Below are 72,089 nucleotides of genomic sequence, written 5' to 3' on the forward strand. Positions count from 1 at the left end.
TAAATCATACAGCTAAAACACATATCCAAATAAAAATGAAAACATGGTTCAACACAAAGTTATACAATAGAAATATGATTCGAAATGAAGGTGTAGAAAAATAGACCAGAAAACCAACTACAAAACAAGTTAACATCAATCAACTAAGCCTAGCTCCCTTTCTAATCACTGAGCTTTAGTGAAATAGCCTTTGACATATGAAGGGCAAGATGGCGGGGCCATCCCAACTGCATACTTAAACACTAGACTGTAGCAATCTATTCCTACATGGAACAGCCATTGTCACATATGTTGTAAGTTGAAGTCATTGGGATTGTTTGTCTAGTTTGAATAAGAAGGTCATGGTTTGTATCATCATTGGATCATCGACCACCTGAATAATGGAATCTACCCATCGCTTTCTCAGGGCACTGCACCTAGTACAAAACAAGCCTTGGCAATGCTAATAGTTTTGGTGCTTACTGTTCTTTGCATTTTACATTATAGGCACCAGGGTTCAAGGAGGTGAGTGCAAAGTTTTAAAAGAGGATGTGATAAGAGGTGCAGGTGTGCAATGAAATGAGAAAGGGAATAGAGCAACGGAGGAAGCCATTGATAGAGGGTGCTGATGATGAGCAAGAGCAAATATGAGAGAGAAAGGGGGGAGAGAGTAAGAATAAAAGTGAGTGTGAGAGGAAGGATGAGAGAAAAAGTAAGGGCTGAGAGTAAAGCTAAGATTTTGATAAGAGGGAATAAGGGGATATCTCCAAGAGTGCCAAAGAGTCAGCGACAGCGTGTGCAAGGAGAGACAAAGTGACAGCATGCGCAGAGAGAGTGACAGCGTGCGCAAAGAGAGAGAGAGGGACAGCTCATGCAGAAAGAGAGAGAGAACGACAGTGCACACAGGGAGAGAGAGCGACAGCGCGCAGAGAGAGAGAGACTGACAGCATGCGTCCCGCTACACCAGGGCTAACATCATCCTACTGAGATATGAGCCCATATCACACAGAAAGGCCTGGTTTAGGTTGTGTTGGGACCCATTTCAACATGATGGTTGGGTGCCATCCTTGCTTAGGGAGGAAATCAATCTGAGCCGCATACATTATATAATGGAGACAGAGAAACACAGCGGGAAGTTGAAAGCTGCAGGAAGCTGAAACACTAAACGACCAATGGAAAGCAATACATCCTTCTTTGGCAGCTTCTTTGTCAGGGTTAAAAGGCAACAAGGTGATAACACTTCTCTATACCCGAAGGGAAGTCACAGCTAAGAGGGAACCAGAAAACATAGCTTGTAAGCAGAGTGCTGCAGAGAGCACATTTTAAGCCCCAGAATGAAAGGAATATATTGCTGTATTTTAAGACTTTTGACTGGCAAATGGGGGCAGCTGCCCGGGCCCACCTGAGGCCCATTTCATCGGAAAGTGTTGAAAGGCCCTGATGCCATCCCTGCACACAGATAACTACAGCAACCACATTAACATACTCAGCTTTTAATGAAACAAACTTCTGATTCCACAGATTTCTGTAGCAGGAACATTGACCTTCTACACTACCGTTCACATTCACTTCAGTTTTCTCTGTATAGATTTTTGATGTGCTAAGTTGCACAGCTGTGGCAGATGGGTGGCTGTGAAATGGAAACAGGACACACATGGTGAGAGAAACAGTTGCTTGCCCTGCATGGCCAGAGGAGGAGCTGCCACACCCCTGATCGTCAGAAGACTTTCCACCCTCCTTATTGTTGTATGCTGCTATAGGGCTTCACCAGGCCCCTAGGATGTGCCGTGAGCCCCCCCCCAAGTCCACAGTGCTCACACGGGACAATGTTACATGTCAAGCCTCCACAGGTGCTCTGGCACACACTTGGCATACCCTTTTTATTAAGCACATGCGGCAGAGTTACGTCACTCCGCTGTGTGTGTCTTTCTTAAAGACACAAACACTTCACCCCTCCTTTATCATAACAACAAAACACAGCACACAATATAATGCTCCAATTTGAGGTGCTTTTTGGTGATACCCTTAGATTTGTACTCTCGCGACCAATACTTTTGCTCCTAATCTATTTGGAAATTGGAATTTTTGAATTGGAGATTCTGTTTTGTTAACCTTCAGTTTGTCGCACAGGTGTCTGCAAGCACGGAGACCATGAGCTCCTCAACTCCGTTAGTAAACATAGAAAACTTTTTTGGTTTTGCTTGCACCTTTCTTTGCGCCAGTATTTCCTGTCTATGCCTTATACTATTCCCAACGAATAAATGAAAGCATTCAAGTATGTCTGCGTGTAGATTTTTATTTTTATTTTTATATTTTTGTGATAATTCTAGGCCCTTTTGGATGACACATGTTTCGGCATTACACTTTGCCATCTCAAATCCGGGCATTTCTGTGATAAAAAATATTGAAATAATACAAATAAATAAAAAATGTGAAATCATGTCATAGAACTTAAAGATATTTGCAAATTCATTTCCCTGTTCAAAAACGTGTGAGAGAGTGAATACATGAAGTAAAAAACACAACAAATGTAACCTTATACCAATTTGTGCAGCATAAACCTACAGAGAAAGCATGCATTAGAATGGGGTCTAAAATGCCCCTTCATGCTGTTATAGTAACCCGTGGGATTACTTGGTGATGAGAAAGTGAAAAGAAAATTGACATATACATACAATGACTTTTGAGCAATTTCAGCCCCATTTATCATTCTAATGTCTGTTTCATCTTGTCCCCTACTTCATCCTGGTAAGTATTTTCCTAAAGTTTCCTCCCACTCATTCCCTTTTACAGAAAAGAAAACCTAACTGTTGTCATTGTTTGTTGTTTTGTTTAAGAAATGCATATGTGTGAAACATGTGGTTGCAATTAATGGGCTTTCTTACCCTAAAGTCTGCTTTATTGCAGTCCAGTTAGTAATTGGGGTCAAATCCCATCCGCTAGAAAGAGTAAACAAATTTAGGATGACCCTGGTTTAAGGCTTAGATCCTAGTTTCATGCAGTGCAGTGTGAGTTTGTTAATTTGCAATTTCCTTCTTATAGTGTGTTACAAATTCCAGAGTAGAGAAAAATAAAATCATTTCAGTCTCTCTAAAAAGACGGTTTGACTATGAGACATCCGCATGGTAGTGTTCATTACACTTTGATAACTTTTAGCTTTGTTGCGTCGTGCTATGGTTCTAAAAAGCATGTTGACCAAGCTCATTTAAAAACAGCATGTTCCCAAATGAGTGGCACTTGCTTTGATTGGTCCCAGTTTAGGGTGGGCTTGTGAGAGGACCCTAGGGCTTACCTGAAAAAAGTCCTATTCGTGCTCCAAGCGTCGAGTCAGTTAGACTGCCTCTTGGATGATAGAAGAAGGACTAGTTATGACACTGCCTGGGAGGAAGAGTAGTCCTACCTTCATTTCCATCGGATTTCTGATGGCAGCCATGTTTTGGGCTAAGTTAGTCATGTGCATATTGCTGTAGGGTGTTTGAACCCAAATTCGTTTTAAATCCAAGTATGTTGTTAGTGTTAATTCGGTAAGAGATATCTAATGTTTTTTTGTTTTTTCAGAGGCTGATGTAATTAGATGCTTTTGTATTTTTTGACCTTGTTGTTGGCCACACTTTTCAATGCGCTACCACATATTTTGCTCGGATTTCCAATGTACGGTACGTCGGGCATTCTGGTCATTTGAGTCCAAATTCTAAAATCTTGGTTTGCACTCTATTTTGACTTATAATTTAAAGCGTGAAGAAAGTTTTTCAAATAGCATTTTTTGTTCCTGAAATAGTAATCTGTCTAATTAAAGCACGTGAATATCTTGATTTTAAATGGTTTTGATTTCCACCATTTCTACCGCTAAGCATTCTGGTAGTGGTATTTCTTCTCTGCCTTTAAATATTCATGTATTGATAGATTAAAAATCTAGATTGACAAGCTCAATACTAACATAGGTGGAATTCTTGATTAGAGGTGGTTAAAAATTGCCAAATTAAAACCGCTAGGCATTCTGGTAGTTGTGGTTTATATCTAATCTTGCCATTTTCTATTTAGATACATGAGAGGCTAGGTTAGTAATTTTGATGCTGAAAATGGATGTTATTAGATTTATGAGAAAATGTAGGTTGTAAAACTTTTCTGGTCCTATAGAGTCCAAATTCTAAATTCTGGGTTTGCACTCTACTTAGACTTTAAGTTAAAGAATAGAGAACGTTTTTCATACAGCATTTTTTGTTGTTACTGGAAATAGGAATCTGTCTGTGAATATCTTAATTCTAATTGGTTTTGGGTTTCGCAATTACTACCGCTGTGCATTCTGGAAGTGGTATTTCTTCCCTGCCTTTAAATATTCATGTGTTGATAGATTAAATCCTAGATTGTCATTCTCAATACTAACATGGGTGGAATGCTGATTAGAAATATTTTCAAATTGCAAAAAAACTAAATAATAATTTTTTAACCGCTAGGCATTCTGGTAGTCAGATTATAAGAAAATAGGGTGGAAACCGTTTCCACTAAGTGATTTTGGTGGTTGTAGTTCTCGTCCTACTTTTCATATTTCGATTTGTATTGGTGTTTCTTACAACAAATGGTCTACCTTTACATATCCATGGCCTGTATCATGAAAACAACACCATTTCATTGTCGAAGTTTTAGCCCTGTTCTACAGCTTTGAAGTGACAGATAAGTCTTGCTTCTTCCTGGCGAAGTCGTAGTACCTGGTTTCCTCCTCGTCTACCCAGCTGAATCTTTTTAAGCCCAACAAATTTAATTTCTCTTTTGTCCTGTAGTTGATGGCGGGTTTGCCAATGTTCTGATAGTGGCAAGTTCTTGTCTTGTCTTCTGATTGCTGATATATGTTCTCTGATTTGTGTTCTTAGTTCACGGATTGTGCTCCCAATGTACATCAGTTTACAAACACATATGATGGCATGAATGACAAATTTAGAGCAACGGTTTATTTGTTCACTGATAAATGTTTGTGTTCCATATTTTTCCTTGAAAAGGTTTGTGTTTGGTATTGAATGTGCACACATTGAACAAAAACCACATTTCCTAAATCCAAAAGTTGGTTGTTTTAACCAAGTTGATGATCTTATATCCTCTTTCTCCGGAAGTAGTGAGGGGCTTAGGCTGTTTTCAATGTTTTTGCTCTTCTGTAGTTTAGGGTCGGTTGATCTTTTATGTATTTTCCGATATGGGGATCAGGTTTTAGTAAGTATCAGTTCTTTTTTAGTATTTTCTTGATTTCACGATTGTTTGCACAATAGGTGGTAATGAATTGAACTTTGTTGTCCTGTGTTGTTTCTTTAATGGTTTGGGTTAGTGTTTCTGATCTTTTAGTTTTGTGCGCTTTGTTCCATGCTGTTGTGATTGATTTTTGAGGGTACCCTCTAGCAGAGAATCTTGTGGTTAATAATGTGCATTCTTTATTGAAAGTATCTTTGTCCACACAGTTTCGTCTTGCTCGTATGAATTCCCCTTTGGGTATGTTTCTGAAGACAGGTGGGTAATGACAACTCGTGGCAAAGTCTTGAAGGAGGAGAATTGTACCTCACGCAGTCAGACTACCAGGCACAACCGCTCAATATTAAAAGTGATGATACAGAATGCAGTGAGAAGGGGCTCTTGACACCTTCAGTCTAAGGCACACAGAACCATATCTGGTATATGCACCAAACAGTGAAAACAGTGGCAAGAAGGCACAAACATCTTATGAACACTAAAATGGCCCAACACATCCTACTGCCAGATAAGCCATTGGTTTTCTGAGACAACGCAAGCCTCAAACTATCTGGTTTCTCTCCTCAGCACCCAGGCTAACCAGGACAGCAGGAAAAACTCCAGCCCATGATCCATAAGATGGGGCAATTTAATTTAGAAAACTCTAGGTAAGACCACACCAATACTATGCCCGACATATATAGACAACTGCTGGCAACGCCAACCCTAGACTACAAAGGAACTAATGCCCTGACCTTTTCTTTTCCTTCCCTTCCCTTCTCTCCTTGCCTCTTTTCCCCCAATGGGACTGTTTAAACTTAAACACACTCCCCTGACCCCAACTGATGAATGAATATGACCATCATGTGAATATACTCTGCACCATACATGACCTGTAACATGTCACATATGTAACAGAAATTACTATGCAGCAAATGTATCGCTCTGAAATCCACTCATGTCACAATCACCTTTTGTCACAACTATCACTCTCAAACATGTATGTAAATGTAACAGCCTTGAAAAGGACCCTTGAGGTCGAAACACGTGTCGGCTGACCACTTATGACCCCTTGTCTAAACACTAACAAAACCACATTTGGTTTTTAAAAAAAACCTTTGTGTAGATATATGTCTATCTAAACAACTAGCACAAGGTACCCGGGCTCAAACTAACTTCAGATACATATGTAGGCTTGGGGTTGTCAGCAAAACAGAGAAACATTTACGAAGATTTGTTTGCGCTGGCCAAAATGTTATGCTTTAGCAGTGAGATTAGAGGGGGCCTGGTGGAGTATTTACACATCGTTGTGAAATTCCCACCTGCTTTTGCACACTATTATTTGCTAATGTGGTGGCTGACACATGTATCACAAAATGTATCAACTCTGATATATTCTGTTGTCTTTTACTTTAACATAAAACAAGCTGCACTCTTCACTTTGCTAACATGGTATTCCAACCTCTGTAAAATACAGACGCATATACAAATTGCAACAATTTTCATACACTGAAAACTGCCAATTGATTTCTGTAACTCACTGAATGTTATATTGTTTTGTGAATGCAACTTATGTTCACATCATGCATCACAACAAGGTGCATAAATCTACCAAGCAATGACTAAGAGCAGGTGATTATATCGCACAAATGTAACCTAGTAGTACACATAACAAGCCTTTGCCAGGTCGATAGGTTTAGCCCGTCCTGGCTTTTAGGCACCAATCACAATGTATTGTGGTACTTGTAGGCTACATTTGAAAAATAATCAGCATGACTTTATAGCCTCGCCCTGCATATTTTTCATTAATGATTTCAACATGCAGCACTTCCCCTGGGTTAGACCTTGGTTTCTCTTAGTGTTTCCTCTGTCAGGCAATTCATATATTTAGAAATGACAAGCTGGAGGACCAGAGAGCATGTTTTATGTACTGTCTAAAAAGAAACCAATCACATCACAAATCAAAATGCTTAACAACAATAACAATCCATGTGTGAGCCATGATTCTTTCCTGATAGAAGCTTGAAATAAATAATATATTACTCTATTTGGTGGGTGAGAAGGCTTCCCTGGGACATGATCCTTGACTGTCTAAGAAGGTGATCTTCAAAGTTCTTTATGCTGGGTCTGCAAGTAGAACATGTTTGGGGGCATCAGGCCTCATCTTCCTCTGATCACCACAATACAAAAAGTATATATTTTAAATATTAAGTAGGGGGTATTACTATTACCCAATGTAATGTAACACTCATGTATTGAACTCAGCAGTATAAAAGGATGAGTCGGGCCTCGCTCTGGAAAAATTGATGCTTAGACCTGTGATCTACAGAAATAATGCAGATTTCAGAATAGCTCGGGATGGGGCGTGTAACTCACTGGGCTATCTAACAGGTAGCCTGTACATGAGCAATCGTGTGGTGGTGGCCATTGCACCTATTGGCCACCCTACACATTTTTCCAGCTTCATTCTATTTGCTCTTCCTCATTATTATTATTATTATTGTTGTTTAATTCTTATTACACGCCAGCATGCCCATGCTATGCCCTTCCATTTGGTATCTCTTCTATCGTGCCCCCTTCACCTCCTTCTACCTTATGTGGTGTTTTTCTCTTCCGCTCACCCTTCCTGTATCGCCTCTTTCTCCCTCGCATTTGAGCTCTTCCTTCTCTCTCAGCTGTTCTTTCCTTTCCTTCCTTCATATTTAATCTGTCCTCTCTTTTACATCCTCTCTCTTTTAAGCTATCCCTTTTCTCTTCCTCCCATTTGGTCTCTTACCTCCATCACTTTCTCACTGTTTTATTTTCTCCCCTTCGTTTGTGTACCTTTTTCTATAATTCTTTCTCGCCCCCCTTTGCCTCCAATGAGTTATCCCATTCTCCATCATTCTGCCCAGGTTTCAACTGTTTCAACTACATCCATGCCAGATGGTGTAGCCGATCCAGTCCTGTTTTTTTTCTCATTTACATTCCGGAAATATGTTTTTTATAAATGTATTTTCTCCAGCATGGGGTCTGGCATGGATTCACATGCTCATGAATATTCCCCGTCGTCAGGCTGGGAATCCTCGGTAAAGAAAAAACCAGTATCAGTTTCGTTTCTGATCTGTCTTTCGTGGCCCGCTACGACAGGGAGCTATGGTACAAACTGGCTCCCCTGCTGGACTTCCTACCGGACGACAAGAGGGCGGATGCCCTGGAGATCCTACAGGAAGGTGAGGTGGCGTCGGACCACGCCATCACTATTGCGACGGACATCGCCGACACTGGGTTTCGCCAGTTGGGCAACGGCGTGTGCCTTAGGCGGCGTGGATGGCTCAAGGCTACGGACTTCCGTCAAGACGTACAGACCAGAGTCCTGGACATGCCGTTCGATGGGAACAACCTGTTTGGGAAAACAGTGGACGATTCCCTTCAGGCCATTAAAGCGGACACTGCGACGGCCCGGGCCCTTGGGGTTCTGCAGCAACGACGGACGCCCTTTCGGAGCAGCGGAGGCAAGGGCGCCTCCAAAGGTTCCGGCGGCGGTTTCTCCACCTACCGTCAAGCGGCCCGCTCGTCGTCTCAGGAGGCCTACAGAGGACGAGGCAAGTCTGGCGGACCCCGCCGTCGTCGCCAAGGAGGTCAAGGCGGCAAAGCCTCGTCGAAACAGGATTGAACCGGCCGTGGGGTCGGGCCCCCACCGAAGCACCCCGGTGGGAGGCCGGCTGGCGAGCTTCGTCAGCGTGTGGGAGTCCATCTCCACCGACCGTTGGGTGCTGGACGCCTTAGCCCGGGGCCACACGCTCGAGTTTCAAAGAAGGTGCCCGCGCATCCCCCCCGTGGCCAGGAAAGAGCTTCACGTCCCTCAGCTTCTCCTGGAGGTAAAGGCGATGCTCAGGAAGGGCGCCATCGAACTCGTCCCAAAGAGGCTTCGGGGCTCCGGAGTTTACTCGAGATACTTCCTCGTGAAGAAGAAGACGGGAGGATGGCGCCCCATCCTAGACCTGCGACGTCTGAACAAGTTCATCAAGGCGCAGAAGTTCCGGATGGTCACCCTCCAGCACGTCCTGGGTCAGCTGGAGGAAGGAGACTTCCTGTCGTCGTTGGATTTGGAGGATGCCTACTTCCATATTCCCATCCTAAAGGGGCACCGAAAATTCCTCAGGTTTGTGGTCCAAGGGCGTCACTACCAGTTCAAAGCCCTCCCCTTCGGACTACGGTTGGCACCCAGGGTATTCACCAAGTGCCTTGCACCGGTGGCGGCGCAGCTGCGCCGCGAGGGGATCCACGTCTACCCCTACCTGGACGACTGGCTCATCCGAGCCAAGACGAGGGAGCTCGCCGTGGAGCACACGGCAAGGACCGTCCAACTTCTCACGGACCTGGGATTCTCCGTGAACTACGCCAAGTCCCACCTGGTACCCGCGCAAAACGCACTGTTTCTGGGAGCGAAGCTCGACACAGTGTCCCTTCTGGCCTCCCCGTCGGAGGAAATGACCAGGTCCATCCTGGGCAAGGTACAGCGGATGTTGGTTTCCGACGCGGCCAAGGTGAGGTCCATCAAGTCCCTCCTCGGAATGATGTCTTCTTGCATCTACCTCATTCCCATGTGCAGGCTCCGGATGCGCCCGTTGCAGGAGTTCCTGGACGCGCGCTGGATCCAAACGACGGGCGGCTTCGAGGAGTGGATCACACTCGACGAGAGTTTCCGCCGAGCGGTCCGGTGGTGGGGCACCCGCGCGCATCTGACGGCGGGCATGGACTTCCAGACCCCAGACCACCAGGAGACAGTGACCACGGATGCCTCCCTGGAAGGGTGGGGAGCGCACACCGAAAATCTGCACGCGAGAGGCCTTTGGCTCCCGACGGAGAAGTCCCTCCATATCAACGTCCTGGAGCTCCGTGCAGTGTTCTGGGCCCTCAGGTCCTTCCTTCCGTCCCTCAAGGGCAAGGTGGTGAGGATCTTCACCGACAACACCACCACCATGTTTTACATCAGGAAACAGGGCGGAACCAGGTCCCCAGCACTGTCCAAGGAGGCGCAGGACCTGTGGCATTGGGCCGTCGCCCAAAGGATGTTTCTGGTGCCGTTTCATCTGGCAGGGATAAAAAACACCATCGCCGACTCACTCAGCAGGGAGCTGCGCTCATGCCACGAGTGGGAACTACGGCAGGATCTAGTGGATCGCCTCTTCCGACGGTGGGGCACACCCCAGATCGACCTGTTCGCGACGGCGACGAACTCCAAGTGCCGGAGGTTCGCCAGCAGGTTTCCCCAGCCAAGGAGCATGGGCGATGCTTTCTCGTTCCCCTGGGCGGGCCTGTTCCTATACGCGTTCCCTCCATTGCCACTACTGATCCGGCTCATCAACCAGCTCAAGAGGTCACGGTGCAGGATGATCCTCGTCGCACCTGCGTGGCCGAGGCAGATATGGTTCCCGGACCTTCTGGACTTGTCAGCGTCCCCGTCAATCAAGCTGCCAGTGGAGGCGGATCTGCTCTCCAGGGAAGGAGGCGCCATCCTCCACCACGACCCGAAGTCGCTGAACTTGCAGGCCTGGCTCCTGCAGCGCTAGAGTTTGGAGGATACGACATACCGGCCGACTGCAGAGAGGTTCTTGCAAAGGCCAGGGCGTCCTCGACTCTTAAATGCTACGGACACAAATGGAAGAGGTTCTCTGTCTGGTGCCACGCACAGAAGATTAACCCTCTAAGGATTACGGCTCCCCAAGTACTGCCGTACCTGTTGACGCTGGCCAAAGCTGGACTGGCACACGCGTCCATCAAGATTCATCTTGCTGCGATCTCCCGATACACTAGAACCACGGGGCGGACGTCCTTGTGGTCTCATCGTCTGGTGAAAGAGTTCATGAAGGGACTGTTCAGATCGTTCCCGCCGGTGAAGGCTCCGGCCCCGGCGTGGGAGCTCAACGTGGTGCTGACCAAGCTCATGGGACCTCCGTTCGAGCCTCTGCACTCGGCCCCGTTGAAGTTCCTGTCGTGGAAAACAGCGTTTCTTGTGGCCATCACCTCCGCATGACGGGTGGGAGAGATCCAGGCCCTTTCCTGCAAGGCCCCGTACTTGACTTTTCACGACACGAGGGTGGTGCTCAGGACGCACCCCTCCTTCATGCCCAAGGTGCCGTCGGACTTCCATCTCAACGAACCCTTGGTGTTGCCTGTGTTTTTCCCGTCGCCTTCGTCGCCGGCTGAGAGGACTTTGCACTCGCTGGATGTGGCTAGAGCGCTGAAGTTCTACGTGGATCGCACGAAGTGTTTTCGGAAGACGTCACAACTCTTTGTGAACTTTGGACCTGTCAATCAGGGGAAGGCTCTCTCGAAGGCTTCCATTTCCAGGTGGCTCTCCGGCTGTATCATGTACTGTCACCGGTTGGCAAACCGACCGCTGCCTGGCCGTCCGAGAGCACATTCCACCAGAGCGATCGCAGCTACCACGGCGTTCCTATCTGGTGTGCCCCTGCTGGACATTTGCAGGGCTGCTACGTGGAGGTCGACGCACACCTTCACGAAATTCTACTGCGTCGATCGGGATTCCAGGGAGGAGTCCAGGGTCGGCCAAGCAGTGCTGCGCAACCTGTTCGCCTGAGGTGAGCCTGGTGAGGAGGTAAGATTGCTTAATGTTGAGTTTGATGTGATGCTTAATGTTGAGCCTTTGCCACCTCCCGTGGTTGTGCATGTGGGTACTGCTATGTATTCTTTATTCATGAGCATGTGAATCCATGCCAGACCCCATGCTGGAGAAGGAACAAGTTACTTACCTGTAACTGTTGTTCTCCAGCATGGGTCTGGCATGGATTCACATGCGAACCCTCCCGCCTACCCCTCTGCGGCTCTTCACTTGGTCATACTGCCACTTCACGTGCTTCCAAATCTGAAGATGGCTGCCAGAGGCGGTGCTTAGGTAGAGGGGAGTCATTGGCTGTGGTCAGTATGACGCAGAGACCAGTGATTGGTTATTACTACGAAAGACAGATCAGAAACGAAACTGATACTGGTTTTTTCTTTACCGAGGATTCCCAGCCTGACGACGGGGAATATTCATGCGCATGTGAATCCATGCCAGACCCATGCTGGAGAACAACAGTTACAGGTAAGTAACTTGTTCCATATGAAAGGTAATGTAAATGTTTCAGGAGAACAGAATTTTGTATTGAGAGATTTACAGCAAGAGAGCAATAGTTTATTGTTCATGCATATGTTTAAAAATTAAAAGATTAATAAATCAGTCAAAACTAGAAATATGTGAGTGATCTGATGTGACCTTATGCTGGGAAAAAACTTCACAATTTGGAGAAAGGACCCTAATCCCTAAAAATAGAAGTTCATTGGTTAACCTTCTTAACTAAAATCGCAGATCTCCCAAAGAGTAAGCAGTGAGCCTTCTATCCCATCATCCAGAGCAGAAGCCGAGGGTACACGTGGGTGTACAGCGCCCAACCACTTTTTTTAGAGGGCTGATACCTTTGCGCCCTGTGTGTTTTTAGGGCTGGGAGTGAAAAGAAGTCATATTTCTGTAGTTCGTTGAATTTCAACAATGTACTCGGAACGGGAACATAGGAATCAAGCTGCAGTCGCCAGGCTCACAGGCCCGACACGTCTACTTTAGACCATATGTCCAGACAGTGCTTAAAGTGACACTGTAAATTGAGCCAGGGCTCCTAGGGGGCATGACCTTACGGATACCCCCGGCAGGCAGCCCTCTGCTGAGATCATCACCCTTTGCCCTAGGAAATGCCTTGTCTTCTAGCAGTCCTGCCTTTTCTTCCATAATTGTGGAGCTGGCCCCCTGCAAGTGCAGGGGCTGGCACCAGAGCCATGAAAGAAAAGGCATTGTTTTTCTAAAGCCAGAAGCTCTCGCATGTGAGTGAGAGCCTCAGGGTGTAGAAAATAAGGCCTTGGCCTATAGCGGCCTAATCGACTGGGGCTACTGGGGACTTTAGGAGGTCCCAGCAGCACCCCACATCTAAGACATTTTTAGGAACTGCCAGGGCTCTGCACCTGCTAGCCCTAGCCCACTTAAAGCCATGTGCCCAGACGAACAATTAGGCATGACTGTAGGCCTGATGCTCCAAAAAACAGTGCTTTCCGGAAAATGTTTTGCCAGTGATTCTCGGATTTACAAGATTTGCTCCTTTAATAACTTCCCAGCTCAACTGTAAAAAAACTAAATCCTTCTCAATGTATTTTTCCTTTGTTGATCTAAGGAAAGGCAAACACCCATTCATCCTGTGAACTTTCTACAATTATACAAAGCCTACAGAAGAAAATGTGCATATTTTGCTTTCATATGTTCGTTTCGATGATGTCACTTCCCACTGAGTATGGTAATTAATCCACTGCTTTTTTTTAGTGCTTGTTCCCTGCCATCATCTCGTGGCCTAAGTGCACCACTGCACGTGGGGATCAATCGTACGTAAATCAGTGTTGGACTGAGCATCAAGAGACCAGTCCAGATAGTTAAGCAAGGTGCCCTCTGATTGGAAACACATCCGGTTATGTTTTTGCCTTTTAGTCGAGCTGTTTGGTCCAAACTGCTCACCTCGGTGACAGGGTCAAGTCTGTTTTGCCTAGGATGGGATGGAAAGCTGTTCAGACAAATTCCAGTGGTTATGATGCATTCAAAGCCTTTATTTCAAAAAAAGAAAGAATTCTTCCGAAAGCACACGAGTCATTTGTTCGCTTTTTCACTTTCTGTTTTTAGCTTGCCTCCCTAAGTGAGAGAGTGTATGCTCAGACGTAGGTCCTGAAAATCACATTCTAGTCCACTGATTATGTCCATCAAGGGTGAAACATGTAGGGTAAAAATACAGCCCCAGGGTGACAGAGATTGAGAGGCCATGCAAGGCCCTATTATAAGAATGAAGCTGGGAGATGTTGATACCTAGTGAAATATGCAGGCCAGTCCAAAACACTTCTTTTCCAACATGAGGCCTAGTGAGGGAACGAAAATGGTCCTCCCTCAAATTTGTCAGAATGGAAAGGCACTCAGCTGAAGGAGAGTGTGCCTCGGAACTGTAATATTGCTAACTGTGTCCAATGGATTCCAAAAAAAAGACATGTGGTGCTGCAGATGCTGACTTCGTGTAAACTGGGAAAAGACACATTTTGACAGATTCAAAACTGCAGCAGTACACATGGGAAAAGATACATTGAAATTCTGTGCATTTGAAAAATAAAAAGGAGGAATTGTGCCTTAAATTTTCAAAAGTGAAGCCAAATGAAATATTTCTGAGAAAGACACTTACTTTCCACAAATAAGATGACATGTAAATGAAAAGGCCTACTTGTTGTAGAAGTGAACAATAGTTTCCTATGTTAGCTGTGGCCTAAGGGTGCATAATACCAAAAAGTGAACTTATATTGGCTTAAATATTGTATTGTAGTTATAAAAAACAGGACCAGATGTGATACAAAATGTCATGTTCACCACATATTTTCCATTTAAAATGTTATTTTGTTAGAATGATGTAGTTTGTTTTCCCCACTGAACTGAAGGGTATGTGCCTCTTAAACTTTGAACTCAAGACCTTTGGGTTGGGCCCAACAGGAAAAGCAGGCCTGGTTTTCAGTTTAAAATACAAAGAAATATGAAGAGTAGATCAGAATTGTGGATGGTATAGATAAGATGGCCAACCGAAATGACCTTTATGGTCAGGCCTCCCCATTAACTGTGCATTAGCTTTGAACAGAGACCTTTGAAGACACTTAATGGCAGGGTGGAATAACATGAGCCAAGCAGATGTTCAGGTCACATGTTTCTGAGGAAAACAGGACTGTGTGGATGTGTTGGGACTATGAAACTACGACCTTCCATATGTATGCATTGCTATTGTTTAACATAGGACTCCTTTTTACTTAATGACAGGAGAACCTTGTGTTGCAGTGAGCTCATCCAGGGCTCATTTTAAAGATCACAGAATGCCTGTGTAATATATAGAATGTGAGTTAGGAAGAGAGCCATGATCCTGACCTTCTCATAATTCAGAGGAATTAGAAAGTTTGTGAACTGCTAGAATGCATATAACAATGTTGAATAGCAAAGTGGCATATTTTTCACTATCTCGGCTCAGGAGTCAATCACAAAAAACCATACCTCCTCCCGAAGTGAAATTTATTTCCCGATATGCCATAAAATGTAGAATTTAAAAATGTATACGTTTATGCAGTTATCTGAAAAGAGAAGGTAGTTGCCATGTTGTGAGATTTGTAGGAAAAAACAGAATGTAAAAACTTGTCATTCTGAATTAATGCAGCTTCTTCTTCCCCCATTATCCATAATACACACCTCTAAACTCCTTGCCCTATCAGCTGGCAGTAGACGGATTAGAGGGAGGGGGAAAAAGAGAGATGTCCAATCCGTAGCGTGGGAATATTCATAATATGTAAGGTTCATCAGCGCTATATAATATCAGTTTTCAATGTAAAGGGGACAGAGAAGCAGAAGGAAAAAAAAGAGAGGAAAGCAGACTGACAACAACAGAGAGGAGAGAGAAGGAAGGCTGACACCCAGGAGACCCTGGGACACTTGCTGGTGACTTTTGCCTGGAAGCTGGCAGCCCTATCTGAGAGAGAGGCCTAAACTATGGCTGTAGGGACATTGCTCTGAATAGAGACCAGAGGTGTGAGCTGCCTACATATTCCTGAGACAGGGTCTGAAACCCAGCTGGTCTCTTGGGCTAATAACAGAGATCTCCCATTTAAGTAGATATCCCAAAGCTATCAATTGTGTGGGGAGCTATCTGCCTTAATCCCTTTCCATTAGTGGGGTCAGGGGGCAACACTGGATAGACCCTGACCATATTTGACTAAAAAGATAACTCAATTAATTTTTCATTGAAAAAACCCAATCCATTTAAATGTAATTGTATTGGGAACTACCTGCCTTAATCCTGTCCATTTAATTGTGTGGGGGGTGTGGGGCAAAACCGTATAAACCCTTAGCAAATTTAATTAAATTTAACTAAAATAATTCCTGTATAGAGAAAATGACGGAATGAGTTTTGTTAGAATTCAAAACTAACACATTTCTTACCCAGTGTGTGATAGCAATCAAAGTCATGAAAGTACTTGGGTAACTCTACCAATCTGAAACCTATGACTTAATTATAGAAGGGGGGGGGTATACATTATCCCAAAATAAGTAACCCTAAAACTCTGCCATTCAAGTGTGTAAAACAGAATTTACCATTTATTCACCTGCCTCCCAAATCAGAATCCCAAAGCCATGCATGTTATTCAAATAAAAAGCCCAAACCTTTTTCCCCCATTGAGTTCCTTACCCAAACCATGCCTTTCTACTAAAAACTCAAAACGATGTTCCTACTGTATTCCCACTCCCTGTACCTTGCTTTGCAACTAAGGGGTCATATATCATATATAACTGATGACTGATGCATGCGGCTGGGGTTTGCTGGGAGAGAAGAGCATTGTGATAACCCAAGCAATCACTGGGTGTTGTTTTAATTTCCTATGTGTTGATGTGCAAAGAAATCGTATATGTGTTTTGATTTCAAGTCTTCAAATTCAACCTGTGTCTGTTGCGGTAACTGAAAGTCTATTAAGAAATACATGTCAGTCAATTGATGCCAGCAATTTGCTTTTGTGATTAGTGTCTTGTGCAACAGAGTTGGTGGCTGCTGTTCTGGTGCTTTGTTTCTGATTCTTTGTAGACGTTTAAATACATATACACTGTTATTCCTACAAACCAGCCTGGTTTCCACCTTATTGGTGATACAGAGGGTATCTGCTGAATGGTGTTACACAGGTTGGAGGCCTAACCAAATTTGAATCTGCTAAGCGCTTTGTTGTGCAGCGCTTTCATCGGGGGAGAAGGAACTCCCTGGTTTGAGAGTGACTGTCCAGTAAACCGTGACAAACATGCCTGGGGTTGCTTGGGTTCCTATGTAGAGTGGTCATGCCCCAGTCGATTGCATTGGTTGGATTAATTTAAAACCTTCCGCCCACCACGATTTAGTTTTGAAAGAAAGCAAAGTGACATAAACAAGGCCCAGTATGCGTGCCACTCAAATTCACATGACTGTGATGTCAGTTCCTGTGAAGTCACGCCCATGATGCCACTTCCCATGACATCTGATCTGCATAAAATGGGATTAATGGCTGCCCAGAGAAATGCCAGTGGTCAGATCCTCACATGAATCACATTTTGGTTTGGGTCCCTAGGTAAGAGAGTGTTGCTCAGACATAGGTATCATCGAAGTAAGTCCAACCAGGACCGGAACATATCTGTGGCTGCCGGGGTCCCATGGGTCAAAGGTTGGGACCTGGGGCTTGCTACCCCCACTCACCCAACGGCCCCCTCCACCCAGTTATTTAAAAAAATAGGGACACCTGACATTACTATCAAACGCTGCATAAAGTCATAGTTATACAATACAATAATGGCCATTTTCTGGGCCTAGCCTAGCGCTCTGGTGTGTTTAGGCGGGTTTAAGAACACCACCGTCTGCAACAGCCTTGGCAACAGCAGTGTGTAACTGATGTACGTCTGTTGGCAGACAGGATGCTCCCAAAACGTCTTCCCATGTTGGAAAAAATGTATTTATTGTGATAAGTATTGAAATTATTAAATATATCTGACTTGTGTGAAGATTTCACGGGTTTATGTTGTAGTTTGTGGAATAAATGAAACCTTTTATTAAAAAAAAGATTGAAAAGGATTTGTCCTCCTAGATGGTTGGTCTTCTGCACAGCAGCGAATTCTTGGTTGTATTCTCTCGAACGCCCCCCTTAAGCTACACACATGGCCAGGCGCAGGGATGTGAAACGGGGAAGCCGTGCTCGCCGCTGGCACAGGTCGGAGTCCGTCTCGAAGCAGCCCGGAGGTTGACAAAAACAAAATACTTTCCCATGTTGCAGACGGCCCTTGTTGAAAGAGTGCGTCCTTGTTCAGTGTTCCGCGCGCGCATTCCTGCCCGCCTCCTGTCAGCAGCGCCTGGCACGGGGCCTGAAGACCACACCGGCCTGGCACTGGCAAGCAGGTATGGCCCTGGCCGCGCTCCAGGGCACATGGCTGGGAGAGGGGTGGGGTAGACGGGGTGTGCGCTGTTGCGGGCCTCGAGGCCAACCCCCCTGTCTATCCCACCCCCGTCTCCCGGCTGCAGCCAGTCAGGAGGTCGTTGTGGTCTTGTGGGTGCCCATAAAATGCCCCGCAGCGGGCCTGGGCGAGACAGACCCTCAAAGCGTGAAGCCGAGCAGCCGCCCCTCCTGCCTCAACTCCTCGAAGACGCAGCATGGCTCGCGTGGCGATGAAGCACTGCCTTGCCCTGCTCCTGCTCTCCCTGCTCACAGAGGTAAGTGCAACCCGCAATCAGACCCAAACATGGCCTGGGTGCGTGCAGTGGTCATGTATGCTGTGGGCTGAGCAGATCCAGCCCATGACCCATGTGTGTGTATTAACTGCGAGAAGCCTGGTCCCGCTCTAGTGCAATGCATGGCGTGCCCTGTAGACATTACCAGGCTTCTCCACATATGGGGACATGTGTCTATCGTGTGTGATGTGGACGTATGTCATGTCGTCAGCCCCGCTCACCCACAGGAGCACGCGCGTGTCTATAATGTGCAATGGCATGTACTATACACTCTAGAAGCTCTTATAGGGGCACGTGTAACGTATACGGGTGATCTTGCGTCTTTTTTGGATTCCTGCAACACCCACCCCCTCCACAGACATAGGAGCATACATACATACATGTGTATGGTTTGTAATTATGTGATTTACAGATCCCACCAGCAATCGTCACCTTTAGAACCATGTACAAGCACATACATACATACATCAAGAGCAAAGCTAACGTGTGTATAATGGGCTCGTGTGTGTGTTATGTAAAGTCCGGCTGCCCCACAGAGCCCACACATAGGAGCATGTGTGACCTATGTGTGTGTAATCTGCAACTGTATGTTCAGTAGATTTCCGTGACACCCCCCCCACACACACACACGTGTACATCTGATGCACGCGTTGCACAGACTTCCGCAGCCATCTTCACCTGTAGGATCACACACACATATGATCACGCCTAGCGTGTGTGTATAGTGTACAGTGGCATGTTCTCACCCGGGACAGCGTGCATGTGTGTGTGTGGTGCAGACTCCAGCAGCCACCTGCACCTAAATGAGCATACACGAACGTAGGCGCATGTGTATGTGGGTGACGTGTGTGTAATGTGCAGTGGTAACGTGCGTAGATTTCGTGCAGGCCCCACCCCCTCAACACCCCCCTTTGGAGCACACATATGTGTATTCAATATGCAATTGTGTTTTCTGGAGACTCCATAATTCCATATCCCCTCGAGCGCGCGCGTGCGTGCGCGCGCGTGCGTGTGAGAGAGAGAGAGAAAGAGAGAGAGAGCGAGAGAGAGATCCCCCTACACCAGGGAATATGTATAACATGAGTGTATGATGTGAAGTGATGTGTTCTATTGACTTCAGCAGCACCCTGTCGCGCCACCACACACATGATGCATGCATGTATAATGCGCAATGGTATGTTGGTATGTTCTGTAGACTCCAGCAACCCCTCCTAGACACAATCTTAAGGATGCATGTTTAAACACGTGTAGCGCTGTTTTCTGCTGACTCCCTCCACCAAACACACTAAAGCGCGCTCATGCGCCCCCACCCCGCCACAAACAAACACTGTCTTCCATGGACTTCAATGGGGTTAACTACCGTTCATTACCCCCCACTCTGTGCCCCATTAGCTCATTCTAAGCACGGAAGAATGAATGGGTGCGTGCACCCCATGTTTTGAAACACCTGATTCACGTCTGCCCTCCCCCCTCCTTCCGGCAGGTGAGTGGTGAACGCTGTCCTGCACAATGTGGGCCCTGCCCCGCAGAGGATGAGGAGAGCTTGGGCTGTGCGCCCGGCGTGCCCGCTGTGCTGGACGGCTGCGCCTGCTGCCCGGTGTGTGCCCGCCAGGCCGGCGAGAGCTGCTCCGAAGTGCACCCCTGCCAGGAAGATCTCGGGCTCTACTGTGACCACAGCGCCCAGCCCGCGGCTGGCCATGGCACCTGCATGGGTAAGAAAGCCTCTACACCTACAATAATGACCGCTCTGTGCAGTGCTTCAAAGTGGGACACGAAATCGAGAGTGCATTTACAAGGGTGTGTGTGAAGGACATGCCCTAAAAGGGGGGGGGGGGTTATGGCGAGGGGGAGCCTGCCCCGACCAATACACCAGCATGAAACTTTGCAAATATGTATTTTGGGTGACCTAGCCAGGCCTCTGTTGGCTTTGTTTGCATCCAGGCTGGATACTGTAAACACTCTTCCTAATCTCTGTAAATAAATTGCTATCCATACAGAAAATGCCCTCTCCCAGTACATAAGCAACAATCCAGTTAGTGAATAAATCAACCTCATTCTGTAAACGAATCACCACATTTGAAAAGGTGAGGGCGACCCAACCGATTTGCATAAAATCAAAGAGCATTTTGGGAGCATTAGAATGACCATAGAGGTTTATATTTGGCCAATATTTCTGGGATACTGATTTAAGAATGAAATCCTTTTTCAGGGCTTGGTGCTGATTTCTTTTGTCAGTCACACACACGCGCCCTAACAGTAAAATGTCTGCTGACCTGAGCCATATGTACTCTTCCTTCTAGGGTGTGTGGCCAAGGCTCAGGGGCGGGCTTCGGAGACGGCTCGCCCCAGCCCACCTGAAAGCCCAGGCTCTGTGCATCTGTACTTACTGCAGTCAATGCCAGTCCCCAGTCATACAGAAATCTGCGCCTCCATCAGGAATCATTTCCTGGCTCCTTCTGGAGAGATGTTCCACAGGCAGTCCTCCCCAGACGCGTGTCCATGGGGACTGGCCCCTCATTCATGGATTTCTTGAGGCAGCCTCACATCAGTCCTTTTCCCTCATCACCCTCATGATGAGGGTGTTCACATGAACCTGAACATGAACATGAACCTCATGTGTTCAGGAGAACTAGACACCATCAACCCCTTATGCGCAAAGGCCTCCATGAAGACATGCCTTTAGGTGGGTTGGGACTCAGCCATAACTAGCCTCCAAAAATAGCTCCCGAGCAGGGGACCTCCCGGAACTGAATCCCTGACAAGGTCTCCTTGCCCCGAAAAGACAACAGTACTGCTCAACCCCAGTAGGTGCTGCCATTAGCCCTATTTGGAATCCTATCACCGGTTACAGACATTTGGAGTTATTTGTTTTCTACCATTAAAGGGAAGGGGAAGTATTGTCATTGGCATGAATATGAAAATTGATACATAAGAATAATGGAGTTCTTTCAAAGAAAGTGAAGGATTGGAACGCATGTTGATGTAGTTTGATTTATTATCAATTTCATATTTAAAATCTTTATTTTAGTTGATATTTGATTTTACTGTGCATTAATTATAGTTATCAGACCTTTTAAAATGCATTTACTTATTTTCCTCTATTAAGCCACTCTTTTAATTACATGGACCTCCACATGTTTTAAAGGGTCCCAAGCTAGTTGGGATTCTGAGGCCGCGTGAGACACTTCGTAGACCCTGCACCTAAATATTGATTTGCGACGAGTAGAGCCTCCCTATTTTTCTTAGCCCTATTCAAGAACTGTCTGCAGGCTGCTCCTTCCTCTCTCGTGCTCCCAGCCTGGAGATCTCCAAGCCAATCAGTCAATATTCATTGATGTAATCACTCATCTTTCATGCACTCATCCATAAGTTTGCGCACACTGACCTCTTGCAGGCCCTCATGCAGGAAATCTGCACGTCAGTCAGTAATCAACCAGCTGTCCCTGGAACATACCAACGCACCGACCACTAAATACTGCTGTTGCCTGCACTCATCACCGTGGGTGGATCGCTAAGGACTAAGTCGCTGGCAGCCGCCATGAGGGCAGCCTGCACTCAGCAAGTTAGAATCCCATGCAAGCCCCAGAAGATGCACGAAGCTCTAGTTCAGAAACTCTAATTATACAGGTGATTTTCACACTGTTCACTGTTCATGTGTGCGCTCCCCCTTAAGATTTCATAAAAAAAAGCCCTGCTGCTTTGATTCAACCAAACTATACACACAATCGAAGTCTTCACAATTCATCATTGCTGTTCGGCGTGTCCTTATTCCGTTTGTCTTAAAAAAAAAGGCCTCAGCCAAACCCTGCAAAGATAAAACGAGGACAAGTTAACCTAACATGTGTGCGCTCTTCTTGCCCCATGTGGCATTTGAACTTGGTGACCAAATTTTTCCATCTTGTGCTTTTGTTTGGTGGCAGTAAATGTTATTTTACAACCAACAGCCACCTTCTAGAGGTGGGGGAGCGGCGGTGGGGGAAGGGGGGCACGCCTGGGAATGTCTCTTTGCCTGTGCACCAGTTATTGTACATATAATGTGAGAGAGGAAAGATGATTCATTTTTGATCTTTCTAATTTCCTTCCCCACTCATCCGCTTTCATCTTTATTTCTTTTCTCAAACTGTTTTGATAAGGAAAGCGGTTTATCTCATATCTGTGGAATAACGGTTGCAGGCTCTCTGATTGGTTGAATGTTGGGCTTGATTCTCCGCTGTGGTCAGGCATGCCGCTATCTAAGTCACCGTTTGGCAAAAGACTTTGGCCATATGATTGGCAGTAAATATTTTGTGACCGCGCCACAGTTTTGTTAGGGCCATGTTCTCCTGTAGTTGATGGGAAAAGCATGCCAGTGCCTGACCCTAAAATGGCCACTGTGGTCACCAGGGAGCAATATGGGGGCATAATTTGTATGTGACTTGCATTCTACTGTCTATTGGTATTAATTAGACAGAAAATCAGATCAAAAACCCTATCACATTGTGATGTAACCATTTGTTTTATTGCTCATGACTCAGTTCTTGATGAAGACCACTGTGTGTTTGATGGGGTGATTTACCAAAGTGGCGAAACCTTCCAGCCCACCTGCAAATACCAGTGCACTTGCCAGGACGGGCAGATCGGCTGCGTACCCCGCTGCAACCAGGACCTGCTGCTGCCAGGCCCTGACTGCCCTTTCCCCAGAAAGGTGCAGGTCCCGGGCGAATGCTGCGACAAATGGGTGTGTGAGGACAAGGCGGAAGTGGCTCTGGGAGGCTTTGCGATGGCCGGTAAGTTCATAACTGTACTGTAGGCATCTCATGTGGCAGAAGTATCAGAGAGGGTGAAGCTTACATTTATTCATTGTGTTGTGTGTTATCCCTTGGCTGGAAATAGTTGATGCTTGTAGCTGAAATTTGGGCATTTGTTAAAACTCTACAGTAGCGTTGCCAGAGGACTCCATGACAAGAAGAACCCCATGCTCCAGTACAGAGCTTTCACTTCTCTACCAATTGCCTGCTGGGAGTTGCAGTGTTTGGCCACTTCAGTTGAATACTATGGACTGAAATGAAACTAAGGTAAAAGCAAAGCCCAGGAGAGGAGTAGGGTGCCCTTTATTTCATGGAGTCATCTAGCAACCCTACTCTACGAGCATTGATCTAGTAATATATTTTTGCTCTTCTAATTTAGGAACGTCTCCTTGTATTGTACACTTTGAAAAAGTAATTGGCAAAAAAGTCTCAATTTCGCACGTTTCCCCTACTTGTCCTAACCCGAGCCCATTATACTTTGGCCGGTGCAGATACAAACTTCTTGGCAACAATATAAGGGGCATAGGCAGGTATAATTGTGTCATGTATATTCATCACTTTGTATAATGCAATGTCATGAAAGCAAACCCTGTCAGAGCTGTATATGCAGAATACTTTGGTTCTACCGTGGTTCTACTCGACCTCTCGGCCGCTTTTCACACAGTAGACCACCAGGGGCTTACGGACACCCTACATCGGTGCATGGGGATCAGCAACTTTGCCCTGTGCTGGTTCTAGTCCTACCTCGCCACCCGCAAGCACTTTGTTCAGATGGACTCCTCTTGATCGCCAATGCTACCCATCACCAGTGGAGTCCCGCAGGGTTCCATCCTCTACCCAGTGATCTTCAACTTATACATGGAGCCACTGGGAGCCCTCCTAGCCACACACAACATCCACCAATACACCGACAACACACCACTATGCCTCATGATCGACTCCATCCAGGACATTCATAGGCTCAAAACCTGCCTCTCGCTAATACAGGTTTGGATGTCTAGTTCATGCTTGAAGCCCAACCCCTCCAGACCGAATTCCTACTCCTCACCAACAAAACCGAACACCCAGACATACAGATCTGGCTATCAACCATGAACTCTGAGGGCTTCACACCCGAGCTCACCTCCTGCATCAAGTCCCTTGGGATCCACATCATCAAACACCTCTTCTTCAAGACACACTTAGCTAAGAAAACTCTGACAGCGGTAACAGCTCTCCCGCCTGTGAAAATTCAAGCCTTTCCTCCCTCTGGACAGCTTTAGATATACCGTTCAAGCATTGTCCTATGCCACCTGGATGGGGGCAAGGCACTCCTTGAATGCCCCCGTCATCCTCCCTTGTGTCCCTGAGAAGTGTCCTACACATGGCTGCACGGGCCATCAATGGTCTACGCGGATGTGACAAAATCACCCCGGCCTCCATTGACCTTCACTGGCTCCCATTGCACGCACAAATCGCCTTCAAGTCTTGCTGCATTATATATAAGGCAGTCGCCCTCAAGTCACCCAGCTACCTCACGGAGAAACTCTGCATCTCCGGCGGACAGTGCACCACCAGAAGCCAGGACATGTGCAGAGTGGAAATCTGCCACTGGAAAAAGGACTGATGCCCCATCGGTATCACACTTGCCCCAATGCTCCTAAAATTCAGAAAAGAACTCAAGACCCATCTCTTCAAGGAGTCTCTCCTCCTCAAAACCTAGGCCATCACGCCGCCCCTCTCGCCACCAGACTTGCTAAATGCCTCCCACCTCTCTACTCCCTGCCACCTGTTACAGCTGTACCCGTCCTCTGTCCCCCTCTGTATCCTGCCCTCCACTGTATACTTCTTCTGTTGTTACCACTGCAAAGAGGTCCGTTATGCATCAGTAATGTTGTATACCTCTGTAAAGCGCTCCGTTGCTTCTCGAAGCTAGGTCCACGCTCAATAAATATCATAATAATAATACTTTAACGTGTCCAATTGGTGTTTTTGTGACATGGTCTCCAATTCAGTGGAAATTGTCCAGGTATCTCCAGGTCACATATCCCACCCATCTGGACAAACTTTGCGCCAATGACCTCCAGACCAAAAGCTCTTGTACCCTGGTGCAGAAAAAATGGTGAGTCCTCCACACTTAGGATCTTTAGATGTTTTGGACAACAACTCCTATGAGCCCTACCCAGCATAGTCAATAGAGAGAGACCATGGGACTTGTAGTTCAAAATAAGTGGTGTGCTGCAGGTTGTAGATCCCTATATTAATGGATACCACCACTCAATAAAGGCACATACTGAGAAGCTGTGGGTATGCCACATCTCACTGTGACTCACCCACTTTTAATCTTCAGTTTTTTGGCTTTGGGCTCAATTCTCCTTTCAAATGTAGAAACCTGCGCTTGTTCACGGATGTACCATGACGCACTCAATTGTCCATTCGGCTGCTGTCCATGTTTCTGTGCCACAGACTTATGGATGTTTTGATCTTGCAGCTTACAGGCAAGAGGACACACTGGGAATCGATGCCTCTGAGGCGGGTCTCAACTGTATCGAACAGACAACAGAGTGGAGTGCTTGTTCCAAAAGCTGTGGAATGGGCATGTCCACCAGGGTGACCAACAGGAATGCTCGGTGCGACATGGTGAAGCAGCATCGCCTCTGCATTGTGCGGCCATGCCAGAAAGAAAACGCAAAGCACACTGACAAGGTAAGTGATGCAGTTACGTGTCGTGGGCCTGCAGCCATCAGGTCTGTTCACGCTAATGCCTGTTGATAAATATTCTCAGTAGTGGGTCTTATTCAAGGGGTCTGCAAACCTGGGATGGCCAGATATTTTGGAATAAATCTCTCATCAGCCTCAACAAGCATAGTAAATGGTGAGGGATCATGGGAGTCGTAGTCCAAATCATCTGGAGAGCCGTAGGCTCCATACGCCTGTCTTATGTCCAGGCGATACATAGTGTGTTTTTAAAGAAGTACTTATTCTTTATGTGTTCACTTTTGGATTTTCCATAGTGAGGTTAGACAGAGGTTAACTGCGCACTTTACAAAATATAACATTTGGGGACAGACACCAGAGTCCAAACAGTCACATAATATGTGTGTGCTATGCTACAGACTAAGGTTCTGGCATTTGCAGGTCAAATGCACACTCACATCAATTTCCTTCAGAAATCCAGGATGTGACCTCCATTTCCCAGAGTATTCCAGGGAAATACTATAGGCAAGAGGAGATAAACGACACACCACGAGTCCTGGCAAACTATGAAATCAACACCTACAAAGGAAGCGACTCATTGCAATTCATAACCTGCTACAACCCAAAGCCAAGAAAATTAGTTTCGATGCTCATGTGTCACTTCTCTGTGTTTCAAATGGTCACACCCATTATGGGGCAAAGACGGCCCATACCGGCACAGCAGATGTAAGAAAAGGGGTTATGCTAATATGGCGGGGCACGCAAGTATACCTCAAGACACATAACTGTGGCGGCAATGGAAATCCATTAGCTCAGGGTCAAAATAGAATTACTCCAGGCAGCCTCCTGGAAGGAACTACTCCAGACCAGGTGGAATAAGTACAGGAAAGCATTCCAATGTTTCATTTGATTAACAAATGGTAGCAATGTTATGCATCAAAATATAAAAATACATATTAATGCCCTAAACCTGCTATACAAATGGCAGGGACGGTGTATTTAGGCGTGGACTATGGTGCTCTTTGATGCATGTAATTTCATTGGACGAGGCACAGACATCAGTCCTGGTCGCACAGCTCCAACACTGCACAAGATTTACACAACTGGACAAGACAACTAAAAAGAGGGGAATCAATATATTCCAGTGATGGGCGGGTTCCTGCCTCAATGTATTTTCCCGGCAACGCTGGAGCCCGTCCTATCACAGAATCATTGCTTTTTTCACCCAGGTCTCAACCTGATTAGAGAAAGATCTATTTGAGCCGTCCACCCACACGTCTCATGAAGATGGACACTGGTGTGTGTCCCAGAATGGTCATGGGGGCTCTGTGCTTGGGTCCATGAGAATCAGTAGATTGGTGTAGTTCAGGAGGGAAGCATCTCAACCATGTGGCAGCTATTTGAGCACACTTTACTATAGAGTATGAGAATTGGTGTAAATCTTCGCTATGTCTTGTACTGGAGCATTTGCAAACCATTTTGATGAACACTGCACTCCGTTTATCAGCCTTGATTGATTGCAGGTATTGTTCCGGCATTAAGACCCAACCTCTGCTCCATTCAAATTTAGGATATGGAGGGGTCATTGTTGCCAGCTTTCTGGTAAACCCATGTATCCACTAAACCTTTGCCCAATTCAAATTTAGAATGAAGAGGGGTCATTGTTGCCAGCTTTCTGGTAAACCCAAGTATCACCTGAACCTCTGCTCAATTCACATTTAGGATGAGGAGGGATATTTATAGACCCCTTTCTGGTAAACTCGTTTATCACATTGGGTTGCTTATTAAAAGCCACCTCATCAAACATCTTTATTTATTACTTAAATAATATTCATAATCTTTTATGGATGTATGTCTAATGCTTGATGTTTTAGTTAATTGTATTTTGGTTGAATTCTTTCAGAAAGAAAGCGATGGTGGATATCCCTCGCACCCACCCCACTACCGTTACCCACCGCCAACCCCACCCTACAAATATTTCCTAACCCCAACACACTATCTACTTTTTTGGGTACAATTTGACCCACAACATGCAAGCAGCATACAGATCTCAGCAGAAAGCACTTCACCTGCTGTGCTATCTCACTGGCAATAGCCAACATAAAGAGTTAACTTATTTCTTGGCCTGTGATCAAATGCAGCTAGAAATACAAGGGGAGGACCCACATTTCTTAACCACGGGCAGGAAGCACCCTTCTCCTGTCAAATGGCACGTAGACAATTCTGGTATCGTGATCCTGGGTGGCCTGTCATCACCTCAGATGTTCACAGCAATTAAAATACTAAGTACTAATACATCATCTAGCCGTAATGTAGCTCAGTGGGTTGAGTGCTACCAACAGCAATCTGTGTGTGATCTGCAGGTTGCAGGTTTGAATTCCGGCAAGGCCAAATCAGCCTTTAATCCTTCCAGGGTCCGTAAATAAGTACCAACTTTGGGTGGGTGATATCGTATGTTAATGTATTCTCTGTAAAGTGCTTTGGCGAAAGTGCTATATAAATAACATATCATTACCTAATTAAAAAATGGCAAGTGCATGGTCAATTTCCCAGGAGAAGATGTAAAAAAAATAAACTATGCTGATGTTGAAAGTATGTTAGAGCAGATATTACCATTTGTAATTTGGAGCTGAAGCTGTCAGTAAAAAAGGACAGAAGTCCTTAAAAACCCAGAAGAAGCCTAACTAGTAACGTGGCGAGTCAAGGACAAGCTACATCTTTCTACACATGTGTATTGTACATGTGCTAATTAAAGGTTTCTGAGGGTAAACCAAGGCCTTGTCACATTTGATGTTGAGATCTGGGGTCACAGAAACCTACAGCTCCTTAAAATAGTAATTAATCATTTCTGGGGATAGAACTTCCAGAACAATTTCTAAATTCAGGATGGATTTAGCAGGTTTATAGTCATAGTTTCGACACTAATAGTTTCGAATGCCATAGTTCCGACACAAAAGTGCCGGAAAAAAAGTTTAGATTTTTTGGGTCTTTTGTTGGGGGGAGGGGTCGCCCGCAAGGGGTCCCCCCCAAAACCCTGTTTATTAAAAAAAATCACTTCTTTTACAATACGAAATAAAAAAAAAAAATAATACAAAAAAAAATAATTCTTTTTTTTCAGGCACTTTAGTTTCGAAACTTTTGGCATTCGCAACTATTGTTTCTAAACTTTGACTGGACACCATTTAGCATTGACTACATCTGTTCTGTTTGTTGCGCTCTTCTCAGGTGACGCAGCTGCTTTTACGTTGGCCTTTTCATCGACATGTCAGTATGGCGCTGTGTGACATATTAAAAACGGAGTGTTTCTTTCTGCTGGCCGTGGACATTTTCTAGACAGATATGATTCCTCAAGAGATTTCTGCAGTTGTATAAATGCGTAAGCAAGTAAGGGGTACTATGAGAGTAGACCTTTACGCGCACATACCCAGGTTACACTAATTGAAGTAGTCTACATCTGGGATGTGCAGGCTACATATGAAGGCATTGAGGCGCCACGTTGAATGATATGATAAGGCATTTATAACGCGCCTATAAACAAGTGTTTCAAGGCACAATGAGGCAAGGGAGGGGAACAGAGGGAAGACAGAGACAATGATCTTACTAGGCCAGGTGACATTGAGATTGCCCAAGGGCAGGGGGGAGCAGTGTGCAAGGAAAGGGGGCAGGGGAAGTGTGGTACATAGGATAAACAGTGAATAAATAAAAAACAATAAATACGAAATATAAATAAGAAGTGCAGACATCAGGTGTCAAGTGCTTGTAGGAGGCTGTAGGGATACAGAAACAGCCCCAGAGTGCATGGGTTGCCAGGGGCCAATGCAGTTGTGCAACTGGCGGGGAGGGGACCTGGGCCCAAGATGAGAGGGTAGCCAGGTAACCAGTGCAGTTGCAGTTTCAGCCAGGAGTTCAGCAGGGGACAGGAGGAGAGAAAGCAGAAGCAAAGAGGAGGTCCTTAAGGTGCTTCCGGAACCGGAAATGGTTCTGCTCAAGTTTTAGAGAGGCAGGGAGGCTGTTCCAGAGGGAGGCCCCAGCCGAAGAAAGAGATCTACCACCAACTCACTGCTTGGAGAAGCGACTGACCCTGAGGGAGTTGGAGGCGGATGAGCGAAGAGAGAAGAGCTCGAGAAGGAAGATATTTAGGAAGAGAGAGTTGAAGGTATTGAGGCCCCAGGCCCCAGAAGGCCTTGTGGACATTGCAGAGGGTCTTGAACTTAATCCTCGCAGCTACTGGGAGCCAGTGCAGAGATTTCAGTCCTGGAGAGGAATGAGTGGAAGGAGAGCGCAACCGCACATTGATAAACTATTTGGACCGATCCATGCATGCAAACGGATCTATGTGATAACCTCGGAATAAAATACAAAAAATGGTGAGGACTAAAATTCTGATTTTTTTTTTTTATTATTCATTTCACTGCATATATATGAGGAAGAGACCCCTGCAACCCCACTCATATCCCTCACATGTATTATTACCCTTGCCCAGGCCACACGTATATATGCAGTGAAAAGCAGCTTTTTAAATTCTGCATTTTCATGTTCTGTATATTGATATGATACCCATTTAAACCGGTCTAATCGCCCTACATAGTAATTAGAAGCCAATCATTAATCTCCAACTGCTAACATAATATGATATTTCGCCTACTGTATACACTGTTTCACATCTACTGGTATCTATTCCTAACTACACTAATCTTTCCCCAAATCTTATTATGACTAAGCATTAAGTGGTATTAAGGTAGCTTATATATTTTTGGCTGGACAGGATTTTACAGAAAACTGGGAACTTACTTGACTTAGCATTGTCTTTGGGAAGGGTGACCATGGTCGAACACAGAACAAAATAATGAAGCCCGAAAATATCAGTCCAGTTATGTGGAAATAGTGGTAAACGAATGGTCATTAACACTAAGGGAGCCATTTTGAGCTGTGGAAAGTGTATGCGCGATGCACTAAAGCCTTTTGCAAAACGAGTTCTTCATGCTTTTGTGTACAGTGATTTGTGAGAGGGAGCAGGGACCTTGTCCCACTGCCCACATCCGCTCAGGGTAACAAATCTGACGGCATTTGATTTCCCCACCCACAGAGATGCTTTGGATTCCAATTCCTTCAAAAAGCATGCAGATTCCATAGGAATCCATATAAGTGGCCTGTGCCATGCACGGGCACAGCGGGTGGCATGGACATCAGACGGATCTTGAGCCCTCGACAGTTTTGGCAGAAATTAAAGATATTCCGTTTACCACAGAGAGCCAGTTTCCAGCTGCCCAATCACTCCCTATTACTGATATGTCCCCAATTGCCAGTCACTCCAGCGCGGCAATGCCTCTAACGAGGCGAAGGAATACTTAAAGCACTTAACCACACCACGCCACTCACGAGTGTTTGCATGTTGAGGTGTAAACATGCACAGAACCCCATAACCACCTAAATGTTAATGCATTATTTACACCTGAACAAGCCAGCAATCAATATTGCCCCAGGTGGACTGCTTAAAAATAAGACAAGACTATGGCAAGCAGACCTCGGCGCAATACGCCGGATCCTCCCGAATGAGCCCTTATATGTGATCAATAAAACAAAGATGGGACATTGCGTGAGGTTTATACCACAAATATAACTAAAGAAGTGTTAGGTTGTTGAGGACTGAAAGTAAAGGAAGAGATAAGCAATGCCCTGTTCACCATTGTGATTATGAGGCGGGGGAGGTGGCCATTTTGTTTCAGTTCAGTGAGAGGATGGTTAATGAAGTAAGACGCTCAAGGCAATACACCTCTACTCGGCCTCTGAATCCCCTTCCCTAGCAGATCATATCCATATGCAGAGCTATAGCCAACCCCGAGCATCAGGTACTTTCTGATTATCTGCTGTACTAGAGCTCAATACAGTAGACTCCAGATTACTTTCTACTGCAACAGGGATGTGCAACTTTTGGCTTTCCAGGTGATTTGGACTACTACTCCCATCACCATCAGCAAGAATTGTCAAGGGTGAGGGATCGTGGGAGTTGTAGTTCTAAACATCTGGAGAGACATGGAGCTCTGTATCGATTGACATAACCAGACTCAGCATCAACCTGACATGCAAGAACGTACAAAGGCCTGGAAAAACGTGAACATCTCCTTATTACAGATTTCATAGAAGATATGCACCTGAATGTTCCACAGCCTCCATTGATTGTCATTGGCCGTTTTCAAATAATGGCAACGAAAGAAAAGGTAGCGTCTCTTCTCCAAAGTACTCCTGTAGCACAGCACAGTACCATGTAAGCATCCCCTGTGTTTATTGACAATCACATTAGTCCGCGTGAGCCATGAATCGAGGGGTCTTCTCCGTAGTCAAGGCACATGCAGAAGGCGAGTGCAGCGCGCAGGCTGCCTGTCCCAGCGCAATCACTCTCAGCCCCTCCAGTGATTTCCATAGTATAGAAGCACCTCTGCTGGGGGACTAGAAGCCTGTCATCTTTTAATGGAATGCAATATGCCATACTTACAGAGCGTGGGCCCAAATATAAAAAAAGGACAACCCTGGTGTGCTACAACGTAATGAATAAGAGTGAAAAACATGACTCTTCAGTGCTTTTCAAAACTGGAGGGAGTCTCAAATCTCGCGCCTAGGAGGAGGTAGCATACTGCATAAGTTAGGGACAAGGACCGGAAAGGACCGGCACCCTATCTGAGCTCTCTGATATCGTTTGTAGTAACACTTGCAAGGATGAACGGAGACACCTGGTAGGCTGATATCGCTGCAGTTTAGTCTACAGGTAGACTGCCCCAGTGTTGTGAAGAGCCCAGCGAGTAATGCGTAAGAGGCTTTCACAGGCAGCCAGTGAAGCTGCCGCAGCCGGCCCGCCGAGGGAGTAAGTCTTGGTGCATCTAAAGAACTTGCAGCCGCTGGAACTGATACATCAGCTGTCCCAGGTAGACCCCATTACAATAGTCCAGTGATCCGTGGCTTTCACAGGCAGCCAGTGAAGCTGCCGCAGCAGGCCCACCGAGGGAGTAAGTCTTGGTGCATCTAAAGAACTTGCAGCCGCTGCAACTGATACATCAGCCGTCCCAGGGAGACCACCCCATTACAATGGTCCAGTGATCCGTGGCTTTCACAGGCAGCCAGTGAAGCTGCCGCAGCAGGCCCACCGAGGGAGTAAGTCTTGGTGCATCTAAAGAACTTGCAGCCGCTGCAACTGATACATCAGCCGTCCCAGGGAGACCACCCCATTACAATAGTCCAGTGATCCGTGGCTTTCACAGGCAGCCAGTGAAGCTGCCGCAGCCGGCCCGCAGAGGGAGTAAGTCTTGGTGCATCTAAAGAATTTGCAGCCGCTGCAACTGATACATCAGCCGTCCCAGGGAGACCACCCCATTACAATGGTCCAGTGATCCGTGGCTTTCACAGGCAGCCAGTGAAGCTGCCGCAGCAGGCCCACCGAGGGAGTAAGTCTTGGTGCATCTAAAGAACTTGCAGCCGCTGCAACTGATACATCAGCCGTCCCAGGGAGACCACCCCATTACAATGGTCCAGTGATCCGTGGCTTTCACAGGCAGCCAGTGAAGCTGCCGCAGCAGGCCCACCGAGGGAGTAAGTCTTGGTGCATCTAAAGAACTTGCAGCCGCTGCAACTGATACATCAGCCGTCCCAAGGAGACCACCCCATTACAATAGTCCAGTGATCCGTGGCTTTCACAGGCAGCCAGTGAAGCTGCCGCAGCCGGCCCGCAGAGGGAGTAAGTCTTGGTGCATCTAAAGAACTTGCAGCCGCTGCAACTGATACATCAGCCGTCCCAGGGAGACCACCCCATTACAATAGTCCAGTGATCCGTGGCTTTCACAGGCAGCCAGTGAAGCTGCCGCAGCCGGCCCGCAGAGGGAGTAAGTCTTGGGGCATCTAAAGAACTTGCAGCCGCTGCAACTGATACATCAGCCGTCCCAGGGAGACCACCCCATTACAATAGTCCAGTGATCCGTGGCTTTCACAGGCAGCCAGTGAAGCTGCCGCAGCCGGCCCGCAGAGGGAGTAAGTCTTGGTGCATCTAAAGAACTTGCAGCCGCTGCAACTGATACATCAGCCGTCCCAGGGAGACCACCCCATTACAATAGTCCAGTGATCCGTGAGCGCTGAGGTAACTACCTTCATACGACAGTCGGCAGGTTGAAAAGAAAGAATCTTTCTCAACACTTTTAGTTTTTCTTTCTCAGACACTTTAAGCCAGGATAGATCACCATCGTTATTGGACTGTCTCCTTGTGTATTGTATCGTGACTGGTTCCCGTCATCTTGGGGAGATGGTTTGGCTTCTCCCACTACATCAACTACTGATTTGCTGCTTCGCTTTTGTGCCAGGCATTGTTGTCAGCATATAGGGATACCGCCCATTAGCTGTTCAGGTCAAAGGACAAGGCAGACCTAGACAACTGCATTGGGTGTAATGAGGGGGGGGAGAGTCCAGGTGGGCCATGCAAGCAGCTAGTGAAGTGCATGCATAACAAGGTGTCACTTCGGCCTGTGTGGCAAAAACCTTGCATTTGCCTTGCGCAAATGAATTTCCTCTTTTTACTGGACACGTCGGCTGCTATGCACCTGCTATCTAGCTACTCCTCATGGTTGAACCCCATTAAGTCTTCAACTGGACCAGAAGAGATAATATGATTTTCACAAAAACTCTGCCAGTGACAACCTGTTGGAATGGTGTTTCTTCTCTCCAAATACTGTGTTAATTTGCCAATCAGATTCATTATGCAAATGAAGTGTTGCACACTGTTATATGAGGGACATGTTCAATTAAGTATTCACCATTGTGTATTTGTTTTCTGTTAGAAAGGGAAAAAATGCCAGCGAACCAAGAAGTCTGCAAATCCCATCCACTTCGAATACAAGAACTGCACCAGTGTCCATGCTTTCAAGCCCCGGTTCTGCGGGATCTGCAGCGACGGGCGGTGCTGCACGCCCCACACCACCAAGACGGCCCAGATTGAGTTCCAGTGTCCACGTGGCAAGGTCATCAAGCGACCCATGATGATGATCAGCACCTGTGCCTGCCACAATAACTGCCCCCAGGAAAACACATTCACGCACAGGCACCAGCCAATGTTTAGCGGACTGCAGAAATGAGCCTGTGGCGTAGGGTACAGACACGACTGCGGAATATGTGGAAGTGCGTGGAGACCAGATGACTTTCTTCATCTCATCAGATGAGGCCCCTCCACGGTGACCGATGATTTATTCGGAGGTCCACATGCCACCATGGAGGTTCACATGCCACCACGGAGGTCCACATGCCACCAGAGTACAGCTTAGACCAAGCTCCTGTGGTCAGAAGAATTGCTTCATCTTAGGTGAAGTCTTCATACCTCCTTATTTGGACTGTAGAGTTCACTTTACAAAGGGATGTAAACAAAATTGCAATGTCTTGTATGTATCACTCTTGGGTTAGCCTTTTGTTGAACCCTTGTAGAATGACATGGTTTCTATTTTTGTATGTTACAAATATTTTTTAACTTGGAGCTGAATCAGTATCCTTTTACGGGAACGAACTGCAGCACACATGACGGTCTGACAAGCAGTGAGACTTGTGTGACTTATTTGAGACCTTGCAACGTACTCTACACTGTGGTCTCGCATAGTGCACCTTCCACTATGTTTGCGGCATCTCCCACTTGTGATCAGTCTGGCTGCATGCCCCACGTGGGATGGCAAGATGTTCACACCGCATGCCTTTCCCTGAGTGGGAGGGTAAAATATTGACCGTTTCCGATTCGCATCTATGCCTTCCCTTTAGAATGTATGTTTTGGTTCATTGTGCACAATTCCAGCCATTCCACGCAACCCATTGCCCATGAGCCAGATGCCATCAGCGTGCCCACATTTTCGGTTTGAAGTTCGGAGAGAAATGTAAAAAGGAAAGTGCAATGTCTATGTTGTGGTATAACTGCATGCGTTTTGTCATTAACCATTTAGAGCAGGATTGTCCAACTCCAGGCCTCAAGTGCCGGATCCATGGCGGATTTTCACGATGCCCTGCATTAATATTCATGAAATTAATTTTCAAACAATCATTCTAAATGTATGCACATTTTGCCTAATGTATATTAATGTGGGATATCCAGAAAAACAATCAGGATTCGGGCCCTCAAGGCCCGGAGTTGGACAACCCTGATTTACAGCTAAATAGGGCTAGAATTCATGATTCTTGGGCGAAAGTAGCACTTCCTTGTACGCATCCACTGGGGGCGCTCTGGACAACCCCCTAGATTTTCCTTCCTGTGGTGCCAGGTGTGATCATTTCAATTTGCATTGAAAGAAGTGTACATTGCACTGAAACCCAATACCCCGAATCCAAACATGCAGCCCCACTGCTGTTGACAATATATACCTTTTTTTCCAGTAGTCTAGAAGGCAATGCAGGAAGAATGGTACATCCTGTGGTGCCTTCTGAGGATGACCAAGCACAACTAGCATCCTCTACACATTAAAATCATAATTCTGCATGCCCAAAGCAAACAAAGAGAAACTGTTTTCATGTTAGCCTACATGCCTGCATCATCCATTGCATTGGGGAGATGCTAGTCAAGTCCTAGTTTTAACTTTGCATTCTGGGAATTGTAGTCCTGGACTTCCCAATTATGAATCCGGGTCTACCAGATGAAGCTGGACTGAGTGGAATGGAACATGTTGGTATGTATGTGTTAGCAGTTGGCATTCCTACAGAGAATGCCTATCCCTTTGGGCCTGCACTTAATAATCTAATACTAAGGATACAAGTGTGCACTGTCAGTCTGGGTGGCCTAGGTGCTCTGCCGTAGGGAAACATATCCCTCTTCTGTTTTTCCTCTTTTGTAGTATCATATCGGTAAGGAATGAGTATTGCAATGCATTCCTAACCAATTTGACATCAGAATAGTGGATAGGAGCCTTCATTGCCAATCGGCTTTAGGCCTAGACATATTAAACCCTAGGCCGTAATGTCGAGCTCAATCGCTCCTTGCACCCCATCCTGCACTTAGGCAGAGCTGAGTGTCTGGTCAGAACCATGGTAAAATCCGGAAAAACACACAAGCTTGACATGTATCATTGCCCCCTCTCCCACAGGGCACTGGTAAACCACTGGCTCTTTTCCAAAACCTAAGATGTCTGCACTCAAAATCTATTGCTGCTCAGTTGCAGCTTGTGGCATGTGGCTGGCCTGTTGTGTATCATGTCTTTTGGGGGGGGGGGTTCTAACTTTCCCTGTCTGTAGTTGCTAATGTACAGTGTTTATTATTTTATATTATTTTTGGCAAAAGGTGGATTTCATGCATAATATATAAATTACAGTTCAGCATTCTCAGTGCCAACAGCGATGCCACTTATTGGTTCCCTGGTACAGCTGACACTACTCCACTGTAACAACCAGTAACAACACAGACAACCCCTACCCAAGCAGAGTCCAATTCTTGTGGTTCTCAGTCACAACCAGAAACAACTCCCCGAAAACGTCACTGGCAGCAGAGACAAGTTCTCAGTTGCCATCATGCACAACAGATTTGAATCCTTCGGTTTCCCATTCACAACAGATTCAACACCTCAGGGTTCTCGAGCACAATCAATTCAACTCTTTGGCTTTCCCAGGTACAACAAATTGAAACACTCAGAATTCCCAGGCGCAACGGCTACAAATCCACAGAGTGCCCAGTCACAAGTGATTCAACTCCAGGTACAACCGATTCAACTCCTCAGTGTTCCAAGTCACAACAGTTTCAAGTCCTTCTGGTTCCCAGTCACAACAGATTCGATACCTCAGATTTCCCCAAGCAAAACTAATTCAACTCCTCAGTTTTCCCAGGCACAACAGATTAAGTCCTAAGCGTTCACAGTCACAACAGATTCAACTCCTCACTTTTCTCAGGCACAACAGATTCAACTCCTCAGGGTTTCCAGGCACAACAAATTCAACTCCTCACTTTTCACAGGTACATTGGATCCAAGTCCTAAGCGTTCACAGTCACAACAGATTCAACTCCTCAGGGTTCCCTAGCACAACACATTAAAACAATCAGGGTTTAACTCATCGTTTCTTAGTTACCACTGTTTCATCTCCACGGTGATCTCAGGCACAACCTATAAAAGTACTCAGAGTTCCCAATCACAACAGCCCTATCTCCTCAGGACACCAATGCAGAACAGATTCAACTCCTCAGGATTACATGTGACAACAAATGAATCTCCTCAGGGATTCCCCGGCACAACAGATCCATGACTTTGTGGCGCACAGGCTCAACAAAGTCTATCCGTTACAAGAGAAACAGAGACTTCATCTCTGTGGAACGTGGGTCTGTTTTCAATAGTTTCCATGCAAAGTTTGCTATGCCATTGTTAATGCCGGATGAGGCTGCACACTGGGGTTGTCATTAAGACAATATCAGAGGATCTACAACCATTTGAATGGGATGTCTCCAGACCATTGTATAATTTGGCAGTCATGCCAGTCGGAGGTGAACAACCACTCTCCACGAGTGTGAGAAGCAGGCACTTGAATACCTGACGTTGGGTGTGTGCAGTCATTCAAATGAAGAAATATTACCACTTAAAAAATCGATACGACCCCAATCATAAAATCCATACATGATATACAGCAAGAGAGAAATGCAAACGCTAAGTTACTATTACTCGGCTAATTTAGCGATACCCTTGTATATATTATTTTGTAAATGTATCTAACATAAGCTTTACATGAACAGAATGGACTATGTAAATAGTAAATGTACATATTGTAATATACCTTTTATTTTCATGTTGCATTCTGGAATTACAGAGAAATTATCTTATGTACGAAATATATACTTTTTTAAAAGTTATTTGAGTAAGCTCTTTTTCTGGACTTCCTTGAAGGATGTGTCAATTTTGTTATAATTATTCTGCAGGAATTGTTTCATTATAATCCAAAAAGTACCACTATGTGACTGTGATGGTGTGTTCTTGCTCTTAAAGCGTATCAGTATAGCCCTGTGAGTGTTAGATATTTTGAGTAGCACACACAGACAGCATTGAAAAGAAATACCTTTAGGCTGTGTTTAAAAAAATATCAAAGAACACAAACAGTATGAGAGATGTAAAAAGTGCTTGAATTAATGGAGTGTCATGACATATTTAAACATGGTGAAAAATGTTATTGTTAAGGCTAGCTGTACACCGGTGTCATTTGGGAACATGTATTGCAGCGCTTTGCAGCAAACTCAGCACATTTGGTTGCTGGACTACAGACTATTTTCTGGTACATGAAACCCGGTGTTGTTGGCCATTAGAGTAAAGGCATTAGGAGTGGTGTTAATTGGGAACCCCGGCTTTTAATGAAGAAACTGAGTCTCTGATACACATTGCAAGAGCTACAGGGTTTAAAGCCCTGGTCCACTTTCTGTTAGACACCAGGTGCCACCTAGACTGTTATCCCACCCTGAAAGGAAAACAAGCAGGGCCTATTTCATTTTATATTAAAGCTCGTCGGGAAATGCCATGTGCCATGTTTGCTTCTTTTGCCTTAAAGCAAATACATTTGACAATGTAAAATGATCTATCAAGGTTTCAGCGATTCGGCGAGACTTAAAAGACAAGGAAAATGGTTAAATATAAAGGCTCATATTCTAAGAACCATGCTCTATCAGTGGCTGGATGGCTCCTTTGCAGTCCAGCACTCGTCCAGGTGACGGGAGTCAGTTACCGGTCCATACTGTTCCCCACGATACCATTGCGCCCCAACACCTCAGGCACTCGGACACAAATAATACACAGGAGACCAAAAGTAGAGAGAAATGGGCTATAATTCAAAACACACCAGTGCATGGGAGGGCTGCTTACTGTGCTCTAGCCCGCAGGCCTGACTCATCCTTATATACAAACAGAGTGGCTAAATCCATTCTCCACCCATCAAACAGCATGTATAATAACATTATGGAGAAAAGGAGGAAGGCGTATAGTGAGCAGTTGCGAAATGTACTGTCATATCTGCGAGGCAGTCTCTGGTTTTGGGGATTTGATCCAGCAGTGTCATCAGCTGTGTACTCCTCAGGAGGGGCTAATGAACTAGCCCCAGGCGGCCCGAGGCATCACGCATTCCACAGTTCAGCCGAGCTCCGCAACCTCACTTGGCACAGGTATTAAGCTGTAAGCCAGTCTCATCGAAGATACGCCTCAAAGAAACCAAAAGAAAATGCAATATCAGAGTTGGTGACAGACTCCCACCACACAGATCCCTACCTCACAAGTAGATTTGGAGGGTCACTTTGTGAACCAGATGGGTGCTGCAACTCCTCTCTTGGTGGCTAGGGGGCCGATGCTTCCCTTGTCCAGTTCTTTCTTAAAGCATGGATTAAACTTCCTCGAAATGAACACCGAATAACATTGAGAAAGTGGAGGAATACAGCCCATTCATAGATAGCCATTCCAGAAGTGGAAGAATACTCCCCTTTATTGATGCACATTGTGATGCATTCCGGAAGTGGACAAATACTTTCTATTAGCTTACATCCCAAGACATTCCAGAAGTGAGACACTACCCCTCTTCTTAGATAAGCATTCCAAGAAATTCTGGAAGTGGAAGCATACTCCATATTATATTACTATTCCAAGGCATTCCGAAAGTAGAAAAATATGCCCTTTTATAGAAATCATTCCAAGGCATTCTGGAAGTGGAAGTGGAAACATACTTCCATATCAGATTATTATTCCTCTTAGATAAACATTCCAAGGAATTCCAAAAGTGGAAGCATACTTCCCTTTTAAAAAAATATGTTTGTGACACTATCAAATCCAAAGATTGTGAGTGACCGACTGAACTGCCTGGGGAGCGTACTTCACCCAAGGGACAAGGGAAGGACTGTGGACTAGTCTTCTAGAGAAAGTTAAGAAACGCGTTGGTGGCCATGATGCTTGTCATTCTGTTTCCATTCCCACCTGTGATGCTTTGTTCAATCCTAATCCCCTTTGTGCTAAATATAAACCTGCCATAGAACTTCAAGTTTATTCAAGTTGGTTTTTAGTTGTCTCTTGATTGCTCGGCCAACACAGAACATAGAAAGTGTAGACTATATCTTAAGTGGATGCAAGCCACGTCGTGATCACCAATAAAAGCAAGAAAGAAATCCGTGGGGAAACAGAGTCAGTGTGCACTCAAAAGAGGAGTCATCAAAAATTAGGAAACATCTGTAGGTGATTACAAGATACAGGATCTAAATTACTTGGATTGTCATCTCTGTTTCCTGGTTCAAGTAGAAGGAGGTTAAAATAACATTATGGAATCCTATAAATAATGAAAGTTAACATAACTAAGTTGCTTAAGCAGTTTTGTATTAAATAGCACCACAGACGTAGTCTGGCCCCTCAAGGCCCAGTGTGTCTCAAGCCTTCATGCAATTAACTATTTGCTCACTGCTAAGTGCACATGAACATATTTTAGCAGGAAATGAAGAAGACTGGATCTATTCTATGGATGAATATGATGACATCAATAAGGAGGGCTGACTTCAGATGTTGGAAGCATAAGGACAATTCAGTGAAAGGAATGTGTTTTCAGCAACTTTCTCTAGCGGTCAATAGTGTGTGTGAAACCTCCCAATGAGATGCCAAGCTCAATGGGCCACTTCACACAACAAATAGCTCCAGCATCCACTACAAACAAGCTATCATACCAGCCAGTTAGAGCTCAGAAGAATTATTTTCCCTCTCAAAGAATTCCTAGCAAACATCACCAACAAAGTGATCAGAATATAGACACTAGAACTGAGGTTCTACATCACCTTGCTTCTTCTTCCCACCTTACTCCAAGCCTGCCTCACCTCACACACTGCAGAACAATGCCTCGTAGTATCTCTCACAGTAACTTCAGTGGAGTCGTAAAGAGCATACTTTTCATAATTTCACACAGGTTCTACCTTCCCACCACACACAGTCCTGGAATTATCCATGCCCTCCTGTCAGACCTTTGCTGGTATCAAGAGGAGCAAGTTGCGAACACCTAGAGCTCCATCTGGATATACACACAGCAAAGTGCACATACTAGGAACCACATAGACACACACCAGCAAACAGAGAATGGGTTCTTCCAATCTACACTCCTCAATATTTCAGGATTTGCATATAGTCCCACTAGCATGCTCTTCCCTTCACCTTTTCCTCCCAGGGCTGTGCGCCAAGAGGCCACCAAAATGACAGAATCTGTGCTAAATAAGACCACTTTAGGTTACAGTACGTGAGATTACCTTGGCAACCATAGGCACCAAATCTGGTTTCTGCCAAACAATCTTCATGTGGAGGTGAAAATGATAGCAGAAGATCTAGATGTCAGTCAAAAAATCTGTTGGTACCAAAATTCTTGTTGTTTTTGGTGCATTCCAGTGTGGGCATCACTCATGTTATATTTCCTCTACGTGTGTGGGTGCACTGATGTTCTTCATGTTTGCATGACATGAGTGATGCCCATGCTGAAATGCAACAAAAAGAACAAACGCTTGTAGTTTGCTAACATATAAATGCAACAATACCGAGCAGCAATCTTATTGAAAATGGATGCCACAGAAGGGCCCTGAACCAGCCAGCACGTCCAGGTCCCAGGAAAACGTAACAAGACTGAATTCCTGAAGACACAATTGCATTAGAAAGGTTTGCTTAGCACATAAGGTAATTTAATACTGAACCTCGAGGGTAGGGTACCAGGAAAAGTATCTCCCCATGGGAAGGAGAATTCCGCTCAGAAAGGAAGATACTGATTCTGACATTAACAAATAATAGTAAGTAGAACCAAATAGTAGGAATTAGAGATTTCTAGCAGTGTCTTCACAAAAAGGTTTTGTAACTAAAACTTGGCACACAGCAGGGAGCAGATAAATCAAACCGAACAAGCCAATCTTAAGGGAGAAGAGACAAAGGGTTGCTTTTAAAGAACCTGGGCACTCTACACGGTCTCGTTTTGATTCTCCAGGCAAACAGCATCTGCTGGGAACAAGTGATTTCCCTAAGCTAATTCTTGCAGGTCAGCCATTCTCACCACCCCTATTGTGCTCATGTGCTGGTAATCTTCCCAGGGTGCCAAGGCTGAGAAAGCCACCAAAGACAAATCATTACCCTCCATCCACGTTGCCCTCAACAGTGTTGCAGCCACCACTCACAGAGTGCCCCAATGACATGTTCCCCATGTGTCTCTGTGTTGGTGGTCTCAGGCAGAGCTACTAGATATGGCCTGACCATTCTGTACACAAACCCCCTATAAGATCTATACTTAATTCAGTCACTCACCCAATTCCATCCCACCTTAGATTTTTTAAATGTATCTTTTAATGTGAAGTCATATTCACTTCAAAACTGTAGACAACCCTGATACGAGTTGAGAGAAATTGGGAAATGCTGTGATATCCATTTGTGTCCCTGTTTTATGTGGGTATTGTCAAATTAAACCATCGTTTGGCATGTTTTTGATATCTTCCATTTTTTGGGTAAGGAGTTCCCCTGGTTTGCCCTTTGCTTATTCACAGGGTTCTTTTTTCCCTACTACAACATAAGGTAGCAGAGGACGATTAGCCAATGACATTGTTGCTTTAGCGCTTTTTCCCCACTGCAAGCGTGAAAGACTTTGGGAGGCCGTTTCACCAAAATGCCACGGGTAGTGGAAGTGACAACACCCACCCCTTCACCTCTGATGACATTACTGGAAGTTATGTAATTTGACCCCACCCCCAAATGATATTACAGGAAGTGATGGCAGAAGACCTTTCACCCCTTGACAAAATCGGAAATTAAATCACATAGCACTGCTCCTCAGAACACTAAGAAAAATATGTTTACACTATCACTCTAATGTGATATACATTTCATACAAGAATGGATCACCATACACAGTAACAATGAGTACCTAAACTCAAATGATCAACACCTTTATATATGTCCCAGGAGGATAGCTCAGGGGCAACGTGTTTGTATTGGAAGCAAGACAACGAAGAGCAACTCAGGTATGAATCCCGGTCCCACGCTTAGTGACTGGCCCCCCATGATAAGCGTGTAATAAAATATCTATGAATTAATCTAGCAGGAGGCACACCAAGCTAACGTGGATATTTCACCATTCTAATACTTTGTATTCGTCATGTTGTATGCAAAACAGTTTTAAGCATGAGAGGCACTGAGATAACATTAGACATTGCACTATTTATAATTTGGGATAGTTTTATAATCCCATGCTACCAGGAACTGTGAGGAGCAGAGCAGCAGGAGTTCCCTTTCCCAATAATCTAAAGTTTTCTATCGAGCAGGACGAGGCAACTGGAAGGGTTACGTTCTTGGCATGGTCATCCATCAGTAAAGAGAAACTGGGTCACCGAAAATAAAGAGTGCGGCTTTACCCAGCGTAGATACTTCACTGTCTCCAGTTCCAGATCCTACGACTGCAGAAAGCTGAAAGCAGCCCAGAGATAGTCCGGAGCAGGGCTCAGAGATGGTGCAAGGTCTGCTCCAGACACTTCATGAGAGAGATGGAAGAACTCAAGTGTGCGTGAAAGGCAAGAAGTAACCCAAGAGGCGGGAGACGATCGAGGCTGCAGAGGTATAAATGTAGTGGACGTGGAGGGGATGTGTGGTTTTTAAACAGGGGGCCATAAGGCTTGTTTGGAGTTCCCAGAGGAAACATAAGAGATTGGCAACTGTAATAGTGTAATTGCCAGACAGTGCGCTACATCTACGCTATCATTTGGATTTAAAAGTATGCACTTTTTATTCTGCTCATATCCCTGCTGTTTGGAATGTCCCTCCTCTGAAGACAGCCTTCCAGATGTTTTGGATGTCTTTGTGGTTACAGTGCTGGCCTACCAAAGAGCATGTGACATATCAAAACTATTGGTGGTAGTCCTGTAGTGAGAGCTCAGCCTTTAATCTTTCCGAGGTACTCGAAAGAAGCGTCTAATCTGACAAGTATTATTATGTGAAAGTGTGGTAAAAGAACATTAAAAGGACAGCCTGTTTTTAACATTACTCCCCGACTTATAATGAGGGCCTCATCTCACACATCTCACACATGCTATCCGTGTACAGACACTTCTGAACGTTACAGACAAATAACAGCTTGTGAACAGAAGGCTAGGATAAAATGTGGTTTAGTGTCTAAACTGTTGATTACATAATCTAGAGACATGGGTTCTGATCATGGCCTCTCAACTAAGCGAAACCAAAGTGTGTGATTCTGAGCATATCATTGCATCTGAAAGAGCGTTCGTTTTGTGAAACAAATGTGTCCAAGGTTGCTGAGCACAGAAAACCTATTTTAACATCTCTACTAATTTGTATTATTTTCCTTTTAAAACCGAGGTGGTAAACCGTGAATGGTTTCACATCTTCCAAAAAACAAAGCTATGTCTGTTTCGTTTTGTGACTGGTGCTTCAGGGTACCCTGGTCTAGTAAATAGAAATGCTAGAAGTGGATTTCAAATCTAGCCATACACGCTGGACCAATTGGTGTGATCTTGGGCAATCACATTTCCTTGCTTATTTTTTGTGCCACGAACTAGGAAAGCTTATAAAACAGCCTAGTCACAGGTATCAAGGACAATAAAATAAGTAGACATGTATGTGAATATTACGGGACAGAGTGAGGAGGCGTGCAAACAAATACTTCTGAAAATGATGGTTTCCCTATTTATATTTTTCAGAAATATGTATTCATAATGATGGCGTCCCCAGACCAGCTTAAACCATTTTGTGAAAGGGGGTTAGCCAGGGTGCGGAGAACTACCACCTGCAGATACAAATATCAGGCGCATATTGGCAGTGTCAAAGTGAGCCAACAGTAAGCTGATCAGATAATGGGCACTCAGCGTATGGGAATAACACAGCGCGATTGAAAAATGAATGCAGCGTTTAAATTACTCATGATACGACCTTAATCCGAACACCAAGTAAGGCTACAAACATTCACATAGCGCACACCATCAAATATGTGGCATAATGTGCACTGGCGTACAATGCGGCTAGAGCTCAATGATGGGAACACCGTGGCCATGTTAAAGTATTTATGGCCCTGTAGAGGACAGCGGGCTGGTCCTGTCTCTGGGAGTGGCATAGCAAAATGTTTTTATGTTTTCATTTATGGGTTCCAAGAGAGACCACAGGGGTAGCGGTTTGGGACACAGTGGTCGCAGTTGCAACCCCTGGCAACCCCCAAATTAAATCCCTGGAAGTAATGCGCTGTGGCCCATGGGGACGGGATACCTAATCACGCATGCCCTTGGTGAAATTACTGCCCGCTCCACTCAAGACGCCCCGTAAGCCAGAAGGCAGAGTGGCAGATTGTGGGAGGAGTGGTTTCTGAGGACTTCGGCTGATCCACGAATGTATGTATGAGAGCACAGATCTGACAAACAAAGTTGGGAGGGAAGTGTTATATAAGTTTTGGGGAAGAAGTGACAAAGTTTCCCTGTGGACAGGGCTGTAGTCAGGGTTGTGGTTAGCTGGCACCCTATTATGTATTACCGAAAAAATTAAAAGCTATAAAAAACACGGAAGAGAAGTTTATCCTGTGTCGAGGAATAAAAACAGGGCCAGGCCCCTAGAGGCCCAAAGGGGCAGTTATAAGAAGATAATGGGCCTCATTACGAATGTTGCGGTAAAGCAACAACGGCGCCGGTAGTGCTATGGGCGCCGTTGTTGCCATGCCGCAACATTACGAGTTTGCCTGCGGGGGCCGCTCTGCATGTTATGAACGGTACCACTGCTACCATCCTCCCCATTCCCATTGAGTCCTATGTGGGCTCAAATGGGAATGGGGACCTACCGGGTCCAGGTCCCGCGAAAGGGAATTACCGGGCCCTCCAAGGTCGGAATAGCCCAGTAATTCCCCTTTTGCGGGACCCGGACCCGAGTTTGGGGGTAGCCATGCCCTTTTTAAGGGCATGGCTACCCCCAAACTCGTAATGAGGCCCAATGATCCCTTGTCGTGAGTGAGACAAGAAGACGGCTGTGGGTTTGGGGTCATTTGGGTATTGTGTCATTTTGAGAGTACACTCATAAGTTTTATATGCCTTTAGGCTACTGGTGGCAGTGAAGAGGGGTGAGGTTAAGTGGCGGAAGGGGTGTCTGCCAGTAGGAAGTTGTGAATAAGATTGGGAGGAGTGAAGGGGGGAGTTTTGTCTGTTTATGCTGAGGTGCATGGAGTGGGTGGGGGAGTGACGAAAAGAGTTTGTTTTTTAGAGGTGTGAGGTGATAAGTGGAGGGTGCGGAGTTGACCCGAGGTGGTTTGTTTTGTAATGTGTTTGTATATGGTGGGGGTGTTTGTGTGTAGTTCGGCTAGATTCCGGGGCGTGTATGGGTTTGGAGAGGTGTGCGTTGAGTGATGGGTATTTTTGATGCCTTTAGGAGGTTAATGTGTAGACATTTATTTAATGTGATGCATGGCGAACGTCCGCAACTTTATCTAACAAATGTACGTGCTTTCCGTTTGTATCGTCCTTGTTTTGATATTTTTGATCTTAAAATGTAGTGAAAAAAAACAGTGTAAAGTATGCCGCCTTTGTGAATGGGTGGCAGAGAGCCACATTCCTGAAGAGAGCAGGTTTTGTTCTGATCCCAGAAGCCACGAAGGGAGGGGGTGGTAGGGCATGCACGAGGAAAACATAGTGCAGTGGGTAAAAGCACTGGCAGCTCAGTTTCCCACATTTTGTGGGGCGACATGTATTTTAGAGTAAAATAACATTAAAATAAGAATCAAGAGGTAGGGTATCATTGAGTCATTGAAGTCTGACATTTGAGGCCAGCCCCTTGATAAGCTAGAGAGGCTAGTAGGATTGGGGTGATGTCAGTTGAATGTGGACAACGTTGGGGGAAATAAAATATAACGTTAAGAACTGGTAGCAGGAAGAGTTCTTTATTGAAATGTGCTGTTCGTTTTATTCCTGTTTATTTTTAAGTTTTTCTTCAAATAAATCCAGTATATTTACAGGGAGTAAAGAGGGACTAAAGGCAACTTTACGCTTGCAGTGTTTGTTAGGGAGTACTCTCCTGTGTTTTATTAGTCGGCAATGTGACAGTACATTTAGTATACACGAGTAGCAATATGTCGGTGTAAGACTTGTTCTTATGACAGGTTACAATTATAATCATAGAAACGGTTGTGCATTTGTGAAGACTATATTATGCGCTGTGACGCACATGGAGAACCAGCTCCCTGAAGCATGAAGAGCCCACACTTGGGCAGCAAAGATCACTAGCTGTTTAAACAAACAGAAGCAGTAAAACCATTGAGGAACCCAACCTTCGGCTTGACTGCATCTGCGGCGAGTCACTGATAATAAAGTGCAGATTCCTGCAAATATCTAAATAATTCAACTACTAGTTCTTCAAATGAAGTTTGCGTGTCTACACTATGAGCAAAACCATGGACTCCAGAATCATGTGACCAACCCTAATTAGTGGACCACATATTTAAACAAACTTGTCTTGATAAAGACTCTTAAATCGAAGTATGTGTTGGCTGCTCTGTTCCTTCACAAATGCACTACATGTGATATCATCAGTGATGTCATCAATGACATTTGTGATGTCATCTTTGATGTCATGGGTGTTAGTTTTAGCAGTGCACGGTGGTGGCGCGAGTTAAGTTTGCAAAGCTTACCATAACTGGTGACTTTCTGGGGTTTTTCGGTTTTACTTGTAACCATAATATGGATAGGTTGTTATTAGTGCAAAGTAACTATATCGTCCCTTTAACAAAGTTTTGTCACTTAAATTGATAGGTTTTTAGTAGCGCAACTTAACCATAACCTCCCTTTAACAATGTCTTTTCACTGAATTTGATAGGTTTTTAGTAGTGCAACTTAACCATAACGTCCCTTTAACAAAGTTTTTTCACTGAATTTCATAGGTTTTTACCAGCATATCCTTAATTTGTATAGACGTACTATACAGCATACTGAACCCCCTAGTCCCATGCAGATAACCACTGGGTCCGCGGACTACGCGACTGTTCGCAGACCTTGGGTAGCATCCAAACTGCCCAAAAGGTCAGGGGTTCTCTTACTTTGTTGTACCATGCAGCAAAGTGAACAAGTAGAAAGAACAACACATAAGTGAATTAGAAGGAAAAATTAAGTATGTCTACAAAGTCTGTACTTCTGAAAGCAACAGAGCAATTGCATAGGGTATGCAACATAATGGAATGCACCAACAAGAAACATAACCTGTGCTTACAACAATGACCTCAGTGCTACTTTACATGCCAACTGAGAAGCAACTGTTAGCAGGACAACTGCAAAGTACTGACAGCAGAACTGTACTACTATGTGGTAAGTGCACTACATTTTTTCCTATAACTGCACAATTTGTTCAGTGTACAATATTAGAAAAAAATATTTTTCTTTTTTTACACAGAAATGGCAAGCACCCTAGAATGGCTTGAAGAAAATTTCCCTCGGGATGAAATAAGTGAAGACAGTAACTCCATTGGTACACAAAACAGTTTGAAAAGTAAGACAGTTAATACACATTGCTTCACATATACCTGACAGATATTTTTTTCTTTAACAGTACATAAAGTAAATGAAGGAATGCCTCAGAAGCAGCAGCTCCTCCACAAGTGCCTGGACACACAGAAAATGAAACAAACACTATACAAAAGAAACCAAACAGCTTGGACACAAAAATTGACCAATTACTGAACACTTTTGCCGATTTAAAAGATTTTGTACAGGGACTTATCATGGAAAAAATTAAATAACACTGCCCCACCTGCACCTGTACCCTTCCCCTATCCCTGCCAACCATCCCCACAAATTCTCTGTAAACAAATATGTTACGATTAGACCTTAATCCCTTCCTCCCCTGAGGCCCTACCTGTGGAAAACCCTAATACCGCTGTATATGTTTCCATTTATGCTACCCCTTCTCTTTCCTAATTTTGTGTATATATGTGTATAATAAAGTGCTATGTGTGTAATGCTGCTCTCTGTCCGGGATGTCCGCAATTAATCAAAATGGTGGTGTCCTGCGGTCACGGAGCCAGTCCGGAAGGTCCGTATTCAAAATGGAGGTGTCCGCATGTCTGCAAAGTTGTGGTGTACCTTTAATTAGTTCGGGGACCCAAACCCTGTATGGTGGACACTGAGGGCATGCACATCTCTCCCCCCAAGTCCTACCAACATACAGCGTATCCGGCATGTCCACAAAACAGTGACGTAATTTAATTAGTTTGAGGACCCCACCCCTGTCCGGCGGACTCCTGGGTGCATGCGCATCTCATTCCCTGTGTCCTATGGACAAACAGCCTGTCTGGCATGTCCGCAAAGTTGTGACATACTTCAATTATTTTGGGGACCCCACCCATGTCAGCGGACACCTGAGTGCATGCGCATCTCATCCCTTGGGTCCTACGAACACTGTGCCTGTTCGGAACTGTCCGCTGCACGTGTGTTGCAGTTTTAATTAGTTCAGGGAGCCCAATACTGTCCGTACAACACCCATGCACATGGGCACAACGGATTCCGCGCAATAGGTGTCCTGCGGACATCTGTCCAATTTGCGAGCGTCCGTGACATCCCCATGTGACCGCACCCACACTAAGGGTCGGTCCTTTTCCGTGGACAGGGTCTGGGCCCCCGGAGACCATAAAAGTGCTTTTTTTTAGCAATACAAGGTGTTTTACTCTGAAACATCACCCTTGTAGACCTGCCACAACATGCACCTACCAATCTAGAGACTTTTTGAAACTTTTTGAGCCCATTTATTGGTATGAAGTGCGCCCCAGCACCCCAGCTCCACATTTGTGCTTTTGCATGTTTACTTTTGGCTCCTTGCTGGAACTGCTTTTGCTCCTGGCTTAGTTGTGTTTGGCTACTAGCAGGAATTACTTTTGGCTCCTTTCTGGTGACCAGGACTATTAAGCACTGCTGCAGCTTGCTGTTTGCTGTTTCCTGTTTTGCAGATTGCTGTCCTCCTGGTTCCTGATACCTTTGGTGATGGCATCCAAGGCTGCTCCTGCTGCTTCTGCCTCTGCCTCAGCACCCCCACCCCCACGACCACCAACTCTCCAAGGGCCTGGAGAGGGGAAAAGGTGTGACGATGCAGACGAGGAAGAAGAGAATGAGGTAGTGGAAGATCCTGCTACCTGCTCGCAGCATGAGTCTTGGGCGTGGAAGCTCTTTACCGCTCCACCAAAACCATTCTACTAGGGGACCTCAACCTCGGATTTAATGATCCCAAGGACAAATCTGCAGCCTCTCTCACCAAGGAACTCAATGACCTGGGCTTCATCCAAAAAGTAGAAAGTCCTACTCACATCAAAGGCCGCATACTTGACTGGATCGCAGACCATAACTGCCTCTCCTCTATCACCTCCAACTCCTCACTGCCTTGGACTGACCACAACTGCATAGAGTTCTCTATTCCTATCACCAAAAACCTTAAGACTCTGACCCCTGCCAGCGCTGCACAAGTCAGAAGCAAAAAAAAACTCACAGAGAACCTACGCCCATACCTCAATACCCCAGTGTTAGCCCCCCCATTCGCTAGCGATCCCAATATCCTAGCCGACATATACAAAGATGTCCTCACCAAAGCTATCGATGAAATAGCGCCACTTGAATGGAAAAAAGAAAAGAAATCCTTACACTCCAACTCCTGGTTTACTGAAGAACTGCACTCAATGCGATCCCACAAAAGAGCAGCACTAAAAAACTGGCAATCTGACCCCTGCACCAATACCAAAAACATATTCAATTTAATCTCCCACCAATACAAGAGAGCCATCTCCAATGCCAAAGCCAACGCCTTCAACACTCGTATCGCCAATGCCAAGTCACACTCCAAAGAGATTTTTGCAATCTTTAATGAGCTCATCTCCCCCCCTAATACTCCAGATGAAATAATCAAAGATGAAGCGTGGTGTACCAGCATTCAAGCTGCCATGCTTCACAAAATTGACCTTCTCCAAAAGAAAATCAAAGACCACTGCAAAGCACTTCCTCACCAGACAGGAACCAAACCGACCAACACCCCACCCACCTCCTCCAAGCCCACCATACCTGACTTCTCCTTCAGAGATGTCACTGAAACAGAAGTTATTAACCTTCTAATAAACCTCAAACCCTCCCCATGCAAAGGCGACATCTGCCCACCTAAACTAGTCAAAGACTGCGCAGACTGCCTTGCGCCGCTCCTCACGGCATTTATCAATGCGTCCTTTAAAACAGGCATCATCCCAGCCAACCTCAAAGAGGCTTGGGTCCGGCCTCTCCTAAAAAAAACGACTCTTGACCCCTCACAACCCAACAACTATAGACCAATAACCACTGTGCCATTCTTGCTGAAATTACTGGACAAAGCCGCACACTGCCAAATCCAACACTTTCTGGAAACCCACTCCATCCTCGGAACGAGACAATCGGGCTTCCGGAAAGGACATGGCACGGAAACAGCCCTGGTAGATCTGAAGAGCCAGATCACCCAAATCATGGACAAAGGCAAGCCGGCTCTTCTGCTTCTTCTAGATCTCTCAGCCGCGTTTGATCTGGTTGATCACAAGATGCTCACCTCCCACCTCACGCACTCAGCCAACTTCTCCAAAAAAGCAGCCGCCTGGATCACTTCCTTCCTCGAAGGTAGGGCCATGAAAGTCTTCTCGGACATCGCTAACGCCACACCCACGACAATCCACTGCGGGGTCCCTCCAGGTTCCTGCACTGCACCCACACTCTATAACTTGTTCACCAAGCCCCTCTTTGACAAACTTGACTCATACGGCATCAACTACGCGGACGACACACAAGTACTTCTACCCCTCTCAGGCTCATACAACGAAGACGCAAAGGCACTCCACACTATCTACTCCATCATCAAGGCATGGATGGCAATTAATGGCCTCTGCCTCAATGGTGACAAGACCGAAATCTTGATACTAGGTCAACAGAACACCTTAGACAAACTGGACAAACTGTACACTAACTTCTCAATTGACAACTCCATCATCCCCGTGTCCACAGCCGTCAAGACACTGGGAGTATACCTTGACTCTTCGCTATCTATGACTAGACAAGTCAGCGCTATCACTTCCGCATCCGCACACACCACCAAACTTATAAACGCCATCAAGCCTTACCTCTCTAAACCTAACTGCCTCTCCATAGCGAGGGCAACCATTGGAGCCAAATTGGACTACTGCAATGCTCTCCTAGCAGGCACATCAGCCAAAAACATAAATAGACTACAAATCACACAGAACAACGCTCTCCGGGCCGCTCTTAGTATCCCAAGAAGAGAGCATATCACCCAGGCCAGGCTCTCAGCCCAATGGCTCCCAAAGAACGGATCACCCTCAAAATCCTCACCCTCACTCACAAATGCCTCTCCTTCTCCGCCCCACCCTATCTTTCAGATACCATCCTCAAACCTTCCTTCACACGTCCCACCAGGACGCAATACGCTAACCTACTCTGCACCCCACGCATCAAAAAAGCCAAAGCCGGAGGTCTAGGTTTTCCCTACATTGCAGCACAGACATGGAACGCTCTCCCTTCAGACATCCGAACGGAAAACTCACTTCCCATCTTTCGCAGGAAACTGAAAACCTCGTTCCTTGCTAAATAACTAGCAAATTTCAGGAAGCCATGTAAATATACTGCCTTGCTATTGTATATATTTCCTCTGTAATTTATGTATTGCTTGTAACTACGGTTTCCTTTGCAACTAAGATGTCTGTAACAAGCGCCACGATGCTTCTGGGCTGATGTGCGCTCAACAAATTTGAATAAATAAATAAATAAATAAATAGTGCGGCCAAGGTTTGCTGCATTGAGTGTGGCTTCATAGTCAGCCGCGAAAACCAAGAAAAACAGTCACACGGAAAACATTATTTTCAATTTAGAATGAAAATTCAATCGACTCGGGTGGGTGGAAAAGAGGATAAACTTGGTCAGTAGTAATAGTTATATAGTCATATTCTATTAATATAGTAAACACAATTATAAAAAATTACAAAATATTAGTCATACAATGTACACAAAGATATGAAAATTCTAAAAACAATTTAATCTGATACTTCATGAAACAGCAATATATAATCTGTGTATAGAGAGTTTTTTCATATGCAAAAATGTGCCTAGAAACCTGGGTACAAAATGACCTTTGTCTAGCTAGCCAAATGTCCCTATTGTATCTATTTTTCTTAGGGCTTGTGGCTATATTTCTCTCAAATTGTAAGTTCAATAGTACCTCAATTGCGTATATATTGATGACAAAAAGTGCAAAGTGTCATCAAAGTGCTAAAACAGTGCATGAATGCTGACAGAAAAAAAGTGCTTAGTGTTGACTGTAAATATCTTGCATGAACCTGGATAATACATGTCACATAATTCCTAGTTTTTAGTAGTTTCGACGAGTCCTTATATCTAGTTCAATCCAAAAGAAAGGGGAGAACTGATATTTGTCTTCCTCAGGACACAAACACCGCAAGCAAATGTTCAACATTCAATGTAAAAGAACATCTATAAAGTTTAACTCATACCTAAGCTTGCTCTTGTTTAAATGTTCAATTGATTTTTATCTAGAGTCATTTCAAAGCACCTATTCATAAAAAAATAAGAATAAAAAAGTGCAATTAAAAACTGACCAAGCCTAGCAGCCCCCTGCCAACCAATGGAGTTCGAACTTGTACTTAGGTAAGTAACAGATCAAAAATGAATAACCTTGTTACACCCTGTTGATGTGAACTGCATGACAAGAACTGCATACCGCCATCATGACAACAGACAGATAATAGCAAAATGTATCTGCGGAGACATAAAGAAAGAACTGTGATTAGAAATATCCCTAATTGCACTAAAGTGGCAAAATTACCAACAGACAACAAACTATGCAAATGTCAAGTGACAAACTTGACCTACCTCCAGTGATGTACCGGAAGGGCATCATATTCTTGTATGGAAGCACATCTGGTGAAACTGCCAATGTAATTCAGCAGTGAAAAGTCAATGTTCCATTGTCTGGAAAGCCAGTAGTGAATGAACTGCAATCATTCCTAATGAAAAGAGGAATTAAGGATTATTGGGCTGCTCTACGTGTTACCAGCCTTGTTTTGATGGTACAAAATACGAATGTGAATCAAGAGAGGCTCAATAGCCCCTGTGGCGTATTTAGTGAGACTTCAGCCAACCGGCATGTATAACTGTGAACCACATGGAGCGCAACAGTCTATCTCTGGCAGAAAGTAACGCTGTTGTGATATCGAAATGCCCATTAAAACAGTCATCGTTATGGATGGACCTATAATTATAACAATATCCATAGAGACCTAAGTTCTTGGAGAAATAGGCTCTGAACACCCAGTAATGCACTAACAAACGAAAAGAACAAACTGTCAGACGGCTGAGAGTAAATATAACGTGGTGACTAGAAAGCCGACATGAGTTGAAAACGAGCAATACGCTGTGCTGAAAAGGACGAAACAAAAAGCTATGTGATACGTCTGTGCCTGGGTAAGCCATATACATGTTGGCTCCCCGGCGGCAGAAGTATGTACTAGCGAGAGGGTCTAAAGACTTCTGACGTCTAAAAGTTGACGGCTACATCTGTATGAATGTTATGGACCCTATTGATGTACTTCCAGTCCTGTGGTTTCGGGCGGAAGTGGCGTGGTCAAAAAAATGGGACTACAGATTCACGTCAAGTGTAGAACGTGGAACACGAAAAAAACATAAATATAGAAAACGGAACTAAGCATAGGCATCGGCTGACAAAGCCAACATTCCCCATAGAGGCATAGTCCTTTCTATAAGAAGTAGCTCCGATCCAAAGGTATATCGCACCTATTGCGAATGGGAAAATATTCGGGCTTTGGAAGAGGACATCTCGAGGGAATAATATAGACAAAGAAATGGGACTATAGATTCAAGTGAAGTGTAAAGTATAGAGCACGAAAAAAGCATGGATATAGAAAACAGGACAAGGCCTTAACATCGGCTGAATAAGCCAACATTCCCCATGAAGACAAAGTCCTATCTATAATGGGTAAATTGGGTCAAAAAAAGAGTCACGGTTATTACAAACGGGCATAGATATTGACTCTAGAAGAGGACGTCTAGAGGTCCTGTGGTTGAGCGTAGAGCCAAGTCCTGCTGCACATATTAATGCCCACTTAAATGAGCGGGACCATACATGCTGGTCATATTAAGATGGAAATGTGCTGAGTGCAATGAGTCGGCATGTAAATGTATCAAAACTATGTTAAGGCGTAGCAATTGGGCTGTGATGAAAAAAAACACATAGGGTAATAGCAATGATAATGGGGCAACGTGGAGAATAGAGGCCACAGTTGGAAACTGATGTGTCTCACATAGCCAAATGATAATCATGATGGTGTTGCAGCATCTTTATGATACACAATGGAGCCAATATTCTTGCTGATTGAGGCCCATATGGTAGCTAGAGGTGTTATACATCCACCATTGTTCACGCTGAGATAGTCTGGCTACTATACTCTGGGGATCAACACCATCTATCCGTTCAAGTGCCCACCATTTGAAATCGTCGCAACTGTGATTATTGTCCAAAACGTGGGCTACTAGTGGGGATGTAATCGTTTTGGTCCGGAATTTTGATTTTTGTTCCTTTATCCTTAACTTGATGGGCCTGGAGTTTTTCCCAATATATGTTTTTACACACGGATAAATGATAACGTAAATGACATTTTTGTATTGCAGGTGGAATGATGTTTTAGATACCAGGACTTGCCATTCATAATGACCGATGTGCATGCTGTTTTAGATTTGCATTGATTACAATAGCCACATGGAAAATGTCCAATTATGGGCTTGAATCCCCAAAGCGCCATGATAGTCGACTGATTTTTTGTTGTGGTGGCTCTATCTACTTGTGAAAGCCAGTTCTTAAGATTTCTGCATCTTTTAAATGCATAAATGGGCCGTTCCAATACAGGATTATTGAGTTGCAACAGATGCCAATGTTTAGAAATGATCTTGTTGATGTCGTTGTGATGCGTATTATAAGTCATGGCACAAACAATCCTCTTACTAGTAATGTTGTCCTTGTTTTTCTTAGTAAGCAGGATGTCCCAATGCTGATTTTTAGCCCTTTTATGGGATTGTCTTAATAGATGGGGAGGATAACCTCTTTCATGTAGCCTGTTTTGAATAATGTCTGCTTGGGACATGCAGTCCTTTCATTTGGAACAATGACGTCTAGGTCTTAGGAATTGTCCATAAGGGATGCTTTCACGTAAAGCTTGTGAATGGAAACTATCAAATTGGAGGATAGTATTCCTGTCGGTCTCTTTTCGAAAGAGATCCACAATAATTTGGTGATTGCTGATCTTAATTAGAAGGTCCAAAAAAGATAAAGATTGATTGCTGACAGACATTGTAAATTTGATGTTGGAATTAAGCGTGTTTATCCAGGGGAGAAACTCTGCGTAACCCCCCTTGGTTTTATCCCATACGATAATGATGTCATCTATATATCATTTATAAATCCTGATGGCTGGCCGAAATGGGTTAGTGTCATTGAGAATAAATGTTTTTTTTCGAATTGCCACATGTATATAGTGGCATACTTAGGGGCAAAAGCTGGCCCCATCGTTGTTCCCTTAATCTGCAAACAGAAGGCTGTCTTGAAGCAGAAATAATTCTTTATTAAGGCCACTTCTACTAATTCCATCAGGAAATTTCTTGGAATTTGATAAAATCCCGGTCTAAGATCCAAAAATTCTTTTATAAATTGGAGTGACTCTAGTTGCGGTATATTGGAATAGAGAGATTCCACATCAAGCGTAATTAACATGTCTGTCTCTGAATTGAAGGGGAAACTCTCTAAATGAGTGATAGCATTAGTGGTATCGGACAGGTAAGTATCTGTGTTAGCCTCCAAAGGTTTGAGAAAAAAGTCAAGGAATTGACCGATCTGTTTTAAGATGGAACTGCAAAGAGACACGATTGGTCGGCCTGGAGGATTCAAAAGGTCTTTATGTATTTTAGTTCCTTTGGTTGTCAAAAATTGGTAACTCCTTGTCATTTATAGCACCAGCAACACAAGCTTGCATAGAAATTTGAATTATTTCCTTGTTAATGCTTTTGGTGGGGTCTCCCCTCAACTTGCAATAAAATTCCGGATTGTTTAATTGTCTCATTATTTCTTCATCATATCTGTCTGCATTCAGGACAACCACTCCTCCCCCTTTGTCCGCTTGTTTAATTATGATGGATGGATCTTCTTTCTATTTACAAAGGAATTCCCACTATCTTTTGGTGAAGTTATAACTAGGCCCATGTTGAGAGCCATTGAGGGAATCGTAGATCGAATTGAAATCCCTTAATACTGCCTGTTCAAAGATGGCAGTTTCATCAGACATCATTTGGAGGGAGGGTGTAAAAACAGATTTGCATTTGAATGGAGTGTGAGCATCGGTGTCAACATTCTCTATATCATCTGTTCCAAAAAAGTCTCTTAGACAGATTTTATGGAATAGACTACACAATTCAATTTCAGCCTCCACATTAGTTGGATTCTTCATGGGGACAAAAGAGAATCCCTTTTCTAACATAATTATTTAAAATTGACTAAAAGCTTTTTTTAGAAATATTGTAAACCGCCGAAGGTTTTGTTATCTTCGGTAAGACCTTCTCCTGATATGATATGGCATTTATATGATATGATATGGCATATATAAATCGCCTATACACAAGTGTTTTGAGGCGCGACAAGGCAAGTGAGGGGAACAGAGGGAGAAATGCTGCTTGCAAGAATATCCCCAACAAACTTACAATCAACTCTCCATTCCATCGAACCAATACGTCCCGTGTACAAATGACCATGCACATCAATGGGTAACGTGTGCAAACAATCTTTCAAATCTTTGCAGCAGTTCCTCAATCAGTATGTGAAAGCCAAAGACAAACTAAAAATGCAAATATTACAAACTATGTACCAGTGTCCAGTGCGAAAATACATAGTAAAACCAGGACATTCATTAGCCTGCATTTCTGGACCTGCTTGCAAAAGCACCTTCCACCACATCAAAATGTTAGCAACACACCATTCCACTGTACGGAATCTCGTTCAGAGACTATACAATGCAAAAAGTCCTGCTTTATCACTGGAGCATTTAAATTACATTCTCCTACATGGTACAGCCAAATAACTGCTCGAAGAAATAGATCACATCCCCAAAAAATATTTCGGAACTGGAGAGCACTTACAAAATCCAGTAACTTTAGAAAAGAGTACCAACAACCTAACAGATGTCAACCTTCTATTATGCACGTACAAAAAAGAAATAGCAAAGTTTAAAAGAACATCTGCTGAAGTATCAAACCAAGTATGTGTGTGTTGCCACAGAACGTTTTTATACAAAGAGCACCAACACTGTAGAAATAACATAGAAAATAGAAGACAATGAGCAACCCCAGTGGTTCCAATTAGCTCTCTATCTTATTGCAGAAAACAAATATGAAATAACAAACCCCTCAATAGTTTGCACATACTACACAAAAAACTTGACAATAACCAAATGCCTTCATGGGCTATCACTAATAACTTGGAAATATTCCCACTGACAAAACCACTCAAACAACTTAACTAGTATGAGAGCATTATAATCCAAACAGTGCACCCATTTCAAGTGATAATACAACTTCAACCAAAAACAGCAAAACTGCCTCCCTCTGAATTACTGAAAGGCATTCATGGCAAAGTAGTTTATTTGCAATTAGAGGTCAAAGAAAATGTAGACACTATAGGAGCACAATGGCCAATAGATCAATCTTTCATTATCCTAGTGAATGGTGTACCTACAAAAGACAAAATAAATTGGCAGCAACTAGTAAACTTAAACAAAGTTAGAGAACCTCTGCAATATCTTAAAGACAACAATGAATACTGCAGAGAAATAAACATTGAAGAAAACCTGAGAGAAACCACCAAAATAATTCAGGATTGCTCATCAACTGGACAATTTCAACTTCTAGATCCTACAGCAGCCTCCAATATTTTAGACCAGTATACAATTCCCCCCACTACACTCCAAAGACACCATAGACGATGCACTAGAAACATATAAAATGCGGCAAGCCAAAGGATCTCCAATCAGCATATGAGAAAAAAGTGTAGAAGCACGTGCCTTTCCACTACTGTTTCCTACTAGAAAAGGTAGAAGATACGATGAAAGAGGCACACAAATAACAGCATCAGAATACCGCTCTTTAAAAATTTATTCTGAAGACCCCAGATGCAGACAAAATGTGTAATACATATTCCACCTCCTCTTTAAATGTGAACTAACAACTCTATGCTTCGGATTTGCACACACATTGAAAACAGGTTCCAATTTTCTAAACATGTCTGCTGTACAACTACTTCAAAAGGTGCAAGAGAAAGATTACGTTTCACAGTGAAGTATAACAAATCTCTTGGCAAACATGCGTGGTACTAAAGAATACTGGTTCCGACATCATGCAGACGTATGGTGTATACTACGCAACCTTGACCCACCCAAATGGTTTGTCACTTTAAGTTCTGCAGAGTATGCATGGGAAGACTTGCACGATTCCCTACGCATAGCAAACTAAAACAAATGAGGTATAGACATGAAAACAGCAGGAGAACTCTGCTCTCTTGACCCTGTAAATGTGTCAATATACTTCCATCATCGCTTTATTGCCATGCTGCACTTCATTTGTAATAAAACAATTCCTCCCCTCAGAGAAGAGGGACACTTCTTTTGGAGAAAAGAATATCAAGCCAGAGGAGCACCACACATCCACATGCTTTTGTGGATTAAAAATGCTCCTAAATTTGGTCAGGACAGTGATGCCACTGTTTTGCAGTTCATTCATATATAAGTCACTTTGCGAAATCCCTTCAGAAAGTACACATAGTGATCTAAATGCAAACATTTTGCAGTTTCAAAGACACAAGTGTGGCAAGTATTGTTGGAGCAGATATGAAAAGAAAGGCAAATACAACACCAAATGCCGCTTTGGTTTTGCCAGGGTAATTTCTCGGGGGTTGACAGGGCCGTCCGTGGACCTCTGGGGTTGGGGAGGCCCAACTCCTCCCGTGTCCCAAAGGAAGGAGCATGAGGCACACACAAGAGCAAAGAGTTACTGCTGTTTATTGCACAAAACAGACAATGACAGGTTCTCAGAGTGTATGTACTCAAGGAACATCTCAGCGGTGATGGGCTTGCAGGCCCTTTTTCTAACCGGATGACGCTGCTATGTGCGTCACCTGGGAAACTTGCCCCTAAACCTAACGCTACCCCGGGTTGGCTCCCCGAGTGGTATGGTCAGTATGGATCAGTATAGGAGGGAATATTAGTGGTGGAGAAGAGGTCAGGTGGGACGCTTGGGTCATCCCTAAAAATGTTTACATGGAAAGTGTTACATGAAGAAAGTTAGTGATTGGTTGAATTATGGTGTTCTTAGTGATTAGCCCATCGTATTCTGATTGGTTCATCCGCGAGCCCCCAAGCCTGGGACCATCGTCGTTCCCAGCTTGCAATGTACCTGGTGTTGGCAACAATGTATATGTGTCAGTGTATCAATGTAATGTATATCAATGTAATGTATATCAATTTAATGTCAATGTAATGTATATGTGTCAGTGGCGGACAATGGACAGGTCTTACTACTGGCTGTTGGGTGCTCCTTTCCCATCGCCGCCAGTGTCTGATTTGTAACTTCATTGTTGCAGTCTGGGTCCCAGATGTGAGACCCCAGAGCGTCTCTAGTCCTTGGAGCTTGGCATTGTATCTGGTCGGCCTGGTCACGTGTTGGGAGACTGTGGCTGAAGCATAATTACGGGGATTTGATTTGTATTCCTGCTCCGAGGAGTGTTTAGCAGTGGCAGGTGTAACCTTGGCGCTGAGAGCGCAGCATGTAGATGGCAACTTCGCGGCCTTGGGGCTCCCGTCAGGGTTTGTTCTGCATGATCAGCACCTTGAAGCTCCGTCTGAGCTGCTCCGGGCCTGGGGACTCTGGTTTGCGGCCTACCTTGGCCTAGTCTATGGGTGGTGGTGTACAGTCCATAATGCGAGGGTCGCGAGGTGCGACTTGGGTCCTTATGCATTAGTCCATCTACAGGGTGACATCTTCAGGGTTTTAGTAGCATAAAGTGTCTGCAAGCATGTACACAAGCTCTTCTGGTCTCTTGCGTTTCTGCGGTGCGGTAGTTAGCCTATGTGAAAAATAACAACGATGCATGTCTGTGAGTGTGCGCGGTCCTCTACGTCATAGCACCGAGTATGCTCTTCGTGTGGGTTGGTGTGTGCCTGATCTAGGTGCTTGACGACACATGTGTTTTTGTCCATTGTGGCTATGTCGTCATGTAATCTCTAACGAGGTCAATATTGGTGGGTGACATCTAGTCGAGTTGGTCCATATGGTCGGTCTCAGCTCCACCTGAGGTCCCACCACGTGCTTTGGATGGCGCACATCTGGCCTGTGGGTGTGGGGCGTGGATCCTGACGTCCAGAGCAGCAGTCAGAGGGCTGAACTCCCGCGGTGGGTGCTTAGGTCATGACGTCATAGGCCATGGTCTGGACAGGAATCGGGGAAAGGGATCGTCCCATTTTCCCTCTTCAGTTTCCCTAGACCTGTTTCGGAAAAAGGACAAATAAACAACTTCATGTCTTCTGTTAGACACAGTGTGAAAGGCAAATCGCCAAAGAACACATATTACATAAAGAGAACCGAACCATCAAAGTACATCAACGATTAGAATGCAATCATTGCCCTCGTATGGAATGCAAACACAGATGTGCAGTACATTGCAGACAATTCCACTGCAGTTGCACAGTATGTCACAGCCTACTTAACCAAAGCAGAGAAAACAGAGCTGAAAGATCCCTGGGATGACATATCATCTGACAAAACACTGTCACAAAAATTGTACAGCTTTGGCATAAAAATGCTCTCCCATATAGAATGTGGCTGCTACGAAGCCGCACACCATTTAACCGGCACCACCTTGTATAGCAAATCTGAAATCATAGTTTGGCTAAACCTTGGTCCTGCTGCATCCAGAAAAAGAGTTCTCAAATCATACCAAGACATAGAAACAATAGCCAAAAATGATCCCAATAGCCAAACATTACTACCCAAACAGGAGTACTGCTTTGGAAACCATGTTACTATACCACATAGCCCAAAACTTCTCATACAAAAATAATATTAAACCAGATAAGAAAAAAGGTAAATACATAGTCAAATGTTGTGAGGACAGCCTGCTTAAACTTACCAAATGCAGACTGATTAATCATATGAAGCTATCATTAAAAACTCCTCAACAAAGAGAACTGTACTACATGTCCCTATTACAACTTGTTAAACCTTGGAGAAAAGAAGAAGATGTATTGGATGCCCATATCTCCCTAGAAGATGCTTTCAATGCAACTGAAAGCACTATAACAGATAAAAACTTTGCACAGCACAAAAACATGTTGGACAATGAACACCAAGAAGAAGAAGAACTCCAAGCACAACTAAATGTAGACACTGCTGAGAGCAGACAACCTTCTCTTACAGGAAGCCGAGAACCACTTGGACAGCCACTGATAGCAAATGAGGCAGAATTAGCCAAGACTGAAGTAGAAAACACCATGTGTCAGTATGAGCAATCTGCAGAAAACTTTGCTCTAGTAAAATCACCACTGAACAATAAGCAGCATAGCATTTCCGTAGAAGTAACCAAAGAAATTGAACATATTATGCAGCATGAAACTAAAACTTAAACCTGTCAAAACTATAAACCTGTGCTCCTTTATATAAGTGGTCAAGTTGGTTCAGGCAAAACATTCTCCAACAATTGACAAGCAATAAGCTTTCAGCTGTTGTAACTGCCCCACAGGTCTAGGTGCCTACAACATAGGTGGTGCTACTTTACACTGATTGCTACTCCTTCCAGTAGAGCATCAGAACAAATGAGACTACTACAAACTTTCAGCAGAAGCTGCAATGGAGCTACCCAGAGTTTTGAAACAAAAGAAAATGCACCTAATAAATGAGGTGAGTATGGTCTCCAACCTAATGTTGGCTTTAATTCACCTCAGATTGCAAGAGTTCCTAAAAACACACTACGAAGAACATTTTGGAGGAAAATACGTTATTGTTTTCAGAGATCCTCTTCAATTAACACCAGTAAAATGTGAATCTATATTTAAAACCTTAGGACACAAACTGTGCCGCAAAACACCTAGCAGCATAGGAAATATAAATCTCTGGCAACATTTCCAATACTGAGAACTAACTGAAAACGCAGACCTCACCTATTCCAACATTTTCAAAAGCATTTGCATTGGTGTGCTTTGTAAGGAAGCACAGTTTATCTTAAATAGCAAACGCATCCATGAGCTATGCGGGCATAACACATGTCCTACTGATATCATGGAACAAGTAGCACAAAATAATGTAAATTGTATGTCAATAATGCCAATTCTAGCAAGCTGTGCACAATTCAATGAAACAATGTTGAAAAATGAAATGCAATCACTAGTGCAAATTTACTCCAAAGACAAACTGGACGTGCACGGTATGACAGTACCCATGTGTCAACAACCCACAGCACGACTAAATACCTTAGAGAAATCTATCTCTAACACATCTGGTTTGGAAAAATGTTTAACATTGTGTTTAAACTGTAGATTAATGCTAAAGCGTAACCTTGACTTCAAACAAGGTTTAGTTAATGGAGCACTTGTTATAGTTGTTGGCTTGCAGACATACCCACGTGAAAACAGCATTGAGTTTGTCAATATTCAGTTTGACAAACTTTCGGAAATGAAAAGGATAGGACGCTCAACAGCCTGATTCCTTCTTTTCAAAGACATGTATGTACAAAGAGAACGGTTTTCTCTGTCTCTAGCATATGCAGTCACTATTCAAAAATCATAAGGTTTAACCCTAGATCAAGCATTGATTGGCATTGGCAGCAAAGTCTTTAAAGAAGGCATGAGTTTCATAGCACTATCACGCCTACGTACACTTAAAGGACTATTTCTAGTCAATATTGATGCAAGTAAAGACAAAGCTGACATTCCTTGCATCATAGAGTACAACAGACTACGTACACTCTACACACCCCATCACAAAATGTACCCTGTTCCTCAAAAAGGCAAACTTTGTAAAAGAAAACTAGAGCAAACAAAACGTATACATCATCTCCCAACAGTACCACCAAAGAAATTGAAAACAGCTGGTACTCCATCAATTACCACAACCGCAGAAGGATGAACTGAAAAGGCAAATGCATACACAACTACACAAAGAGAACAACGTCTTCAAAGAAACTGCATGGACTTTCATCAAATGAGTCAGACACAGAACTGTCTGGTCCATTCAAATTTTCCAATACAACTGGTGAAAATTGCTATGCAAATGTAGCAATCAATGTTCTATTCCAATTGCCACCAATTGTTGAAAACATTTACTTAAACAGCATGGACCAGTTGTGTTTGCAAATGCTACTCCTTCACATAAATGCAACAAACAATCCTGAGAACACTTACAGTGTCTCAGGAATAAGGCAAGAATTGGACTACTCTACAGGAATGGTGAGATTCTGTCATGACCCTTGCCCCTAGTCCACACTGGCAAATCAGCCTTCCAGTTAGGGCCAGGTCAAAGGCCTTAACACCTCATCCAAGACTCTCTTGGAGTCAGTCCTGGTGCCTTTGGTGCCAGGCTCATAACCATCATGAAGACTAACATTGGAATGGGACTATTTACTTGGGACTATTTAACTTGGGGGGGTTCAGCCAAGACGGAGGCACACACATAGCTCAGTTACAAGGAATTGAGCTATGCGGTCTAGTCTTTTGGGTGTGGCAGGCCTGGGACTACTTTACCTAGACTACTTTGGGTGTGGCAGGCCTGGGACTATTTTACCTGGACTACTTTACCTGAGACTATTTAAGCCGCACCCAACAGCAGAACATGCTTTGCGTTACTCTGTTGTGGGCAGTGTAACGCTCACCGTGTCCAGTTCTTTAACGTCAGCTTACCTGAAACCAAGGACCTGCAGAAAGAGAAGAACACTATGAAACTTACCTGGAACAGTATCCTGTCTTCAATCCATCGCTGACTTCAGTTCCAATCACCTGAAGGTATGAACTCCATCATCCAGCACCGCATGCATCCTGGAATACCATAATCTGAAAAGAGGAGAAAGAAAGACAGCATTGGTAGGCATTTACTCACGTTTCCTCCTGAATGAAGAAAGCCACACAATTCTTACCTGGGTAGTCATCTCCTGGTCAGTATCATTGCTGGAACTTTACGGTGCTCAGCGAGGAACATCTCAACCTGCAAGGAGAGAAAAGACATAGGTTAGCAATATAAAAGGCGAAACAGCACCGCGCATCGCGCATTACTCACCGGACAGCATCGCACACACCGCACTTTCGCCTACCGGCCCATGCTCATCTTCAAACTGCATGACAACACCAAAATACCTTTCCATACCTAAAAGGAAAGAAGCAAGACATTATTATTCGAACTAAGAGGAACATAAGAACTGCACATAAAGACTGTAAAGCAGCAAACCTACGGAGTCGCAGCAGGCCTGGATTCCCACAGGGCGGCTTGCACCAGTGAAGTAACTTGGTTGCTGCTCGCCCCCCACATCTATGCGCCCCTTCCACGAGGAGCAGGACGGAGAATCCACCTTTTATAATATTAAGGTAAGGAAAAGGCTTAAGGTGGAGGAAGGAGTTGAGGCCAAGGGTGGTGGGAAAACATAAAGACAATCTGGTATTGAATCCAGCTCTCCTATGTTGCAGACCCATCTTTAACCAGAGGCCCTACCAAGAGATCGGGAGAGGGTTCGAGAGTGCAAATCATCCAACCAAGGCTGGGTGGCGTCCCCGTGGATACCAGGTGAGCTTAACAGATTCGCTATAAACACACAAGAAGATCCACAAGTATTTCTAATGTACTTACTACAAGTACTGGAAAGCAAAAACATACCTATATGTCGAAACATACGTGCACTCTCTGCAGCCATATGGTGCAAGAACAAGTCCCTAACGAGTGCTTTGTGTATGTATCTATACCTAAATGTGAATCCATTCCCTTTCAGTAGCTTCTACAAAATGCAAACCATGGCGTATTATGTACTACTTGCAATTATGACTATCGTTCCACCTTACATATACAGTCACATAGCCAATATGTAATCGTAATGCTTTTACAATACAATGCAGATGGTACCAAAAACAACTGCAAGCTTACTAGCTTCACACACGGATAAGTATCACTTAGCAAGAAAACCTTCACAACAGTAGGCATAATCTAACAACACAGGCTCCACAACCAGTGCAGGTCACTATACTGCATACATTAAAAAGAAATGTGGATGGTTTGAATGCTATGATACTTCCATTTCTCCGAAGCAGAGATTACCAGCAGATCTTGCAAATGCCTTGGGATTACCTCCCCAGTGTCAAGGGACGAGATAGCTCGTCCTTGGCACTTAAGGGGTTAATGAAGGATAAAATGTTAGAAGGCTTTGCATGGTGAAATGCTGAAATCACCAAAAAAGGCCTTGGCACTGGGAGGGAAAACCCATGGCAGTTAAAAGGTTAATATTCTTGAAACCAAAATGTACTCACTGATCTACTGCCCAATACCTACAATCACATATGAGAAACTCTAACAGTTAGAATACGCCATAAGTTAGAATACGAATAAGTTCTTCTGAGGAAACCCTTCAACACTTATTAAGTATACACAACCAGCTATAAACATAACCTCAACAACTTTCAAACTGCCAACAGTTAGAATACGCCAAAAGGTATCTAACTGTCCCCACAATCCTGCAATACTATTCTGCAATACCACAGTACTTAGGACACATCAACAGCAAGCAAATGCATAAACAAGTACTGCTAAAAAGAGAAAACAAATAAACAGTTAGAATACACCAACTGGTATCTAACTGCAACCATAGCACCACCACTTCCAAAAGGAAAATCATACACCATTTCAATTCCTTCTACTGCAACAGTGCCTATAACCACAACACCTCATATATACGCACCTTAAACATTACTGGAAGCAGTGCACACGTCACAGAAACAGAATGTTCCACATAACAACAAATTAATGTAGAAGGTTTTCTTTTAATCATGAATGGATTTTTTTCCCCACAGACCCAATGATTATGCGAAAAAACACAGGAACTGAGCACACTGCACAGTACACTTGTTTCAAGCATAGTACTTGTGAAGCACTAATTTTGAGCGTCCACAAAGTCCTCAATGTCTGCAATGCAATGCAATAAGACATTATGAAGTACTTACTTTAAATTGTTATGTTTTTTTTTATCACAGACAATTAAACAACAATTTCTTCTGCATTTCTACATACCACATTAGGCAAATCTGCTATTGGCGCTTGAACAGTATTTTGTAGTGCATGCAAAAAAGATGCACAGGGCCTCAACAATACATACAGTGAGTCTACAATTATTGCTGTCATTCTTCTTTCTAATCTGCAAATTGCATTCTATACACATATTTATACAATCCATATGCCACTGTCAAAAAGTTGAGTGCATGGCTGTATTTGGCTGCAGTGGTTGTGGCCCGGTCCACAACCACCACAGGATATTACAGCCATTCATGCAAACATCTGCCCACTTACCACAACCCACACACATAAAACAGCCACCTGAGCCCATATCCGCTTCAGTTGACATACTATTACAGTACTTCTAGCCAATGTACACACTCTTGTATGCATGGCCTCTGCACCCAAGACTCTATTAACTGCCCACAACCAATACAGCATAATACAATAAACTACCCAAAAATCTGCCACAGTGGCCACAACCCAAACACATAAGATATCCACCTGAAGCCCTGTACACTTCTGTACACATAGTATTCCAGTAAATGCAACCAGTCAGCACACTCTTGACTCCAATAAGCCGGCCACCAGAGGCCCTGTCCACTTTCCTACACATACCATTACAGTACTTCAACCAGTGGACACACTCTTGACTCTTCAGTGCATCAATGAAGCCTGCCTGCAGTCACAACATACGCTACTCATCTGAGGACCTAGCCACGAAGTGCTGCAGAATACTTGCAACCATTCACATTCCACTCCCCTACCCTAAACTGCCTGCAGCCCTGCACACTTCTCTACACATACTATTATATTACTTCAACCAGTAGGCAGACTCTTGGGTGCATGGCCTCTAGCCATGCACCCAAGACTCTTGTAGCTGGCCACAAACACCACAGAATAATTCAGCATATACAAACATCCTCATATCATCTACATTCCACTCACTTACCCTAATGAAGCATGCCTGCATTCACCACATAAGCTGCTCACCTCAGGACATATCCTACCCTAATGAAGGCTACCTGCAGTCAACACATAAGCTGTTCGCTTGAGGATCTGTCCACGAACTGGCGCGGTGTTCGCAGATACCGCTAACACAACACAATCTTCCTCCACCTAAACAAACACATCATATGAGCCATCTTTCACTCCCCCACCCTTTACAGCCCCTCTTCCCAACACCAGATGCCCCAAAACTTGCTTTCCAGCCCTGTTCGCTGCCGCACTATCCGCGAATATCCACAGATACAATATGGCGGGTGTTTCAGAAAAATATGACGCTCCTCACGCTTCCATCCAGCCAATCAACGGGCATGACGTATGTCCGCGGACATCATGCCGCCCTCCAGGCCAATCGGAGTCCGGTCCACGGAGCGAACAGGGAAATGGGTCCGCGGAGCTGAGCCAGATATCACTAATTTTTTAACACCTACATTTTGCCTATTTTTTTAAAAACTACTGGATGAATTTTCACCAAATTTACCAAAGCACGCTTGTGCGATCAAGCCGCCACTCCAGCTGCAAATTTGGTGAAAATGTGTTCAGCGGTTTTGGCTGTAGGCGTGAGCAAAGTTTTTTTCCATTCAACCTATGGAAAAACTAATTGTTTCGGGACACCCCTATAGCTTTGCTCACCAAACTTGCCAAAATAATCCAGAGAGAGCCATATACTTTTTTTGCAATGTTTGATGAGGTTGCGTCCAGGGGGAGGGAAGTTATAAGCCGCCCAAAAAGTGGTCTTCCTATGGGTTGAGCAACTTAATATATATATATCCAATGAAAAAACTTTGTTAAGGGGACGTTATGGTTAAGTTGCACTAATAAAAACCTATGAAATTAATTGAAAAAACTTTGTTAAAGGAACATTATGGTTACAAGTAAAACCGAAAAACCTCAGAAATTCGCCAGTTATGGTAAGCTAAGCAACCATAATTCGCACCACCATCCTGCCAAAAAAATAAATACATCAAAAAACAGGAACCACCTTTCACAGTAAAAAAATAGAACTAAAAGAAACCTTAGATTCCATCTACTTTACATTTCTCAGTAAAGGGCCTCATTATAACTATTGCGGGATGGGTTTAATGGCGCCGGTAATGGTGCCGGCGCTGTTAAACCCACTCCGCAATATTACGAGGTTCCCTCGCGGTACCCGCTGTGGACATCTGGTTAATCCAGACGTCCATAGCGGGTTCCTCGAGGCAACCAGGGAGCTAACAACGGGCCCATTATGGGTGGGCCCGTTGTTAGCTCCCTCCCCATTCCCATTGAGCCCTATAGGGGCTCAATGGGAATGGGGAAGGACCAGGCCCGGGTTCCCTGAAGGGGAATTATCGGGCCCTCCAAACTCGGAAGAGCCCGGTAATTCCTCATTCAGGGAACTCGGATCCGGACATGGTTTTGGAGGCAGCCATGGCGCCAATAGCGCCATGGCTGCCTCCAAAGTCGTAATGAGGCCGATAGACTCAATAAGATTTTCTAACATTTCCATTAGTATGTTGTGTTATACTAATGGGAATATTGTGGGATGGATTTTGTCAAGTGGAGGCTAAGTTATATGACTATTGTATGTACATACATTTTGACACTTTTGAAAAAAAGTGTCATAATGTAGGTACAAAGAATAGTGATATACCGTTGGTGACTGAGGTATAGCCTGTGGCCATGGGCAATGGCCAGATTGTCCGGGTCATGGTATAAGGTCATGACCCAGACAATCTGGCTACTGTCTATGACCGTGAGGGACAAAGAATGGGGTTAAAGTGGCCATGTCCACCTGGAACTGGCTATGTGGTAACGTTATTCGAAAGTGGAATAGGTTTGAAAAGGAAACAAAACGTGCTTGTGGTAATATGGTCATAGGGTTCTGTCTTCGCCTTCTGCAGGCTGCCATGGAAAGGGAAGAGGGGCCCTGTACGGATCCCTGCCTTCCCTTTCTATGGTGGCCATCTTGGAAAATGATTTCCTTCCTACAGCAGGACGCTGCAGTCCCTGCAACGTGGGATGAATGCCACATTATTTCCATTAGCATAACACAAAATGCTAATGGAAATGTTGGAAAAACGTATTGAGTCTATGCACTTTACTAAGAAATGTAAAGTAGATGGAGTGTATAAGATTTATTTTTAGTTCTATTTTTCAACTGTGAAAGGTGGTTCCTAAAGGAACATTTCTTTTGTTGTTTTTAAAAAAAATGTTTGAAGGAGAGGTTAGAACGTAAGGTGAGGAGGGAAATCAGGTAATATGGAGGGGCAGGTGGACAGGGGAAGATGTTGCGCGTGTGTTACTTCTAAGGTAGTGGGCAGTGTTTCTCGTGCTCCTTGATTAAAGCTTCAAAAACACTTCAAAATTGCTTCCACCTGCAGAGTGGTGTGTTGCAGTATATACAGAGGACTGTTGTCTTCCAAAGATATGGATCAACAGCATCTTTTATTGCCTGCAAGGTAGCTGGTGGGATTTTGTGTCCCACAGAAGTAGGATATGTGGTTACAGTAATGGTTGAGGAAGATGATGAGGAGGAAGACAGCCTACTACTTGCTAAGAAAGGAACAAACTTTCTGAGAGCATTGCGGTAGTTGAATTTTGTTTGGTGGCACATGTAGGTGGTCCCGTAGTAGTGATGTCCAGGTAGTCCACAACTGAGTAAAAGGTTGCACTCAGTGCATTTCACTTTTGTAGCTTTCGGCTTTGGTACATTCCCAACAGTGGTAAAGAACTGCCACACCCATGATTCTATCTGCGTGCTAGAGGTAGGCA

At 44.5% G+C, this 72,089-nt stretch overlaps 1 protein-coding gene across 1 annotated transcript; it reads left to right on the forward strand.

Moving 5' to 3' along the window:
- The first annotated feature begins 18,299 nt into the window (after window positions 1-18,299).
- On the forward strand, window positions 18,300-38,813 carry CCN3 (cellular communication network factor 3). Its single transcript, XM_069621546.1, has 5 exons — window positions 18,300-18,500; window positions 20,002-20,230; window positions 23,033-23,284; window positions 25,776-25,990; window positions 34,798-38,813. The coding sequence occupies exons 1-5, from the start codon at window positions 18,441-18,443 to the stop codon at window positions 35,089-35,091; spliced, it is 1,050 nt and encodes a 349-aa protein (XP_069477647.1). The 5' UTR covers window positions 18,300-18,440; the 3' UTR covers window positions 35,092-38,813.
- The last annotated feature ends 33,276 nt before the right edge of the window (window positions 38,814-72,089 follow it).

The sequence above is a fragment of the Ambystoma mexicanum genome, chromosome 5q (genome assembly GCF_040938575.1).
Source record: "Ambystoma mexicanum isolate Mex_15411 chromosome 5q, UKY_AmexF1_1, whole genome shotgun sequence".
NCBI lineage: Eukaryota > Metazoa > Chordata > Amphibia > Caudata > Ambystomatidae > Ambystoma > Ambystoma mexicanum.

Excerpts from the sequence above, each read along its gene's own strand:
- CCN3 (XM_069621546.1), top strand. The coding sequence starts at position 18,441 with ATGGCTCGCGTGGCGATGAAGCACTGCCTTGCCCTGCTCCTGCTCTCC. Across the intron at positions 18,501-20,001 it reads TGCTCTCCCTGCTCACAGAG|GTGAGTGGTGAACGCTGTCC; the intron begins GTAAGTGCAACC and ends TCCTTCCGGCAG. Across the intron at positions 25,991-34,797 it reads ACGCAAAGCACACTGACAAG|AAAGGGAAAAAATGCCAGCG; the intron begins GTAAGTGATGCA and ends GTTTTCTGTTAG.